General features: G+C 43.8%; 4 protein-coding genes and 2 long non-coding RNA genes across 6 annotated transcripts; 4 read left to right on the plus strand and 2 right to left on the minus strand.

The window, feature by feature from the left end:
• Positions 1-14596: 14596 nt before the first annotated feature.
• Positions 14597-16907, minus strand: LOC109771558 (uncharacterized). Its single transcript, XM_073501480.1, has 2 exons — positions 15307-16907; positions 14597-15010 (listed from the first exon to the last, which is right to left on the minus strand). Exons 1-2 carry the CDS (start codon positions 16430-16432, stop codon positions 14973-14975), a joined length of 1164 nt encoding a protein of 387 aa, XP_073357581.1. The 5' UTR covers positions 16433-16907; the 3' UTR covers positions 14597-14972.
• An 11681-nt stretch (positions 16908-28588) lies between these two features.
• Positions 28589-29168, plus strand: LOC120968638 (uncharacterized). Its single transcript, XR_012187795.1, has 4 exons — positions 28589-28668; positions 28750-28809; positions 28882-28965; positions 29057-29168. It is a non-coding gene; the product is annotated as an uncharacterized lncRNA (long non-coding RNA).
• A 1934-nt stretch (positions 29169-31102) lies between these two features.
• Positions 31103-35973, plus strand: LOC123494912 (uncharacterized). The gene is made up of 6 exons (XM_073506450.1): positions 31103-31337; positions 31436-31528; positions 31630-32036; positions 32120-32346; positions 32452-32549; positions 32636-35973. Exons 1-6 carry the CDS (start codon positions 31103-31105, stop codon positions 35971-35973), a joined length of 4398 nt encoding a protein of 1465 aa, XP_073362551.1.
• An 852-nt stretch (positions 35974-36825) lies between these two features.
• Positions 36826-37816, plus strand: LOC120965329 (uncharacterized). The gene is made up of 2 exons (XR_005758077.3): positions 36826-36899; positions 37579-37816. It is a non-coding gene; the product is annotated as an uncharacterized lncRNA (long non-coding RNA).
• Positions 37817-64822: 27006 nt separating this feature from the next.
• On the plus strand, positions 64823-67363 carry LOC141039140 (uncharacterized). The gene is made up of 3 exons (XM_073506451.1): positions 64823-64990; positions 65074-65153; positions 67201-67363. Exons 1-3 carry the CDS (start codon positions 64823-64825, stop codon positions 67361-67363), a joined length of 411 nt encoding a protein of 136 aa, XP_073362552.1.
• A 269-nt stretch (positions 67364-67632) lies between these two features.
• LOC123496904 (BTB/POZ and MATH domain-containing protein 3-like) lies at positions 67633-68891 on the minus strand. Its single transcript, XM_045232317.2, has 2 exons — positions 68367-68891; positions 67633-68315 (listed from the first exon to the last, which is right to left on the minus strand). The coding sequence occupies exons 1-2, from the start codon at positions 68889-68891 to the stop codon at positions 67779-67781; spliced, it is 1062 nt and encodes a 353-aa protein (XP_045088252.1). The 3' UTR covers positions 67633-67778.
• Between the last annotated feature and the right edge of the window lie 3198 nt (positions 68892-72089).

Below are 72089 nucleotides of genomic sequence, written 5' to 3' on the forward strand. Positions count from 1 at the left end.
TGGTGGTCTGGTTATGCGGCGGAGAGCTCGGAACGCGCCTCCTATACGCCGTCTCTTCAAATTGTGCCACCATCTGTGCCGCATGGAGGAGAGATGGGGGATGGCGCCGGCAAAGGAGATGGAGGCTAGCGGTGGGGCTCCGGCGAGGTGGCGGCGCGTGATGCAAGGATGCGTGGTCCTGTGAGCTGGGCCTGGTAGCGCTTGTGACCGGATCAGCGCGACTGACGCCTGTTCCCTCGGTGCGTGTGCAACCGAGTGTTGAGTTTGAACTTCACTTGCTCTTGTAAACTTGGGTTCTTTTTGCAAAGCTTGATTAGGCCATGAAGAATTACCATGTTTCTTCTTTGTGGGCAGTATGTTTTGCCTAGAAATGCTGGACATGTGGGTCATATAACATGCACTACATAATTGGGTTCATGCCCATTGGTGTGCTTTACTCGTTTCATGGATGCGAGGCTGCTCTAGTTTGCGACCTTGGATTATGGATATATCGGCATTGCCGATACTTTTCTACTTTTGAGTAGTGTAGCCCTCTAGCGGATACAAGAGCAAATAAATGTATTATTGGACTCATTTCTGTTGATGAAGCACGTGAAGAAGCGCGTGCAGCACCACGCCCTCGCCGTTGGCACCTCTTATGGGGCTCCACTGCCGCCCGCCTTGGTCCAGAACTGCAGCGCCATACAGTCACAATAATAGAGATATTTTTTCGGCGGCCACCTCCGTTCATGTTGGTGATGGCTGCAAAGTAGAATTTCGGGATTTTTTATGGCTTAAAGACCTTAGACCCGGAGATGTTGCCTCCAAGATCTTGGATCTCTCAAGGAAAAAGTCTTGCACGGTCCAGAGAGCCCTATAGAACAACTTTTGGTTTTGTTAGATCGCCAAGACATCATCATTGAGCACATTTGTGAGTGTGCACTCCTATGGGAAAATCTCTCTAGTGCCGTCCATCAGCCTCGTGTCGTGTGCATGACACCATCTCCTGGAAGTTCACTTCCAATGGTGAGTACTCAGCGTCCTTTGACTATGTTATGCAATCTGTGGGCCACACGACGAGTAACATGCCCATTCCGCCTGGAAGGTCTGGGCACGTCCGAAATACAAGTTCTTCGCTTGGTTGATCATCTAAAACTGTGTGTGGATAGTCAATCGTTTTGCCCTGATCGTGGATGGCTTAACTGTGGCATGTGCCCTCTCTATGAAACATCTGCCCAGAGACTGATGAATCCAGCAGTTATGATTAACCAACTGTTGTGATTAAACAAGAAGGTTTCGCACGATTCCCAAGACAACGGATGTAGGTAAATTTCCCAAGAAACTGTTTTTCAGACTAGAGCAGTTTCAGTAAACCGTTTTTCAGAAACAACAGTTTAAGGCATTGCCAATATGAGTTTCAGAAACAAGCGGAGCCTCGACGACGTGGTGCAGGCCTGGCAGCGGCGGCCGGGCCACCATCACTGGAGCTCGCGTTTGCTTGCATCAGGCATCTCTAGTGAAGTGATCCCATCCGGAGTAGCCCTCGTCGGCCAACGTTGCCCGTGGGAGCGCCACATGTGGCCCTCCACAGCATAACCCCCTCCATGGCCGGGTGCGCGAATGCCTCGCGCAGCTCCGTGATCCACACGGGGAGCTGAGCTGGAGCTCCGTCGCCGCCAGCTTGTCCAGCGCGTCGGCGTAGGCGTAGCTCACCTGCACCTGCACCGGCTCCGTGTAGTACCACTTGAGCCGGTTTCGCTGCAAAATGGGGATGACAATGTGAAGGTCCTTTGCAGAGGGGTAACAACGAGACTGCAAAAGCCAAATCGCCAAAATTATCGATGAAGACCACTCTGGCTTCCTTGCCAGGCCAAGCATATCCGAGAACTTCGTTTGTGCGGCGGAGCTGCTCCGGTGTTGTCATAAGAGAGCCGTGGCCACTCCTGTCCTCAAGCTGGATTTTTGCAAAGGCGTTCGACACCATCGCTTGGGACAGCCCGCGCAAGATCATGGAGGTGTGGGGGTTCCCGCCTCTCTGTCTTTGGTGCGACTGGATGGACCTCATCTTCTGGTTGTCGCGCTCGGCGGTCCTCCTCAACGGCGTTCCGGGGAGGTGGTTCGAGGTAAAATTATCGATTGGCCCTACAGGCTTTCATTGACGAGCATGTAAAATTATGGAATATGATTATTCCTACATAGAGATAAAACCCTGATTTATGCAAATAATCTTTTTACATTGTGTAAACATCTTTTAAGAATGCCACAAACATATTTTTGGAACGTGTGAACATATTTTTTTTAAATAACATTTTTTTAAAGCTATACAAAATAGCTCAACTACGCGAACATTTTTCATAAACATTTATTTAAATATCATGAACATATTTTTGGAACTCGTGAACCTCTTTAAATGCCATGTACTATTTTTTGAATGATGCGAGACATTTGTTTTAACTATGCTAACATACATTTACATTGTACTATAAACATTAATAAAAACTGAACATACTTTGGAGAAAAAGCTGGTGAGTCGATGCCAAGTGGGAGTAGCAAACCGACTTAGATCAGAAAACCAAAAAAGAAACGCCGATCAAACAACCATAGAGAGAGAGAAAAAATCGAATCAATGGATCGGGAAGCAGCTCAACATGATCGGTGGACAAACCCTAGCTATGGGTTGCGCAACCCTGGTGGAGTTCAGGGAGATCGACGTCCCCAGGGGCGGCGCGGCACGAAAGTGATCGTGGAGCCAGGTCTAGGAACTTGCGGCTGATACCATGTAACTAGATTAGAGGAAAGAGAGTTGGCGTTATGTGATGTATGTATCATTGAGCCTCGAGGACGAGTATATATTAGGATAAAATATTTAAAGAGAAAGACGCCTCCCAGAGATAAGTTGAAAATAATTCCTATGTTATCCGGTGCAATCTCCAACTACTAAATATATCTCTAACATTTCCGAGCGTTCAACTTTGCATCTAGAACAATCACAAAGAACATCTGGCACACATTACCAATTGGCATGAACTACTTATCAAAAAGAATTGGCATGGACAAATTTCTTTTTAGGGGTATTTGGCATGAACAATGTGGTTTGTGATTTGTTCTTATTTCAGTCTGTGATGATTTTTTTTAGAAGGGCTCATTTTGTTTGGGCTTGGCGCGTCCTGGGCCGTGGCTCGGTACCCTCTAGAACAGAGCATGGCTCAAGACTTCAAGAGACGATTGGTTTACCTAAGAAAAGAAGAGAGACCATTGCTCGGCGGCGGAACCCTAGCTAGCACTCCAGAAACAATGGCCAGTGACAATGAGCTGCCGGCGGCGGCGGATCCTGAGTCGAATCCCACCGCCACCACCATATCCTCCCTCGCCCGGGATGAACTTCTCGAGATCTTCCTCCGCCTGCCGGACTTGCCGGCGCTCGCCCGCGCCGCCTTCACCTGCCGCACGTGGCTCGGCGCCGTCCGCTCCTCCCCGCCCTTCCGCCGCCGGTTCCGCGCCCTCCACCCGTCGCCCCTCATCGGGTTCTTCCTCGACACCTACGGCCCACCCCCTCCTTCTTCCCCGTGCGCCCCTTGGATCCCGACGTCACCGCCACCGTCCGCCGGGGCGACTTCTTCCTCACCTCTCTCCCCGCACCCGCGTCCCTAAGGTGGAACGTCGCCGACTGCTGCGATGGGTATATCCTCCTCTGGGATACAACCGAGGTGGCGCTCGCTGCTCTCAACCCCATCACCTGGGCTGTCCACTCCCTCCCGATGCCTCCCGATGATATCAGGGCGGACGCGGAGAACGCTGAGGATATCTGGGCCGACGCGGACAACGCCGATGATAGTTGGTCAGACGCGGACAACCTAGGCGGCTTCACCTTCCTTGGTTTTCACATCTTGTCCTCTGAGGACAACCCTCGGTCGTTCCGAGTGGTCTGCGTCTGCAGTGATGAATATAGGGTTCGTGCCGCGGTCTTCTCGTCGGAGACATGGGACTGGGTCATCCATCCGTGGGTGGAAGGGACAACCATGAGGGCTAATGATGGCATGATGGCTGCCGGTTCCATTTACTGGCCTTGCCCTAGCTATGGAACTGGAAGCATGATAAAAATTGACACTGCCACGATGGATATCACCACTCTGGACATGCCCAATGGAGTGGACATGGGGGCAGGCAGCATAAAGGTCGGGGAGACCAAGGATGGTGAACTTTGTATTGCTCATGCATCTTATGATCTCCTTCTCAATGTTTGGATCCATAGTGTTGACGCTGATGGGATTCAGGGCTGGACACCGCACAGGACATTCTCTATGAGTTCCGAAATCGATCGCGTTTCGCAGGGGTGGGCGCGGCACTATGATGGAGACCTCGAGGTTGTGCAAGTTAAGAATGGATGCGTTTACTTATCAGCAAAACTGATGTGCCCTCTTGGCGCACTCTGCCGCTGGGTTTTCTCCCTTTCCTTGGAGACTATGAAGCTTGACTTGCTGGTTGAGGGAAGGTATGATGGTCCTGGCTATCCGTACATTATGGCATGGCCTCCTTCTTTAGTTGGTGATGATCAACTTGAACTCTAAGGTTGGTACTCAAGTATGCAGCTGGCTGTCATCGCATATGAGGAAATGAGCGACAATTCGTGGGTACGGATTATATTACCAAATATTTTGGAGGGCTGGCTGGAACTGAAAATTGGACGATTATTTATTCTGTCTTCAGTAATGGTTATTCGCATAGAGGTATTCAGATATACTAAAACTAGTGTTGCGAATTGCTGGAGCTAATGTGTTTTCATGTAAGTTTGGATTTTCATGTGCCGCATACTTTCTGTTGAATACTGCTATGCTGCTTAACCTATTTGTGTTCGCCTTGTTATGCTTGTGTTTTCTGGTGGTTTAGCTGTGACTTGTTTTAATTTGAATTCCAGTTTGCAATATTAAGCAGCTGATGCCTTGGTTGAACAGATGTCAGAGAATGTTGAAAGTAGTTGTAATAAAATTTGAGTAAAATGGAATTCTTAATACGCATCCATGCTTCCAACAGGAATTCCCTAGTACGCATACTATTTACTACTCCTGAGTAGCAAGAATTGTGAATTGTCACTATTGTATTGCAGAAGCTTCTGATTTTTATAAGCACGTGTTTGTCCAAGTTTGGTCGTTGTTCCTGCTGCATATGCCCAGCCGAATACCATGATTTAGCTTGTACTGAGTGCTTGACTAAACGTTGAATATTTTCCCACCCAACTTTGGGTGGTTTATTGGTGACTTGCATTCAGTCATCGATGTTAGTCAGTTGGTGCCTTGATAATGTGTGGATGAACTTGAAACAGGTGTTGTTGGTCAAGGAGGAGCTGTTTATTCTCCTTGACATATTATATTTTAGTGTGTCCACCTCTTTTGCTAAAAATGTTGGGCTAAAACTGTTTAAGTCGTAGTTGGTGCCCTGATGAGCATGGATGACCAATAGTTTTGGAAGTAGAAGTAGTGAAATCTTTTGAGGCCTGATGAACTTTAACATAGTATTCCCGTACGAGAGAGCCACGGCGGAGCACATATCAATAGCAGTATCATTTTTGCATTATATATCATTGGCATTTTTCACATTCCGAAAATGGTTGCAGCTCGGTTAGCTAGCCGCCCAGAGCTGGTCTTTCTGAAAGCAGCTTCAGACCGCATGCACACTACAAGAGTAGAATTAGAATTTACGTTCCGAAGCCGCCTTCACTGATTCAAAAGAGTAGAATTTACAAAGGAGCCTTGCCGGTGGGGGTGCTCTGTCTATCACTGTAGGAAAAAAATGCCGGCAAGTTGGGACACTGGAGCATTAGAATTCCGTCCTCAAGGCTTGTTTTCTGCATGAGCATCGTGGATTGCAGGAAGATATATGAGCAAAGGGCATGATTATACCGGTCGCAGGAAGATATATAAGCAAGGACCTGATTATACCGGTGGGGCCGGGAATCCTTGGTTGTGCCCCTGGTGAAGCGCCAATGTGGATGATCTATCTATCGACTGGTACCTGCCGGTATTCTCCTCTCCTCATCCGCTCTTTAGCTGTTGTACTTGAATCAAATGAAACAACTAGTCCAACTACGTTAAAGAGTGATAGGTTAACATTACATGCTGATCACCAAAGCAGTGCAATCAATATGCATGCTTCAAAACTACCTGAGGCTGAGGGATACAAAAGCAAACTAAACATTTTCCTGTAAATACACCGGTGGTCACATGTCATGGTTCTTTCATTCCCGAGATATCAACATGAGCATATAGATACGAAAAAAGCGTTTAGATCACACAGTTTGATTACACAGTTCATGGCAAATTGGCAAAGCATGTTAGGGCAACTCCAATGCGCTGACGCAAACTGTTCGTGCGTGTTCGTTTGAGTCGAAACGGACATAAATCGCGGCCAAATGTGCTGACGCAAATTGACAAGTGTCCGCTTTTTTGTCCGCGCGCGACCCGTTTGAGACCCAAATTTGAGCAGGGTTTGCATCGGCGTGGACATGGAGCGAACGCGCGTGATGCCCGCCTTTGTCCTCCCCCTGACCCGCCAGCCGGTGGCACATCCACCCCCATCCCCCCTCCACCCAAAACCTCCCACCCGCTCGCCATGGCCGACGCACCGAACCCCGCCGCCGCCGGCGCGGCTTCGCCTCCACCGTCGACAAGCCCAGCACCGTCCACAAAAAGGCGCCGCAATCCAAGAAGAACGAGCTGACGGACGCGTAGCAGGCCGTTCGGTCGGCAAAGAGGGCTGGCCAGAGGAAGGTGCAGACCGACAAGCTGGAAGCCGCTGCTGCCGCCCAATAGGAGGCCGCCGTCACGGAGAACAAGGCCCTCATCACTGCGGCCACGCAGCAGGCCCTCCTCATGCTAGGGTTCGACAACGGCCCCGGTCAGCATGGGCTCGTTGCTGCCGCCATGTCTGACACATTTGCGTGGCACCTATGGAACAAAAGAAATCAGACACATTTGCTCCAACTCCGCGACGTCGGCCAATGGTGTTACCTGTCTGACACCTGCAGATATTAAGCTGTTGGACTTAGCACTGTAGTAGCACGCCCCTGTACAGGCATATCACTGCTGGTGAGTGCATTTTTGTTTTCCCTCACTTTCCTCTGGACCTATATCCTCTTCTCTGTACATTCCTAATTCTTTAATGCATAGGCAGAGCTCTCGCCGTTCCGTTGCAATATGCGTTTTCAAGTTGCCGGACAAATTGATTGATCTCTTTGACAGACCTCGATGTAGATGCCTCTGGAGGAAAGTTATTGATAGAGACGCAAGATGTCACTCCCTTGCTGCGTGGTGCCGCCCAAAAACTAAAGGGGCCTTGGTGTTCTTGATATGAAGATTCAGAACCAAGCTTTGCTGCTGAAGTACATCCATAAGTTTCTGAAGAAAGATGATATACCGTGCGTTTTACTTATATGGAACAAGCATTACACTGACACACCTCCACACGCTATGCCTAGCTGCGGATGGTTTTGGTGGAAGGACGTTTTCTCTCTCATGGACATTTATAGGGGGATCACAAAATGTGTTATGCAAGCAGGTGACACGGTGTTACTATGGAAGGATGACTGGGATTCTAATGGGCCACTACAAGAATATCTCCCGCATCTGTTCTCATTCACCACTTCAGAAGACATCCCTATAGCTCAATATGCCCAGAATGACACGCCAGCAGACAACTACCTATAGAAAATCTATCGTAAGCGTTCTACCCTCTACGTGAGAGGGCCGTGGGTATTTATTGATTGAGATGGGGCTTATCCATGATCACATACATAGCTTGGAGTATAAGAGATTAGGAGATAGAGATGAATGAGTTTAACTATATACTAGTCTATCCCTAAGCTAACAAACTCCTCAACTAACATATATGCGCTGGCCTGGGCCTACATGAGATATCTTAAGCAACCCCCTTAATCACAACTTGATCAAATTGAGATACGCCTGAATGCTTCAAAGCTTCTTGTGGGCAACGCCTTAGTGAAACCATCTGCAACCTGATCTCCTGAATGAATAAAACGAACACCCATCTTTTTGCTGGCAACACGTTGTCTTATAAAATGAAAATCTATCTCAATAAGTTTTGTTCTGGCATGAAAAACTGAATTAGCAGAAAGATAAGTGGCACTAAGATTATCACACCACAAATAAGGAGCTTGTACTTGTGCCACTCCAAGTTCCTTCAGCATAGACTGAAGCCAAATGATTTCTATTGTGGCATTGGCTAATGCCTTATACTCAGCCTCTGTACTAGACCTGGAGACAGTTGCCTGCTTCTTAGCACACAATGACACTAAATTTGGACCAAAGAAAATTGCAAAACCACCTGTGGACCTTCTGTCATCTATACTTCCAGCCCAATCAGTATCAGTAAAAGCACTAACAAGAGTAGACTGAGACGTGATGAATGTTAGTCGAACACTTACTGTGTATCACATATCTCAGAATATGTTTAGCAGCAGTCTAGTGCAAGGTGGTAGGTGCATGCAGAAAGTGGTATACTTTGTTTACAACAAAGGATATATCTGGTCTAGTAAGAGTTAAATACTGGAGAGCACCAATCATACTTCTGTCCTGAGTGCTATCTTCCTGATTCAGAGGCTCATCTTAATGCAGAGATATCTATCTCTAGAGATCTTAATGTCCAATATGTAAGCAACTTCACTCAGGTCTTTCATTAAAAACTCTTGTTCAAATAACCCTTTATGCTTTCCAGAAATTATATATCATTTACAATCAATAAAATGTCATCCACATACAGTATTAGAAATGCTACAGAGCTCCCACTCACTTTCTTGTAAATACAAACTTCTCCATAAGTTTGTATAAAACGAAAAGCTTTGATCACCTCATCAAAAGCGTATATTTCAATTCTGAGATGTTGGCACCAGTTCATAGATGGATCGCTGGAGGTTGCATACCTTATTAGCATCCTTAGGATCGACAAAACCTTCCGGTTGCATCATATACAACTCTTCCTTAAGGAACCCGTAAAAGAATCCATCTGCCATATTTCATAATTGAAATATGCGACAATTGCTAACATAATTCTAACAGATTTAAGCATCGCTAGGGGTGAGAAAGTCTTATCGTAGTCAACTCCTTGAATTTGTCAAAAACCCTTTGCAACAAGTCGAGCTTCATAGACGATGACATTACCATCGGCGTCTGTCTTCTTCTTAAAGATCCACTTGTTCTCCGTGGCCTTCCGGTCATCGGGTAAGTCTACCAAAGTCCACACTTGGTTCTCATACATGGATCCTATCTCAGATTTCATAGCCTCAAGCCATTTGTCAGAATCCGGGCTCATCATTGCTCCTTCATAGTTCGTAGGTTCAACGTTGTCTAACAACATGACTTCCAAGACAGGATTACCGTACCACTCTAGTGCGGAATGTTTCCTGGTCGACCTACGAAGTTCTGTACTAGCTTGATCCGAAGTCTTATGATCATCATCATTAGCTTCCTCTCCATCTGGTATAGGCATCACGAGAACTTCTTTCTGTGATGCGATACTCTCCAATTCGAGAGGAGGTATGATTACCTCATGAAGCTCTACTTTCCTCCCACTCACTTATTTCGAGAGAAACTCCTTCTCTAGAAAGGACCCTTTCTTGGCAACAAAGATCTTGCCCCCGGATCTGTGATAGAAGCTATACTCAATGGTCTCTTTAGGGTATCCTATGAAGATGCACTTTTCCTCTTTGGGTTCGAACTTATTAGGCTGAAGCCTTTTGACAGAAACGTCGCATCCCCAAAATTTAAGAAATGACAACTTAGGTTTTTGCCAAACCATAATTCATACGGTGTCGTCTCAATGGATTTAGACGGTGCACTGTTTAAAGTGAATGCGGGTGTCTCTAATGCATAACCCAAAAATGATAGCGACAAATAGGTAAGAGACATCATAGAACGCACCATATCCAATAAAGTACGATTACGACGTTCGGACACACCATTACGCTGTGGTGTTTCAGGTGACGTAAGTTGTGAAACAATTCCACATTGTCTTAAATCTGAGTCAAACTCGTAACTCAAATATTCACCTCCACGATCCGATCGTAGAAATTTTATTTTCTTATTACGATGATTCTCCATAGCAAAACTCAGATGTGAAAATAGAACTACTTTTGCTTACTTGATCTTTTTGAGCATTAATATGAAACAATGGTTATCTATGATGCTTACCTATGCTTTCAGCTACTGTTTCTAATTCACCGCACATTGTGCTATCTTTCATTTAAATAAATGCATAACCATGCTTTTCATTTGATTTGTCCAACAACTGCGGCATGCTTTTAGATTCTCTTCATGGTCCTGTATGATCTATCTTTCGTAATCATATACACACTTTTGCCTGAGCCTGTGTTGTTTGTTCTAAAGGAAACACCTCTAGTATTTTGTAATGTTTATACATAGCTTGAAATGTATTGGAAGATATCAATGTTTGTGAATACATACTCAGACGCAATAATATTTTTATAGATACACATGGGAAGTTTGAAAACACGCTAGTAAGAATACATGTTAGCTGCCATATGTAGTTGTAAGCTACTTGCTTTGAAAACATCACTATGGTTTGCTTTTTTTGCTTGCATAATGATTATTACGCAAGTATGTATCTGCTGTCTGAACCTATGCCATTGTTTGTGAGTGCGGCGATAGGGCGCTCGTCCTCGCCTGCTCCTAGTAGTGGTGGCGAACTGGACATCGACGCGTGTACGCGACAATTGCCTCCAGCGGCAATGCGGGATGTATCACCGTAGAAGGCAACAGTGATATACGGAAACAGCCCCGTCTTCGGGCCGATAACTCCGACGGTGACTTTGGGATGTTCCATTGGTATATAACCGGCATGCACAGCTAAGTTTGTTTGGTGCACGACGGCGTGACGTGGGAGAAACATACACCGGCTATGCACTTGTGCTTAAAAGATTGCGTTAAAAAAAACTTTTGCTTAAAAGAAGCTAGCAACACACTTTCTCCGAAAAGAAAGAAAAGGCTGGGAACACACTGTGTAAAAAAGTGCGAGTGAACCGAATGCCCCGTTACTATTTTCCATTCATTGGTGTTTTTTTATTACATTTTTAGGTTTTCTTTAATCTTTTTGTGTTAAAAAATGTTCATCCACGTCAAAAAAATGGATATAAAAATATTCATGTTTATTAAAATGTTTCATGTATATTAAAATTTGGTCATATTTCGTTTAAAAATGCGCATCGTGTTTTCACAAAATTTCATCGTTCGAATAAAAAATATTAGGCATAAAAAATACTCATAGTGTATTTAAAAAGTATTCATCATGTAATTAGAAATGTCATTATGTGTTAACACTTTTTATACTTACATGAACATTTTTTCTAAAAGCTTAAACATTTAAAAAAAAGTGTTCATCACACATTAGACAAACTTTCGGCGTGTGTTTACAAATGTTCATCGTGTAGTTTATTTTTTTACCGTTCATTGAAAAGTTCTCATTATAATGAAAAATTGTTCACCCTGTACTCACAAGTCACAATGTCCATCGTGTACTTTTTTAAACACCGTGTGTTCAAAAAATATTGATCATGCATTTCAACAAAAAATGTTGATTGTGTACTAAAAATGTTCGTCACATATATTAAAAATTGATCACCGTGTCATAAAAAGTGCTCGTGTATGTATCATAAATGTATGTATTTTTTTTCACATGGTACCTGTTTATTGGGATCACGGTACCAACTTTCATGATACATTATATATTCAACATTTGAATCCAAGCAAGGGGCAGTAAAGTAAACCGGATCCGATAGGAACTGTAGGGATTAGTGAACACTAACTAGGGGATAGCAAGACTCCATGGTTCGTGTGCCCAGGATTTGGATAGGAGCGTACTGGAGAGTTCTCTCCGTTTCCTTTCCTTTTCTTTATAATCAAGAGTACATCATTTTACACTTTAGACCCTCTGACAACAAGCTATTTACACTTGAGTACAAGATATAACTCAACACTCCCCCTCAAGATGGGGCAAATACATCAAATAACCCCATCTTGCAACAAAGACTTGAGAATTGCCTATCTGGTAACCCTTTAGTTAAAATATCTGCTACTTGGTTAGAAGAACTCACATAGGGCATGCAGATGACTCCTTGGTCCAGCTTTTCTTTAATGAAGTGTCGATCAATCTCAATGTGTTTTGTTCGACTGTGTTGTACTGGATTGTGCGCAATATCAAGAGCTGCCTTGTTATCACAGTACAGCATTAAGGGTTTTGACCGAAACAAGCCCAGTTCCATTAATAAGATCCTTAACCACAAAATTTCACATATTCCATGTGCCATGGATCTGAATTCTGCTTCTGCTGTAGACCTGGCAACCACACTCTGTTTCTTGCTACGCCATGTAACAAGATTTCCTCCAACAAAGGTACAATAGCCAGATGTTGATCTTCTATCATCTAATGAGCCTGCCCAATCTGCATCTGTATAACATTCTATCTGTAAATTGCCATGGGAAGAATATAACAAACCTTTACCAGGACACCCTTTAAGATAGCAAATAATCCGATTTACTGCATCCATATGATGGGTTCGAGGATCATGCATAAATTGGCTAACAACACTTACAGCGAAAGCAATATCAGGGCGATTATGTGATAGATAGATCAAGCGCCCAACAAGTCTTTGGTATTGTTCCCGGTCTACGGGTGAGCCTCCCTCTTTAACAAGGTGACAACCATGTTCAATTGGTGTAGAAGCTGGACGACACCCCTTCATTCCAGTTTCTGATAGGAGATCCAAGATATATTTTCTCTGAGAAAGATAGATACCTTTTGAACTCCTAGAGACTTCGATTCCAAGAAAATATTTTAATTGACCCAAGTCTTTAACTTCAAACTCCTGTGCCAGTTGCAACTTCAATCTCTTAATTTCCTCCTCATCATCTCCTGAAATAACAATATCATCAACATAGACTATCAATATAGCCAGTTTGCTTGCATTACGTTTGTAAAACAGAGTATGATCGGCATTACTCTGTTTATAACCCATTAGTAGTACCGCGCGTCGAAAACGATCAAACCATGCCCGAGGTGATTGTTTTAAGCCATATAATGATCGATGCAGCCTAAGTACTTTGCCCTCAGTTTGTGCAGTGCCAAAACCTGGAGGTATATGCATGTAAATCTCCTCTTGGAGGTCTCCATGAAGAAAAGCATTTTTTACATCTAGTTGATGTAAATCCTAGTCAAGATTAGATGCACATGATATCAAAGTTCGTATTGTATTCATTTTGGCAACTGGAGCGAAAGTTTCTTCGTAGTCTATCCCATATGTCTGAGTATACCCTTTTGCTACTAAACGAGCCTTGTACCTCTCAACCTTACCCTCGGGATTATTCTTAATGGTGTATACCCATTTGCACCCCACAGGTTCTTTACCAGATGGTAAGTTCATGAGTTCCCATGTATTGTTCTTCTCCAAGGCTGCCATTTCCTCTAGCATGGCTGTCTTCCACCTAGAATCCTTTATAGCATCCTTCCAATCTCTTGGAATAGATGTGGAGTCTAAAGAAGCAATAAATCCTTGGAATGTTGGGCTACATTTTTCATAAGAAATAAATTTGGCAATATCATGCTTATAGACAACACAATCCTTAAGGCGCGCTAGAATATCAGTACGTCTTGCAGACTTACGCAATGCAATAGGAGGATCAACTATAGGAGAACTGGGAGCTGCTACAGATTCTACCATACCTTCTCCCTGAGTAGACTCCCTCGGTGAAGAAGAATTTTCTGGGGCATCAATATGGTCAATATCTTCTCCAGTCCCATCATTAGTTATTGGCTCAGAAGAAGTGTCAGGCTCAATAACTTGTTGACTGGGAAAAGTGTCACTTACCTCATTTCCATCGTTACTATTAGCATCTTCCTCCCCCTCTGGTTCATTCTCCCGCTGAGATATATCAATCATAGGAGTTAGAGCTGAGCTACTGGGAGTAACATCTTTACTCATATTCTCCCCCTGACTATCAACACCATGAACAATTTTACCATCTATAGGATAAAATGGCTCATTTTCATGAAATGTGACATCCATGCTGACAAAGAACCTTTTCTCGGTAGGGCTCCAGCACCGGTACCCCTTCTGGGTAGGAGAGTAACCCACAAATATGCATTTAACTGCACGTGGATCAAGCTTCCCTGCTGAATTCCTATAGTCATGAACGAAACAAGTACATCCAAAAACCTTGGGGGGAACAATGAAAGAATTAGCACCACTCAAACACTTAACCGGAGTCTTATGATTTAAAACCCTTGATGGCATACAATTTATTAAATATGCCGCTGTCTTGACAGCTTCACCCCAAAGGAATTTTGGCACATTCATCATAAACATGAGGGATCTAGCAACTTCTAGCAGATGTCTGTTTTTTCGTTCTGCAACCCCATTTTGTTCAGCTGTATTCACACATGTGGTTTGATGTATAATGCCATGTGAAGCTAAGGAATTATCAAAATCCTTGTTAACATACTCAGTTCCATTATCTGAACGAAATACTTTAACACTAGCATTATACTGGTTGCACACCAGAGTATAAAAGTTTTTAAATGCGGACAAAACATCAGATTTTCACTTGAGCAAATACAGCCAAGTATATCGACTAGATTCATCAATGGAAGTTACATACCACCGTTCTCCTGATAGAGAGGTTACAACTGCTGGCCCCCAAACATCTGAATGAACTACTTCAAAAGGTACATTACTCCTCTCACTGTTGCTAGGATAATTAGTTCTCGTATGTTTTGCTAGTTCACATACATCACATACAAGTTGCTCTTTGCAACAGGAGGCCAAAAGCGAGGGAAACATGCGGCCTAGTGACTGAAACGATAGGTGCCCAAGTCTATAATGTAGTAATAACAACTCATCTGTAGCGGAGACACATTTCACACTAAGTGCAAGTGAAGTCGATGCGTTGTCGAGGTAGTAGAGGCCGTCATATTCAGTTCCAGTCCCAAGAATTCTTCCTGACTTCAAATCCTGGAATACACAAAATTTAGGTTCAAACCATGCTCTGCAATTTAGTGACTTTGTAATAGAGCTGACCGACAACAAATTCACAGGAAAATTAGGAACATGTAAGATAGGGCTTAATGATAGGGTTGATGTGCAGTTAACAGATCCACAACCCATTATGGGAGCTGAAGACCCATCAGCAATGCGAACTCTATCTCTCCCAGAACGAGGCATGTATGATGAAAAATTCTTTGGTGATCCTGTCATATGATTTGTCGCACCTGAATCAATGATCCAGGGCGCACGTAAATGGTTCTCACCTTCTGTAGCCCGAGAGCCGACAGCTTCACTAGATCCTTCGGTAGCAACGGCCATCAACTTTGCCTTGAACTCTTCTAGCGCATGAGCAACGATTGCAGGTAACTCTGCTGTCGATGATGTAAGATGAGCTCGGTCCTGCTTCTTCTCAAAGTTGTTACCGCTGCTGTTGAACCTGCTTGTTTGTCTTTGCTTCCATCCCGGAGGATAACCAACCAACTCGAAACAATTCTTCTTCACATGGCCAGACATCTTACAATGATCACACACAACTTTGTTTCTCCTTCTGTAGTCAAACTTAGTAGTATTTGCTTGATCACTCCTAGAAGTAACAGAGGTTTGCGCGTGAGTAAGTGCAGCACGATTATCACCATGCATCTGTTGCATTGCTTCCTGGTTAGCCAAACGAGTTTCTTCTTCAAGGATACTAGCAATAGTTTGATCCAAGGTAGGCCAGTCAGGAGATGCTTGTATCATCTGAGAGCGAAGTTTAAACTCGGGATTCAGGCCTTCCAAAGAAACCTGCACCAACAATGGTTCAAACCATTCTCTGAGGAGAGACAAATCTCTAGGATCATGTGGCTTGAATGGCCGGAAGAACTCCAGATCTCTGTAAAGTTTCTTGAGTTCCCCTGCATATTCTGTAACTGATTTTTGATCTTGCCTAAAGTGCCACATCTCATGCAATATTTTGCTAACCTGCATTTTGTTTGATTTACCAGAAAACTGTTTTTCAATGCTTGTCCAGACTTCAGCAGCAGTTTGAAAACTTTCAACTTGTTCCCGAACAGTTTTTTCCATTGAGCCCAGTAGCCAAACCATGACTCGCTTTTGATTCTGCTCCCACTGCTCCTGCACTACATCCGTTGGTTTCTTCTCATCTTCACTTAGGTACTTATGCAGGCCATGAGCTTCCAAAATTAACGAGGCATTGCGAGCCCAACTAAAATAGTCGCCCGGGCCAGTCAATTTAACTGGATTCGGTTCAAGGATAGACTTCTGAATTTCAGTCGAGCTACTAGACTTTACTTGGGCCTGCTCCATCAGCTGAGCAAGCATTCGCTGCATACTTTCACAAAGTTTTTCAACACTTGAATCCACACTCTTATCCTTGCTGTTATCTCCCATGCCTGCTTGCTCCAACAACAGCAACTACTTGAGAATTAACTCGGCAACTCACAGAACTAGGCCAACAAATCAATAACTCTCAGAGGTCGCAGCTATCAGGACGAACCTCACCAATAACCACAAATCAGTGACTCCGTACGCAGTAGAATCACCACAAATAGACACAACTTCAGGTAGTGAACCGCAGAGGATTCAGACCAAACTTGAGGTTGCAACTCACAAGACGAATCCCTGGAGAAAAACAGGGGTATACCTCAGATCCGGAATCCGGAGCGCCGCCTCCCGACCTCCCCGTCGTTCTTCCCCAAAAGAAATCCTCAGATCCGCTGTACTCGAACACGCTGCCGTCAAATGTCGCACACCAAGCTCCGTCCGGACCGCCGTGGTCTGATACCATGTAGGGATTAGTGAACACTAACTAGGGGATAGCAAGACTCCATGGTTCGTGTGCTCAGGATTTGGATAGGAGCCTACTGGAGAGTTCTCTCCGTTTCCTTTCCTTTTCTTTATAATCAAGAGTACACCATTTTACACTTTAGACCCTCTGACAACAAGCTATTTACACTTGAGTACAAGATATAACTCAACAGGAACTCATGTCCTGGACCAAATGTAGACTATCACACCCTGCCGTCATGGCAATGTCTCACTTCGCCGGCCCGATCATACATGCCCAATAGAGTACGCGACCGAACATGACCGGATGAGCGGGCGGCGGCACTTCAATGCCGATGTAGTGACGGAGAAGTTTACTCTGGCCGATGCGCCGCACTGAAGCCGGTTTCACGTCCCTTGCACTAAAATGGCATTAGTGACGGTACCCGTACTAAGGTACCATGATGTGTCATTTGTCCTGGCAAAAAAATTGTAGGTAAGTGAACACAGGCACCTAGCAAAAATGCCTAGATGAAACAGCACCTAGCAAAATTGCAATGATTTCCATCTTGGCATGACTTATGAAAAACTAAATTACCGTAAAATTTGCCATTGGTCTAATATACTCCAATGCTCCATACAATACCAAAAATAAAAAACTGCTTGGTAATATAAGTGCCATGTTACCTACAATAAAACTAGCATGGTGTACTTAATAAAATTGACATCGTGTAAAAAAATTTAAAGTAAAGATTAACAATGTTTGAACAAATAAATTTGTCATATTACAAAAGGAAAGTTGCCATGGTCCAAATACAATTTTTACATAGTCCAAATTATAAAATCGGCCATGGTAAAACAAAAAAAAGTTTTCACTGTACAAGATTTTTTTTCTAGGGTCTAATAATAGATTCGTAATGACACAAAAGAAAGAAATTTGACATGGTCCAAAAAAGAAATTTGTCATAGTCCAAAAAAATCATGGCAAAAATACCTTTGTAGATCATGGCAAATGTGGATAAAGAAGCTTAGGAATTTGCAAATGGCCACATTGGCAAATTTTAAGAAAATCTGTTCTAAAAAAACACATGACAGCCTTTTCAATTGCCACGCTATTTTTCAGTTGCCCACAGTTGAAGTAGATGCGCTTGTAATTTCTTTTACTAGGACCTGAGTTGACGAATGCTCTAACTACACCACGCGGATGGCCGGTGACAGGTGTTGATGCGATCCTGGTGTGCACCTTCAGCGGGAGCCAACACCGTGCAGCAGCTGGTTTTCCTAGCCGCTAGTACTGCCGAACGGGCGTCAGCTATCGACGTGTGTGCAGCCGTTACGCAGTTACGTATACCGTGTACAATTGACGATACAAGACGCGGCCCTCATCCCATGCGAAAGAACGGCTGGCGATTCCGAGACTAGGCGCGCTCGTCCGTGCTTACGAATTTCCGCATTGTTTGTGTGCTACAACGTAGATCATTTACCAAAGTTATTAGCTCATAGCACTTGAACCATCGTATCTATTCAGGTTGGCATCATCACAGGGAGATGTTTCTACATGATAGCAGTTGTACTCGCCAACTAGGATGTCTACATGATGTTTCTTCTGTTCATAGTAACATCTTCGAAGCATTGCAAGCCCGTAACTCTTCTGCCGAGGACATGTGGCCATCTTCGAATAATGCAGTTTCACAGGATGGTGCGAGTCTAGTATTCAGAAGACTACTCATGAATATGTTAATTCCATCAAACAAACTGCTGAGCAGAAATGTACAAAGGAGTAAGCATGCAATTTGTCTTCGTGGACATAGCGACAGTCATGCGCTGAGCTTAAAACATTTGTGTAGCTCAGTTTGAGGACACAAAATATTACAGTCTTATGTAAATTTTGTTTACTGTTGTAGCTGGATGCTACTGAACCCATGTATGGATGTAGAAATATTGACCTTTAGTCTGAATGTTTCTGAAAATTTAAGGTTTTGGATGAGGCATATATGTAACTTTGATTGAAGTGCATGTATAGGTTGTGTGATCTATCCTAATGTCCTGACATAGTGAATGGATATCAAATGCTAGGGAAATCAACGTGATGGCATACTAACTGCAGGGTAGACATGCTTGTGCTGGCAGTTTCACCGCCGGTAACAATAGTTCATTTGCCATGACCAGTCTGCTAGGAGAAAATGAACTGCCGGCAAATGCATACATGACAGCGGATAAACTGCCAGGAATAGTTTATCTGCCAGGAGAACTAATCCCCGGCAGCCGTTCTTGTGGCAGTTCTATCTGTCGGGAGAACCAATCTCCCGGCAGTTTATCTGCCCTCTGAATGCTTTCTCCTGGTAGATTACATGCCATTAGATTTGTGTTGTGGTGTAGTGAATAACACACAAATATTTATTTTGCAGCTTAAATGAAGAGGTGGAGGCTAATGACATTCAAGTAGAACATGCAATAAACACAACTTAAAAGTAGTTAGTAGATAACATTATCATGCACATGAGGGCTTAAGGTTTACATTCTCCGTACAAAATGATGGAACGAAACGATCACAGCATTAACAAACCACATGTGGCATTATTATGAACCTTATAACCTATCCACGGAACCTTATAACCTATCCACGGAAGGTAAAACTAACAGGGTAGCCCAACACAGAAAGCTAATGAAGGCATACTGCCTCATATGGGTAGTTTGGAGGAACGTTAATACTCCCGAACCAGGGACGAACATGGTGCTCCTTCAAAACCAGAGGATGGTTTATATTGACTCCGGGGGAAAACCAGAAGATGGCTTGTAGGTATATACATAAATATGCGCCCGTCCGAAAATAATTGACTCAACTTTGTACTAACTTAAGTTAGTACAAGGAAGATGCTTTGTAGGTCTACTTTGTACTAACTTAAGTCTACTTTGTACTAACATTAGTACAAGGAAGATGCTTTGTAGGTCTATACGTATATGCATAGATTGAAGTGGTATAAATTACACTGGCGATGAACCAGGGACGTCCCATGTCTTGTATGTCTCGCCTCACGCGTTATCTGCACATGCCGGCCACGCCATGCCACCAATCATTCATTCATGCCAAGTGCTAGGTGCCATGTTCTTCTACTAGTACGCCGATAGATCTACTATTAGTGTCAAGGACAATATTTATAACCTCCTGCAAAATGAGACGCGGTGCAGTAAAACAAAAGCCCAAGAAGTCAAGGAAACCAAGATACTATTGCATTGCACGACCCAATTACTCATACAGGAGTGAAACTCGTAGTGTGCCAAGGCCATGTTGAATTCCATGGTCCACGGACAGTCAAATTCGCATGTTGGATATTCTCATTGCTTAATTTTTCTTCCTATAATCATGAGCTTCCCATCTCGGTAAACTCCCCGCGAGTGCGATGCGGAAACCGCATTGGCACCTGACCTAAAAAAATTATGGAAAAGAAAACGGATGTCCGGTCGATCTAGATCCACTGTCAACATGGCCACAACAATTGCATGTGTGGCATTGCATACGCCCGTGCTGAGATCTCATCTTCAGCAAAGAGAATATTCCACGGCTGCTGCATCCACATCCAACGTACAAAAACATCCTACAGCCGCTCTACAGTATTAAATGGTGATGGACTTCATGCTTCCTTTTGGGAGGGATAAGGACATTTTTGCGGCTGCCACCAAGGTTTTAGTTGGTGATGGACTTCATGCTTCCTTTTGGGAATTTGCTTGGTTAGATGGAATAAGGCCCAAAGACATCGCCCCAAAAATCTTTAAAATATCAAAAAGACGGGGATGCTCGGTGCAAAAGGCTCTGCACAACAACTTTTGGGTCTCGCAGGTGCGTACGGATGAGATCCGCGAAGCTAGCCATCTTGCTGAATTCGTCGATCATCAGGGGAAAATTTTGGCTGTCCATCTCATCCCAGATGTGGCTGACACTATCTCTTGGAATTTCACTAGTGACGGTATTTACTCTGCGGCATCGGCCTATAAGGCTCAATTCCTGGGCTTGGTGGACACAAACATGTCACAATTGGTATGGAAGAACGGGGCTCCCCCAAATGCAAAGTTTTCACTTGATTGGTTATCAACAATAGGATTTGGACGGCTGATAGACTTCAACGACGGGGATGGCCTAATTGTTACCGATGCCCCCTATGCAAGCAAGTGCAAGAGTCAGCGGCGCACATACTTTTCCAATGCCACTACATCGTGCGAGTTTGGGGAATGATCAAATCTTGGCTTGGTTTGGTTGATGTGCTCCCCTTGACCTGGCGGACCGTGGAGTCTCTGAAGTCATGGTGGAACATAATTGCATCCAACATCTCGCAATCCCGTCGTCCGATGCTCTCTCTTATGATACTAGTCTCATGGGAAATTTGAAAAGAAAGGAATGCTTGTGTTTTTTCGGGCACCATTGTGCCGGTTGGGGTGCTTGTCGCTAGAATTAAAGATGAGACTAAGTTGTGGTGCCTCGCGGGGGCTAAGTTCTTGAGTAATATGATGTCGCGAGAGTAATCCGTTGTAATTCGGCCTGTTGGCCTAAAAACCTCTAAACCTTCTTCTTAATCAATGAAAGTGGCAAATCTTTTTCCCAGTAAAAAAAAACAGTATTAAATGGACTATGAGGCTTAGGCAAAGAGACCTGCACGCACAACTCCATGAACCACCAATGATTCAACTTCTTCATCACTGATTTCATGGGTAAGTGAGTGCAGGCTTTTCATGTTGCCACCCATGTCGGACCGAACAGGGAACATATACACACTGTGTACCTTTCAAATTAAGAAGTAGATCTAGCAGTAACCATGTTCCTTTTTATTAGAAAAGGAGGAATACTTCCGGCCTCTGCATCTGGACGATGCATACGGTCAATTTATTAATTATTAACACAAGACCTTACAAAGTCGTACAACAGTAAGACCAAAGCCACAATCTTCGCAACCTCTGTCGCTACTTCTATCTAACTGATGAAGGGGCGCTGATGGTCTGGGCCTAATACCAAACAGACCTCGCAACCAAACCTAACATCTAAGACCTGAGGTCCCAACCAGGACGCCTGCCGGGTATGGGCACCCACCAGTCCGGCGTGCTCCTCAACCAGGACGCCTGCCGGGTATGAGGCCGCCACAGCCACCTGCCACATATCCATCTTCAGAGCTGTACTGTTGCATCGGCCTTGCCCGGTCTCGCTGCCGCCGACGCCACCACGACGCCAGACAGCGTCGACCTCCTGCGCGTGTCCGTCACCACACATCTGACACCAAGCCTCCGCTGCTCCATGCCGCCAAGAGCCGCCGCCAAGAATATGTAGAAAGAAACACCGCTCCACCGAAAGGGAGGCAGCACACCCCCACCCCTCACCTGCAGACCCTTCCATCCGGTCCCAATGTCCTTAGCGTCACCTCCAGGAAGGTTACGGTGCACGGGGCGCCGCCGACGCCCGATCCACATCGGATCTTGGGCTTTCACCCGGACATGGATCAGAGTGGAGAGATGGTGCCCTCAGCAGCGCCCCCAAGGAGGAAAGCGGCGCCAAAAAGCGGCGTCGCCGCTGCCGGCCAGCCAAGGCGGCCAAGGTTTCCCCCGGACACCGATCTGCTCCACCAGAACACACCGGAGGTGGATCCGGCAAGATCCAAACCGAACCGGGGACTGGGAAGGGATGCATGGAAGGGAAGGGGGCAATACCTCCAGATCTGGCACGCCTGTGGCTCGCCGTCCTCACGGCCGAACCCTCAGGCACGCCGCACGCCACGCCAGCAGGGGCCACCGCCCTGGATCCGATGGCCTCCGCGAAGAAGAAGCGCCGAAGACCCCGCCGCCACCTTCCCCGGCGCCCGCGCGGGCTTTCCCGGCGGTCGTCTCCGGTGGCGGCGAGGGGGTGGGGGAGGTGGGGGGAGGCGGCGGGGGGAAACCCTAGACTCCCCCGAGTCGCCCTAGGGGCGACGCGAGGGACGGGAGGGACGGACGAGTAGATGACACCGACCACCTCAGTAACCATGTTCTGCCTACCCTGATGGCCTGATCTATCAGATATTATGTGCACAAGTTTCGGCATGTCAATATTAATTACCAGATAGATGAATGTGCTATATTCGAAGCAAGGCCAGCGTTTTCTAGTCTAAATGGTACGCTTACTGAATGTGTCGCTGCTGCAGAAATCACATTCGAGTGGAATGGTTTTGCATCTTGGATAGTGCTGTAAAAAGGAAGGCACACAGATAACCTCGTGAAATGAAACTAAATAAAAATTATTTCCTATGCTCATGAAATAATTCAATTTGGACAATGTGAAAAATAATAGTAGCACCAGATGTACTAAATGAGAATCCTCACATCTGACCATACTAGCTAGTATGAAGAAGTGTAACTTTCACATAATTGTTCAGCTAAGCTTTGCAGAAACAAGTTCCTCCCATAAGGCTTTGGTACCGATGACGTTAGTAGACCTAGAATAATTAGAACAGACAGACTCATCAAGGTACTTTCTGAGGACCATAAACTTTTCACAAATGGGTGCTCTCTAACTGAAGTTCATGATCGACAATATTAGCATCTACTCTCTCCGTAAATTAATATAAAAGCATCTAGATCACTAAAATAATGATCTAAACGCTCTTATATTAGTTTACAGAGGGAGTAGCTAGTAATTGTTACCCACTAATAGCATGCATGATTTGTACAAAGCACGCTTATCAGAAGCTCATTCCTAGGCTGAACGGTTGATACCCTATGAAAAGGCACATCACAACTTTGCCCTCTATAGCTTGGCTTCACTGAGTGACGTGCTCTACTACTTTGCTTTGCTTCGGTGTTTGCGCTTCCTCGTCACATTGCCTGTAGCAGGACATGTTTGCTCCTCCTCGGCCCGCGCACTGTAGTGGTGTTCAAAAGAGATGTTGCCGGTATACCCACCATGGAGGTGTGCCCTGTAGCAGCATGCACCCTCAAACCTATAGTTTGCTCCTCCTCTTAACATTGCTCTACTTTCTTCCTCTCTTGTTGCTTCACTTTCCCCGTCTGCTCTGTCTGTTTTACTACTGGACTGGAGTGGCATAATCAATCAATCACCCAGATAGATAGATACTCCCTCCGTTTCAAATTACTCGTCGTGGTTTTAGTTCGGAGGGGGTAGATAGATAGATAGATAGGGAGCTGATGTTGGAGTTTTAACCTGGTTGTATAGTTGATTGGAGCATGTTTATTTATGAGTTATGCATGTAGTCCAAGCCTTGGTAGTGTGTGCACGTCCGAGATTCGTGTTTCAATGTGCACACAATGCAAATCTAGATTTGTTTAATTAGTAGTGCCAGTTACTTGCATGCCTACTTTGTGGGAGGAGTGAATTACATGCATATGCATGGATATATTTTGTTAGAAAGGCTAGGTGTGGACCTGGTAATCACCAAGATTGTGTAGATCACGTCTCCAAGGGTGAATCTGGGAGTGGCCAGAGAAAGGTGGTGGCTTAGTTGCTGCTTCTACAAAAAGAAAGGTGGAGCTAGTGGTGGTGCAAGCTGTTGCGTGGCTTGACTGTGTGCGTGCGTGCACTACAAAAGGCATTGTAACAAGATTCTCTAGTTTGAGAAGAAATACAAGAAAAGAGGCACAAGTGTGTGCGTGCCCCAAAGTGTGTCTATCTTCTTCCTCCTTGAGCTTGTGTGCCTGCGTCAGACTTCTTCTTCCGTAGCTACTCCACCATATATGCTTACTTAGGCCCTGTTCGGATCCTCTCCGCTCCCCAACTGCAGCTCCCGGAGCGGAGGGAGCGCCAGCACAACTGCAGGGAGCCCCTGCTCGAACTGAGCTCCTCGCGCGGAGCGGAGTTACGAGACTGGAGAGCTTCTGAACAGGCAGTTAGCAACCAAGTAAGAAACACCGACGGACGTGCCCCCTATTTAAAGAAGCCTTCCCCTCTTTTTCCCAATCGCGTTCACGTAGTACTCCATCAGTCGGTCCCTCCTCTTCTTCCACGTCGGCTCACTCCAGCTCAATCCACCGATTCTGCACTTGCTCAATTAAAATTAGGAGAGACGAAACACAATCAACACTTGTTTTTCTCTTCCCTTTCATAGAGAATGTCTGTTGTTGTGATGCAGGGAAGCGATTTCTTCTTGGAGCAGCCAGCTTCCACAATGGGCGTCACTCCTTCAACACAAGACCCATCCTCCTCTTCATATTGCTACTTGCACCGGCGGCGCCGCGGGTTTCCTCTTCTTCTTCTCGGTCTGATGTACAAAATCTTCTTCTGCTCCTCCTTCCCCGCCGTCTCAGGAGCTCACATGCCTGGTTAGTTTTTCTTCACCTCTTTCTTTCTTCCTTGTTATTTTCTTGCTTCTTTAGGCACATCAGTTCCATTCATTCATCCTGCTGCCTTCTTCCAATTCTTTGTATGTTTGTTTATGCTCTTGTTCTTCTTCATGTTCCTGTTTACATTCTTTGCATATATGCTTACTTAGCATACATGGAGTATTTCTGTGTCACAAGTGTACTAATTAGCTTCTGCTATTTTCTACAAAATGTCTCACCATATCTCTAGTGTTGTGTAGCACTATGATGCAGCTAGCTAGTGAGATTTAATCACACACACTGCATCCATCTGCATGCATGCTCAACCAAACATTTGTGAGTTTTTGAGCACTGTCTAGGACTACCTAGTATTTCAGGACTAGCTAGTATGCACATATGTGTTGCGCGTTTATTTATTCTACTCTAAAATATATAATTGCATCACAATTGTTCGTTTGTCTTTCAATAGGCAGAACCATGGCTGAAATGGATAGCGAGAAGGTCCGTGTAAGACTATGCGTTCGTCTACCACATTATGAATGCCCCGATCCTCCACAGTGTAACTGCTGTCTCGTGACTGAATTATGCTACACGACCATGGCTGAGTGCATCATAGAGTGTGAGAAACTCTAAAGAAATAATGCCTGATATTTCATTTTTGTGTAATGAAATCGAGTAAAAGTAATATTCTAGCAATTGTTGCTTAGTACATATTTGGCTTGGCAAAAGAATGAAATTCCTTCCCCGCAAAAAAAAAAGAATGAAATTCCAATAGAATCTCTTTGTAACTGGACAAGAAAAACGCCAAAAGTATGAATATGTTTTTTTTCTTCTGAAAAGTAGGTTTACCCAGCCTTTGCATCAATGCATGCAATCATCTTTATTAAGTTATTCAACCGAGTCTAACAAAATGAATACAAAGATCAAACTAAAGTTACCTTCGAGACGAACAAACTCGCTACACATACAAATATAAAGATGTGCCCCGACCGCATCAACGGACACCATCTTATCCAATGACCTCAAGAAGTCGCCTGACTGGCAAGTTAATAGCACCAACCGATCTAGGCGTTCCACAACATGCACCGCATGCGCACGCTCTAGGATCCGCCGCCGCCATCTTCCGCCGTCCCACCTTCAGGAGGGATCATTGCATAGACCTTGCCAGACCCATCTGCTATTGACGTCACCACAACGCCAGGCAACACCACCAGCCTGCGCGCGTCCATCAAACCACGTCCAACGCCGAGACTCCAGTGCTCCAAGCCGCCGAGACCCGCCATCTTCAACGCGGTAGATGGAACCGCTCCACCTGTTGGCCCCTCCAGTGAACCTCTGCTTCAAAACAATGCCCTCAGGAGGGAAAACGACACCGTAGTCTCCGTTATCATCCGATCTGGGAGACCCAGATCTAGGGTTTCCCCCGGGACTGATGCCCCATAGAGGAAGAAGGGCACGCCATCTACACCTACCAACGAACCTAAACAGTGTCCACCATCACAAAGCTCTCACGGCGAGACCTTCACGAAAGACACGGCGCTTGAGAGTTGTCGCCGCCCACCGCAGTTAAGGTTTTCACCCGAGAAGCAGTGAAGTCGGAAAAGGTAGGACGGACCAGAACGATGTATCCAAGAAGAATATCGGCACCTGCGAGCGTCGTCGTCGTGATGGCCGGCTGGAACCGACCACAGAATTATCCTGATCTAGATCCCCAACTCCCGCTCCACCCACAAAGCGGTGACCGGCTAGCTAGACAGCATGGCGTCCGGCGAGATTGGAGCGCACCTAGATGGGACAGCAGGAAGCGAAGAAAACGGCGCCGTCTGCCGCCGGGGCATCGCTGCCACGTACGGCCCGAGCCCGTCCCTGTGGACTCCTCAATCAAAAAGTTAAGGCACAGCACAATCTACACAAACAGATATGGGATTCAAGATCGACTATTACCGTGGTCCCTCGCTGGGAGCAGAGAGGGAAACGACGACGAGGCTGGTGGGTGGATCTGTGGTCGCTCAGCTCCTTTCATCCAGCAGTCAAGCAATGAACCTAGTAAAGTCCTATCTCTGTTTAATATAAAACGTTTTTTAATAAGACTACCAAAACATCCTCGCTAGGCATGCATGCATGCTCGACGCCCACTAAGACCTAACTAGTGTCGTACGTGCCGGACCTGACTCCCTCCGTTCCTAAATATAAGCTTTTTTAGATTTCCACTGCAAACTATATACGGATGTATCTCTACTCCTAAGGGAGCAGTTGGTAGTCTCGCTTCCAGGTTTTTTTTAGTCCCACCTCCCACGGTTTATTTTGGTACCTCCTCCCACCTTTGACTAAGACATCACAAACCGAAAAAACCTCCTCCTGAGGCCCGAACCCGCACCTATCCACATGCGACCCTCAAAAGACGTACGAAGGTTAACCTGCGACAAAAAAAACCTACGACGGTTAACCAGCGACGAGTCCTGTTCTCGAGCGAGGCCTCCCTTCGTGGCCGCCCTACATCCCTGCGCCGCCGCGCTTCAGTCGCTGCCCTCCATCCTCGCCGCCCTCCATCCTGGTCGAGGTCGCCGCCCCGCTTCACTCGCCGTCCTCCATCCGCGTCGATCCTGGACAAGGTCGCGGCCCTCCATCACTTCGCCGCCGCGCTGAACACCTCGACGATCCGGCGCGGGTCCTGGATCAGGTCGCCGCCGCCCTCCATCACTTCGCCGCCGCGCTGAACTCCTCGCCCTTGATCCAGGATCCAGCGCCGATCCTGGACGAGGATAAGCGGACACGTCCAGGATCCGGCCAGAACACGTCCTGGATCCGAAAAATAGGTATACAAACCATCTCATACGTCAATCGCATCTCATACATCTCAAATGCCATACAATCGCATCTCATACATCTCACAGCCCATACATCCATCGCATGTCATACAGCCATGGCAAGTGCTTTCACAGGGATGGATCCGCCTGCGAGATTGATTTCTGTTCTACACAGTTTAGACTCAAGTACACATGTTTACAGATGGCAATTGGCAAAAAAAAATACCAAGGGGTATCCTGCATCCTGCACTTGTATAAATATGGCAAAAAAGAAAACACAAACCATACAGGACCCTAGAGTATGTTTCCACTTGTGCTGAACTGAAGATAGAACAAAAACACTTGCATTCTAAGAAAGTACAGAGATGTAGAAGATGTAGATGAAAGTGCCATTGCAGTATTTATGTAGAATAAAATACAATTGCAGTATATGCTAGCAACAGGTTGCAGTATATAATATGTTGAACAATAACCCTTCCAGAATGTCATCAAATAACTACCATTTCTGTCTTCATGATTTTTGCCATTCAATAGTTGCATATGGGGAATTCAAAAAGCACGGTTGGCGAACATCAACCTGAAGATGACGTAACTACAGGTATGATGCAACCTACCATGTTTTCGTTTAGTTGCGAGACCTGAATATATGACAGGATGCATAATGTCTTCCAGGTCTTACAAGCGGGAGAAGTGATGCAGAACACAATGCGAGCATCATACCCGTAGCTGAAATTGTTGATAACGTCTACTCGACGGAATCAGGTATAATACTGTCCGGAGATTGGTTATAAATGTTGCTTCACGTCCATTTCTGAAAGTGGCAGAATGCATTATGTGTTGCAGTCCTTACGGGCGGGATAAATGTTGGAGACTACAATGCAAACTTCATACCCTTACATGCAGGTATAAGACTGTGTCAAGATTGCTGCTAATGTTTCGTGCATAACGTATATTTTGTTGATTGCTAAGATGTAGGGCGGGAACCTTCAAACGACGGGATTCCGTCGTATTCTGAGAATAATAAGGATGGTACGACTAAGCTACGAGATGATACTCAAGGTATTCACAGGCATGCTTATACAGCTTCCAAATCGACATCTCCCAGATGAGCTTAATGGGCTTTGTGGTTTTTACGCTTAACGTAATGCAGATGACAAAACTTCCGAGCAGCATGCAACAGTAGCTGTATTTAATGAAGAAAAAAAAACGTTGGCGAAACAAGGGAGCAGTTCAACGCACAGAGGCGTGAATCTTATCGGAAGAAAAAAGAGGAGGATATGGTCAGGTTACAAGAGTATAATCAGCCATGCCTTTCAAAGACCGGTAAGTATTTAAGCGTGATTTTGCTGACTACTCTTGGTTTTTTCTGAATACCTATAGTATGCAAATTAATCGTTATAGTAACCTGACTTCATAGATGTTCCCCGTGTTGGTTTCATAGATGTTGTATCAACATCGATACTTTTTTTGTTCTCTAACTCTCATACCTATTGTAAAAATGGTAGACCATAGAGATCTTATCAACGCGTGGAGGCGGGCATCTTATCGCACTAAGAAGTCAGATGATTTTATAAACCATCTAGACGATGGGCCGATTGTTCACCGTCGTACTCTATGTGATATCACAAATGTTCAACAACCTTCATATGTGATCCCTGGTACTTATTTGGTAGATTTACAATGTCGTTAATTACATGTGTGTATTTGACAATCATACTATTTGTGATTATGTTTAACTTCTCTTTGCTTTCTGAACGCCCGTGGTGGATAACTATAGGAACTAATGTTGGGGCAGATCATATCTTGGGGCAGCTAATCAAACCCACGCGAGATGATAAGCACAGGAAAGTTGATCTTCGTCCCCTTTGTAATTCAAGTACGATTATTTTATGTTACATCCTAGCATTCATGGTTCAGCCATTTTAATAAATACTAACCAAGCATGTTATATCAGATGACCCAGCTAGCTCGGTTGATACATCAATCTCGCATAATGAATCAACATTTCCTCCTAAAGCTACGGGAGCGTCTGATGTAATTGCAGATAAAAATATAAAAGGTAAAATGATTGTGCTTTTTCCATACTCGTTTGCTGTCATGTTGTTTTTACCTTTCGCTTTTGAGAGAAACCCAAGGAAGACATCAGTAGATAACTTGAATGATAGCACAGAAAATACGCAAGTAACAGAAGAAGAACGCAAACGAGACCGTAAAAAAGCTTTGAGGAGAGCTGCATATCGGCAGAGAAAAGATCGGAATCTCCAAGATGAACATAATCAGGCCCTTATTTTATCTGGTAACCTCTAAAGGTTTTGACCATTATATTCAGTACCCGATTTCATGTCTTAATGATTAAGTTTTCCACATGTTTTCATCAATTTGTTTAACCAGCCAACCCAACTAGCTCCAACTATACATCATTCTCGGTTGATGCGACGACATTTCATGCTACAACTACTGTCACATCTGGTCTCATTAATGACATGGAGGTACAAGGTAATCGATTTGTGCGTACTCCATCATCAATTGCTGTCATTGTTATGTTTTATTGTCTAATGTCCTGATCGACATCAGATGTGGTCTTGAATAACACCCAAGAAACAAAGCAAAAAACCGACGAAGAACTCAAGAGAGATCGTAGAAATGCCCTACGGAGAGCTGCTTATAGGAGGAAAAAGGATAAGCTTATCCATGATGAAAACATACGTCCACTTTCGTTATCAGGTAAAACATGATCTATATTTTCACCATGACTTACATATCTTGTTTTGCTGCTCATAGCTAAATATTCTTATAGCCACCATCATGCTCGATGCGTACAGTTTAATGCTGCATATTAATGCACCATCATGGTTTTTTTTCCTATAGACGTCTTAAATAATATTGGTTCTAACTATGTTTTAAAATCATTACGAAACCAGACAACCCTAATAGCTCCAGCTATATAGAATTCGAGGGTGACGCAGCAACATTTCCCCATTCAACATTAGACGCGTCTGTTGTCACTCATGACAATGATCTAGCTAGGAGGCAACGTGATAATGAGCGGAAAAGAAATTTAACAAACGCGCAAAGGGAGCAAATAAACGCACAGAGGCGTGCAGATTATCAGCGGAATAAGGACAAGGTATCTGTTGATGTCAGAGAAACAGTGAATGAAAAAGTACGAGGAAAGCGAATGCAACGTCGCAAAAGCATGTCAGTGATTGAGAAGGGGGAGTCAAGTGCTCAGAGGAAGGCCAATTATGCCAGAAGAAAAAACACCCCATGCAACGAATCCATCGCGCTCCCACGTCCAGACCTAGCAAACTCAACCTCTGAATGTCCCACTTTAATCTGCCGCGCATCATCCGTCTCTCGGGTCGCCGAAGATGATTCATCTGATGGTGACCCTCCGACGAACAAGACGAATTACATTGTTGGTATCGAAGGTATGAAATTGCTAATGTCACTTTCTTCTGCTCATTATCAACAACCATCTTCTAACATGATGTTATCTACTGTGACATTCGCAACGACGAATGTCCAGAGGACATCGAATTTTTACAAAGCGGCGTCGTGGGCGATGAGCCGACAGCAGCCGAATTGATGGATGAGGAGTACTACATGTTTCGCAACGAAGGTATGGTCAGATATGAAGTAGGACGGCGTGCATCTATATTGTAGTTAATTATTTTTTTGTAATTTTTGTTTTGAACGTTATGTTTCAACAAATGCTTGTAGGGTCCGATCATGACAACATGGATGATGACGAGGAAGGGAGCATGTCGTCTGCTATACCTAGCGAGGTTGATCCATTAGAATTTGTTTACACAAACATCCCCGACACCACTCACATCCTGAAGCTCGACGCAAACTGCAAACACTGCAAGGCCAAAAAGTTTGTCTCTGAGACCGACGGGTTCTGCTGTCGCAATGGCCAGATCGAACTTAAACAACCGGAGCCAATCCCAGAGCTGATGAGGCTATGGTCAAGCATGGATGCAGATTCTAGACATTTTCGGGAGAACATACGGTTCTTCAACGGGCATTTCGCCTTCACAACCCTTGGCGTCAGCCTTGATGAGAACTACACAAACATGAAGTCTGGGGTGTACACATTCCGTGCGCACGGCTCCATCTACCACAATGTGCATTCGTTCGGGCCTAGCTCCCGTCCAGAACATCTGCAGTTGTACTTCTATGATGACGACCCAACCATAACTCATCTAAGGTGGCCACCAAGCAATTAGACCAGGATGTCGTGAAGAAGTTAGTAGACATGCTCAAAGAAAACCCGTACTCCCAGCAATTTAGGAGTTTGGGTGCACACAAGGACAACCTCGATGATTATAGGATAGACCTAAACACCGATAAGAGGCTTGACCAAAGAAGATATAATAGACCGTTGTCATCTGAGGTCGCTGCAATTTGGGTTGAGGGCAACGACCTAGCAAAAAGGTTTGACCGGAGGATAACACTTTGTGGTAACAACAACGAAAGGCATAGTATACGTGTGACCTCCGGACCATATGACCCGTTGTCTTATCCCCTATTCTATCCAAGGGGGGAGCTAGGTTGGCATCCAAAGCTACTTAAACGTAATGTAACGGAGGAGGTTGTACTACATTCTCAACTGGTCCATGATGATGATGAGGATGCAGGTATGCCGTCTGTGTCCCATTTTGCTACAAATAATATCTTATTTCTCGAATATATCCTCATTTTGATGGTACTCAATCATGTGCAGAGGGCAACAGCAGGTTGTGCGTCTCTGTCAGAGACTACTACTGTTACATGCTGCAGACACGGCCTGGAATCTTCAATCCCATACTCTGTGGAGCACGCCTCTTGCAGCAATGGGCGGTCGACATGTACGTCAAGATTGAAAGTTGTCGGTTGAGGTGGTACAGGAAAAACCAGACGCAGATTCGTGCCGACTTGTATAAAGGAGTTGTTGGTGCAATCACATCGGGGGAGACGCGAGCAAGCGCTGTTGGGGTAAGAATAGTGCTCCCTGGAACATACCCTGGTGGCGACCGCGACATCAAGAAGAGGCATATGGATGCCATGGCAATTGTCCATACATACGGGAAGCCTGACATCTTCTTGACCATGACTTGCAATCCTAAATGGGAAGAGATAACGAATGAGTTGTTGCCTGGTCAGACGGCGCAAGACCGACCTGATATTGTGGCTCGCGTGTTCTACGGCAAGCTAGAGGCTATGAAGGACATGTTGTTCAAGAAGCATATCCTGGGTGTTGTTGTCGCATATGTATACGTAGTCGAGTTCCAAAAAAGGGGCCTCCCCCACGCACATTTTTTGTTGATCATGGACTCTAAATATAAGCTTCTCGTCCCGGAGCAGTATGACCGACTCATTTCCGCAGAGCTCCCAGACAAGCATAAGTATCCGGAATTGTATGCTATGGTGGTAAAACATATGATGCACGGACCATGCGGTGCTCTCAACCCGAAGAATGTTTGCATGCAAGAAAACAGATGCAAGTGCAGATACCCACGGCCGTTCAATGAAAACACATCACAGGGGAAGGACTCGTACCCAATTTATCGGCGTAGAGACGATGGAAGGCGTGCTAAGGTCCGAGGGAAGATGTTGGACAACAGATGGGTTGTGCCTTATAACCCATACCTGCTGCGGATGTTTAATTGCCACATCAACGTTGAGGTATGCTCCAGCATAAAGGCCGTCAAATATCTTTACAAGGGCCATGATAAGGCTTCTTTCAGCATCGACCATCCCGACGCCGATGGTAACACTGATGAGATCAAGAGATACGTTGATGCAAGGTGGATCACCCCTCCGGAGGCTATGTGGAGGATATTTGGCTTTCCACTTTGCGCCAATTACCCACCTGTCTTGCAGTTGCCTCTTCATCTCCCGAATATGCACAGGGTCGCATTCAATGCGCATGCTGACTTGAAGAATGTTGTCGCCTCCGAAAATAATTCAAAATCCATGTTAACGGAGTATTTCAAGGCTAACCAGGAACACCCTCGGGCTAGGCATATATTGTACAAGGATTTTCCCGGAAGCTTCACGTGGCAGAAGAAAAAGAAGTTTTGGAAGCCGCGGGTCGAGCGTTTTCAAATAGGTCGCATCGTGTCTGCCAATCCTGCCGAGGGTGACCGATACTACCTGCGTGTGTTGCTAAACCATGTTACGGGCAAAACATCCTTCGACGACTTGCTCACCGTGGACGGCGTTCTATGTGGGAGCTTTAGAGAAGCTGCTGAAAGGTTGGGACTCATCGAGGCAGACAACACGCTCGACAACTGTCTTACTGAGGCTGAGCAGTGGGCGATGCCATGTTCTCTTAGGAGGCTCTTCGCAACCATCTTGGTGCACTGCGAGCCAGGCGACGTGCGTGGTTTATGGGATAGGCACCTCGATCCTATGTCAGATGACTATCGTCGATCACGCACGTCCCCTATCGAGGTGGAGCAGATGGTGTTGGTTGACATTAGGGGTATGTTGCAGTCCATGGGTAAAGACATTGTTGATTTCGCTCTTCCAAGCATAGATGATGCGTTTGACCCAACCGAGGGTGAGGCAAGAGAGGTCATCGAGGAATCAACTGTTGAGTTTGACGTGGATGATACTAAATTTGCATCTTCCCTGAACTTGGAGCAGAGGGCCGCATACGACGAGATACTAGCGGCTGTTGAACGCGGTGATGGGGGTGTATTCTTTGTTGATGGCCCTGGAGGTACAGGGAAGACCTTTCTATACAGGGCGATGCTTGCCAAGGTGAGGAGCGATGGCAATATTGGTATCGCTACCGCGACGTCGGGCGTCGCCGCTTCTATCATGCCTGGCGGCAGGACTGCCCACTCGAGGTTCAAGATCCCATTGAGTTGCGATGATGGAGCCTCGTGCAGCTTCACGAAGCAGAGTGGGACCGCCAAGCTGCTTAGGATGGCCTCATTGATAATATGGGACGAGGCCAGCATGACGAAACGACAAGCGGTCGAGGCATTGGACAATAGCATGCGCGACATCATGGGAATACGCGACCGACCCTTTGGAGGAAAGACTGTTGTTTTTGGCGGGGACTTTAGGCAGGTGCTTCCGGTCGTCAGAAGGGGGTCGCGGGGCCAGATAATTGATGCAACCCTACGAAGTTCTCATCTATGGAAGGGTATGCGGCAGCTTCGGCTCATCACCAACATGAGGGCTCATAATGACACGTGGTTTGCAAATTACTTGCTAAGGGTCGACAATGGCACTGAGGAAGTCAACGATCAAGGCAACATACTACTCCCTGAAGACATTTGTCTGCCGTCTACAGGCGAGGTTGACGACCTGGAGAAGCTTATTCACCATGTGTTTCCGAGTCTAGATGACAACATGTCTGATTCAAATTACATGACATCTCGAGCAATCCTTTCCACGACAAATGACAATGTCGACAAGATAAACATCCGCATGATAGAGCATTTTCAGGGAGATGAAGTAATATACCATAGCTTTGACAGTGCGGAGGACGACCCATATGGCTACTACGCTCAGGAGTTTCTGAATGGATTGACTCCTAACGGTCTTCCTCCGCATGCACTCAAGCTAAAGCTGAACTGCCCTGTCATACTTCTAAGGAACATTGATCCAGCAAATGGATTGTGTAACGGCACTAGGCTTGTTGTTAGAGGTTTTGAGAGGAACACCATTGATGCAGAAATCGTGATTGGACAACACGCTGGCAGGAGGGTCTTCCTTCCTCGAATACCTCTCTGCCCATCTGAAAACGACATGTTTCCGTTCAAGTTTAAGAGGAAGCAATTTCCTATAAGGCTTAGCTTTGCTATGACCATTAACAAGGCTCAAGGGCAGACAATCCCGATTGTTGGTGTCTACCTACCCAATCCCGTGTTTTCTCATGGTCAACTCTATGTTGCTTTGTCTCGAGCCACCGCAAAGAGAAACATAAAGATACTCATTCAGAAGGAGAAGCCGAAGGAGAAGTCCAACAAGCAAAAGGACAATCCAAAGAAGCGAAAAAGACCGACCGTGTCATTACTAACCTCGATGAAGAACATCGTCTACAAGGAAGTCCTTACAGGCTGAAGTCCGGTCTTAATAGACCGGCAGGTTATGTAATGACACAACATTTACTCTTGTGATGGTCAAGATTTATTGTAATTCGTTTTTTTACATATATCTTTTTTATTTGGTATTTTGATAGTTGGAGGTATACTCCATTTAGTTGAGCTACTAACTGCATTTCAATAATCAGCCGTCATGTTGGCACCATCATCGCTGTTATATCTTTTCTACTATCGCAATGTTTCTGGCAGTGTACATGTCACCCACCGTAGTATTTCATGTGTAATATGTGATTCAGATATAATGATTGGCCTGAAAAATACCTGGAACATGCAATGAAACTTTTGTGTTACGGCAAGTGATCATATCCATTGTTATTATTTTGATATTTTGATAATATGGTTGAATGTAAATTTATTGGTGTCCTTATTATCCCTGTATTATTCTGATAGGTCAGAAGTATAGGATTATGATTGGTCTGAATTATAAGACCAACACACGCAGAAGGGAAGTTTGTGTAGCTTTTCAAGATATATTTTGCATATGTACATCTAATAGATAATAAAATGGTAGCCTGCGTACTTGCAAATATGTTCAAATGCCCGTGCGACTCTGGAGAATGTGACAATGCACGTGTCTGATCGCTGAAGTGTGCAATCTTTGGAAAAAAGATTGATTACTTGTATTTTCACGCGTCTGAACTAATTATTTATCAGTTCAGTTCAAGTTTCATTTTTATTTTTTGCATTGGTTCATGTACCTTCATGAGTTTACTGCGGATCTGAAAGAGTTCTAACCTAAAAAATTGTACAAGGCTGCATTAATCTAGGACCTGGCGAGGATTGGTTCAGAGAGCAAGCATCGTTCTGCAATATCTTAAGGACGCTGGTTGGGCTGAGGGTGGTCGACTTATAGGTTGCACCCAGCCAAGACGATTGGCTGTGCAGGTATCAACTGTTTAAATGTTCATCAAAATGTGTATCCTTCTCTAGATGCCATGTAATACTAGGTTTCTCTTTTTACCTTCTGATCAGAGCATGCACCAGATTATTCTTTTGGGTACATCCCTAGCAACTAGCATGGCGAGTAAGGATCTTAGCTAATTATCTAGAGCAAGCTTCTGTATTACTTATGGATATTCTGGTGCAACATGAATCAAACCCGGGCAACATGAATCTAAGAAATAAATTATTAGAGATAGATAACTCCTAAAAGATAAGCTTGGAGGACTTTCGCAGAGCTCCCAGCCATGAAGATTTATCCAGCTTTCCCTTTGTGACCTAGCCGTTTGTGACAGGGTTGCCATGTGGTAGTGGCCATAGTGCCCAAAAGTGTGTCTGTAACAGGAGACTTCATCCTGCAAAATTATTCATGTGCTCCGGCAGTGATTTCTGTGCTCCGGCAGTGATTTCTGACATCCTATACGGAGCAGTCAGCTGATAGAACCATATCTGTACTAATTAGAAGATGGTAGCTGAACATTTTGTTTACTGCATTGGTATTACTAATTTCCATATGTTTGAATTTTTTTACAAGGTAGGGGTTGCGTTCTATTTTACATTTGTTGTCAATGTATTTTTTATGTAATACTATGTCACTACTATATAACACTGATTTTTAGCGTAGATATCCATGAAGCCAGCCTCATGACACTTGACGAAACACGTGCGTACGTCAATGGTGTTGTTCAAGCTAGGAACAATGGAGGCTAGAAGTATCTGTGTACACAAGTGCACAATTTGTCTTAGATATAAAAATGTATGAACGCTTTGCATGCAACATTTTGTTGCCAATTGTCACATTATGAAGTGTTCGCTTATGTCTTGGAGGTTTAATAATATGTGATATTCAATAAAAAAATCTATTTAACAGTGTCGTCATATTTCGGAGCCATATACTGTGAAGTTCTGAACTATATATTTGACTAATATATATTTGATGACCAAACTGTCAATAATGGACTTCAAATGGTAACCTGTCTACTCTCATTTGAGCTACACGTATGAATCTCTCTCAGTGTAGGTTCAAATTTTTTAATATACAGTGCAGCGCAAAAAGGAAAATACGTTTACCTTGACAGATGCTATCGCATGCTATCATGCATTATGACATTCCAAAGATAATATAATTAATTTTGTACATGGAATCAAGGATTGCCGTATGCCCGTGCGTTGTGTTTCTTTCTACACACGGAAACAATAGTTCTTCAAGTGGCGCGGGCTTTTTGATCGTGGTGAGGAGGACAAAAACAGAAGAAGAAAAAACGTTGTGTTTCTTTATATTTCTCGGACGCCCGTGTTTGACGTATATTTGGGAAATAAATTAATTGTTTCTTTCTATATATATGGAGGCAAAGTTTGGAAAGGAGACATAAATTAGGAAATATATAATCCGGCGTTGATACATTTGCCGGGTGGAGCATGCAACCAAAATAATTTTATTCCATGTTTTCCTATAGTTTTTGTTATGGAATATTGTAACTACGGAAGGATATGGGCCACCTTCCGAGTACATGCCCACGATTCCTCCCGGCCAGGATATGTCAATTAGAACTATAATTATCCTTAAAGTCATTTCCTTCCAAAACGTTATAGTGTCCAATCTCCCGGTCCGGCCTACCATACGTTCAATGGGTTTCCCAGTGTGGCCATTAATATTCCCTTAATCGGATTTGTTTATAAGGAAAGTTAAATTATGCTTCTTCCGATCGGGAAAGGGAGACATATATAATAGATATATAATCCGGCGTATATTTATTTGCCCAGTGGAGTATGCAAGAAAAACATATGCTTGTCCTTTTATTAGCAAGGATTTGTAATGAAACATGCACGGATGGAATGATAAGGGGCACCTTCCAATCCATACAACATGCTAATGCGTCACCAACCTGGTGCCGGACGATTCCCCTCCGACACTCATATATATGGTCCGGCTGTGAGTCCACCGTTGTCCACTGCCCCCTCGCTCGCTCGTCCTGGTGCTAAGACGACTTTCTGCCCGTGCCAATGGCTGCAATGCCGATTTTTGATGGAGTGAACGACGCAGTCGAGTACATATACAACTACGTCATGCTTTCCTCAGTCGAGGAGCAGTTAGAGTTTGTTCTGGCAGCCCCAAACTCTATCTATAATTTATTTGCAATTGTTAGCTGCAGATCAGTACCATTATATTATGCATTATCGGCTTCTTATTTTAAACCCGAGTAAAAATCTGTTCTTTCACCTAATCCACGTCGATGAGTTGGTCACGTTCATAAGTTGTTGCATGCATGCACTGGTTAGGATCATGCGATCCTTTCTAAGTCCATAAGGTTCTTAAGATCTAATGTAGTGGTTGCAAAAATCTGGTCATGCGCTAATATTATCCTTTTACATTACGCCATGTTAGTACCATCCACAGCACGTTATTTTAAACTACAAATTTTCTATGAACTGTAGTATATTGCAACGGGTCCTGGTGCATGATACATGTACCATCTATAGATTTTATCATAACTGTAATAGGAACAAGTTGCAACCGAACATATCATAATAGATTTGGTTATCTTACGAAATAGTACTTATGTCCTCAAATGACACTACAACTCCAATTTTTAGGTACATACATTTCAGACCTTTCTAAAGTTTTGAAAAAAATATACTATTGTTTGCCCACACATTGAAGTACAATATTTTTATGATACCCTGATTTTATCATGCCGGTTTGTTTGCAGCACAATATGGATAAGGAGCCCTCGTCCATTCGTGATCGAGTTAAGTCTACGGACTATCCAAGACACCATGCGAGGTGATACATGGGTCAATCCGAGCTGCTTCGATCTTGCAGTGTGTAAGCTTAGTAGCGACGCGATACAAAGGAACGCAGGAACAGACTTTGTTGGCTCCACGCATATGTTTGATTTGCAATTCCATGGCCTAGCACGGGTGCTGAGTCAGACTGGCTTATGCCAAGCTGAACGCACCAACTTGTTGATTAACAATGTCATTGTACGGCCTTTGCCGAAATACAACGTGCTCATGACCCCGTCCATGGTAAGGATTTTCCTTCTTAAAAGTTGGTGTGTATACTATCTGTTCACCATTAACTTTGTATACCTATTGCAGTACCTATTGCCGTTGTATTTGGTGGATTCCTCCTACGGCCTCCTTGCAGTTAATATTGAAAATAGGAGGACTCTCCTGATTAATCATTCTAACGAGTCATTCCTAGGCTCAGAGGACTTTCATGACAAGGAACTTAAGAAGGAAGCTCTGATAGTTCTGAAAGAATTTGGCAGTGTATTGCAACAGGAGAGGCCTGGTTTGAATCCCCAACTCGTGGATTGGCCACAAGATCATACCTATATTACAGCCCCGTGGTAATAGTTTTAATTGGTCATGCACAATACAGCCTCACTGGTATAGGTTCTAACATATGGAGTTTTTTTTGTCACAGCCTAGACTTTGGATTCAAACTCTTACAGGAGATGGCTCACCAAGATGATACTCTCGGGCATAACATTTCCAGGACTTCGGTAGGTGCATATATAACAAGTTTCTCTCTTCCATATCATTGTTGAATATAAATTTATGTTCTTCCACTCACATAGGTTTGTTGTGCAATTCATTCTTCAACAATTTATTCCCTACATATATATATATATATATATATATATATATATATATATATATATATATATATATATATAACAATTCATTTTTTTATGTTTTCTAGGATTCAATACAGCTCAGAAAGAACTTGCTGGTCCAGATGCTGACGATCAAAGGCAATGAAGCAGCTGGAAACATCCCAGCTGAAATTACAGCGGCCTTGAGGTTTTTGGACGAATGACTATGGACTGATGCATATTGAAATGTCGCAGATATAATAAGCCAATAGAGCTTTGTTAGGGATCAAATATCAGATTTATCCTTTTGGCAATATGAATAATGTATTGGATTATATATATGTAGGGAATAAATGCTTCGATGGCACCCTCTAGCTTCGTATTCGCTTCAACGTTGTCTGCTTGTTTTGGTTCTATCTATATAATTTGGCTTGTATGTATATTTTGTACTATAATACCTGTGCGGTCAGGAGCAGGTTTGTTGCTCCCGGTGAACCGGAGGCATTTTGAAGGTAATAATCTTTTTGAATGCCCGTGCTGATCAGATGATCAGATGACATTTTCAATATTTTTAAAGTTTAAAGAGTGATTGATGGTGGCATCCACTAGCTATGTTGGTTGTATATCTATCTTTCCTTCTATCTAAATTTTATGGTTGTAGACCAGACAGTTTGGACCAGGTTTGCTCCAGGTGAACCTAAGTACTTTTGTGTTGGACCATGGCAGGTTCACAACGTACTCAAAGTCCGGCAGGTGATGTTTTCAGACATTCCGTGCCTCGCATCATATACTACCTCGTATAGTATAACTCCATCCTATACGAGGTTTTCTTCATCGGAAATAATCAGCTAGAGAATAGTCAACAAACATATGACGGTCATACAGGCACCATATACTACCTCGTATAGTATAACTCCATCCATACACGCACTGTTATACTATACGAGGTTTTCTTCGTCCGAAATAATCACATTCCAGCTAGAGAATAGTCAATAAACATATGACGGTCATACGGCACGTACCTTGCATATATTCTTAAATTTTGAAGTTGTCCTTGATCTTGCTCTCTCGCTGTTGCCTTTAATTCCAGCTAGCGAATAAACGCTGATTATCTTTTATGTGCTCCTGAATAGAGTAACAAAAATGAGAGAGGAATAGTTTTTCTTATTGATCAGTACCTACAGTAAAAAAGTAAAACCACGGTAACAGTAGATATGTTAGTGTGCAGGCTGTGAATTTTAATGAGTTGCATACAAATCAATGATAACTTCATAATTTAATGAGTTACATACACCGCGGGTGCCTTGGTGTAAAATACGTCCTCAAACCCGTTGCAAGTTGTGAGCAAGTTAGCTAAATTCCTCAGCGTGCCACTGACTGAAGAGGAGGATAGAGCTCTGGTGTTGCTAAAGAGGTGGTGAGACTCTCCAGTTTTGAGACACTTACCAGCCTATAATCTGGCATTTGAAAACTACGGTCTTTTGTAAAGAAAACAAATTAAGTAACCATTTGATCTCAACACATTTTGCCCGTACACTTTTGCAGGATCTTCAGCAAGTAGGGGTGATGAAAATTAGATAAAGAATGTTTTGTTTAGGTTTGGCCCCCTCAGACTTGTCCATCAACATTCTAAAACCATCAACCTTGGGGGTCTTATCTGAGGTTAAGTGGTTTCAAAGATGACAGTGGCCTTGTATTTGACTCAGGCCGGGCTAAGTGGTTTCAAAGGGTTCTTGGTGGGCTGGTTGCTGTTGTACTCACAATATCACAGACCCCCACACATATATAATCCCAGGCTTGCATATCCGGTGCAGTGATTGTTCGACATAAACTTGCGAGTACAGGAACCTACTACTACTAAGCTACTATACTAATCAAGTCACATTTTGTTCAATTTGCTACCATGTAGTTGTGTAGAGGATGTACCTGGCTGGGCAAAGTCGCTCGAGTCTGCTCTGTCTCACCATCAAAAATCACCACCGTGGCCGTGTCTTGGCCATCGGGGATACGTCTTCGCCCTGGCCCTTCCTGTGAGGCCGGGTCACGGCTCCTCGATACATCAGCGAGGAGGATATCAGGTCATGGAAGCAAAAAGGAAGAATTTTCTTCAAGTTGCTACCATGTAGAGGATATACCTAGCTGGGCAAATTCGCAGGAGTCTGCTCTGTCATAGATGGGCTGCAGCAGTTCCACGCCCCCTTGTGACCTACGGCCGCTCGTACTCAGTCGATGTCGACCTTGCAAAAGATCGATGATGCATTAGGTGCATTTGTGTTTTGATTGTGCAAACAACAAAATCCGAAGGCTGTTAATTGCCATCTTTCAGAAACAAAACATTTAAGATTGTTTGTTTGTTAATTTAACTTGATTTATAGTACATGTTGAACTAATTAAATACACATAAAATATATAGAAAGTTCATGTTTACCTCTTCAAATTGAACAATATTAAAAAAAGAATAAATATTTAAATAGACAAAAGATATTTCGTTTTTATATGGGAAAATTTTAGAAGAACAAACAAGTAACTTAGTGGCATGCAATCAATGATAAGTTGTTTATTTAATTAATACAACAATTTAATTATTTAGTAAGTTCTGATTTCTGACATATTTTCTAATTTATTAAGAGGTGTGCGTTTCATGAAAAAAGGAAAGATATCTGCACCATACATAAGTACATATCTGAAAAAGGAAAGATATCTGTCAGATACATAAGAATATATCTGAAAAAAGGAAAGATATCTGCTACCCAGCCTTCCCCTGCATGGCCTACCTATATATGTTAACCTCATGTGCCATCCCTCATCCCCCTCCTTACTCTCCCTTCCCCCATCACAGATATCAAAGGATCAAAATACCCAGACTTGGAGGGCAAATTCCCGAGGAGTACCTTCTGTAAGCAAGGGGCATCAAGAAGGCGAGTTCCTCTAGGTATGCAAATTTCTAGATCTTCCTCTTCTGTAAAAGGGTAACAGTTATTATATTAGGATCATGTTTGGTCAGGCATACCATCAAATTCCGAAAAAAAACACCAGTGGAGATAGTGCCATCTTATAAAAAGATCATAGAATACAATTGACTGTAGATCTAATCAAGCAGTCCTATTAGGTGGGCTGCAACTGAATACAAACAGTTCTTTCAGATATTATAGGCTAATAGTCTATTCTGGACATCGCACGTGTGTCATACACCTAACTTTTGAAGTCATGATCATAGTTGACTGCCTAACTTTTTAATGAAATCTCATATATATATTTGAGCCAGAAAAACAAACAAATAACTTATTAAGTGTTTCAACATGCCAGAAAACAAACAAATATAATAGGACTGCTTGAAGATATATATCATCAGAGTCATAATATTAAGTCATTACATGTAATAGAAATTGCTTGAGGACAAAGTGCTTCGATGGAATAGTCTAAAATTATTCACAATGGATATGTAATACTCTAATACTAACTATATCAAGATAGAGCAAGTAATACAATGAATATAACAAATTGAGGACAGTGTCAAAGCACAACATCTGGACAAGCAAGCAATAAAAGCAAAGTTGGGCAGGAAGATCTGTTGCTGTATGATGCAGTACGTAGAAGGTTGCATAGTTAAATTAAAATAAACTACCACTGGTTTTGAATAGAAAAACTGTACATAAGTCAAGGGGAGTAATTGTATATGACATAAATAAAAGAATATATAAGGAATACAGATTCAGGCATAAGTTCCAGGTAAGCATGGTACAAAGTACAGAAAACAACATAATATGCTGCTCATAAAATTATATACAATTTACCTGCTTTCCAATTCTTTGTGAACTGTTCTCTTTCTCTTGAAGTACTTTTTGAACTCTTTGTACAACAGCTCTAGCATTTTCAATCTCCATGCGTGCATTAGTTCGTTCTTCGTCAACAATTCTCCTAGCATCTTCAGAAGCCTGTGAACGATATAGAAAGAGTGATTTGTGAAAATGAAAAAATGGGAATATACCAAGATTAAGCATGCTTTACTCACAAATCATTGCCAGCATGTTATAAAAAATACTAAAACGACGCGCCAATCCAAGAGGAATTGGAACATGCTTTACTCACAAATCATTGCCAGCATGTTATTTTCTTAACCATGGTAAGAAAATCAGGCAGAACTCCTAAAAATTTGCTGTTCAACAAACCATCGGCAGGCCCCTGAAAATTTGCTGTGCATTTGCAAGGAAAGAACACCATTTCAAATTTGTAGTACTGTTTGATAGTCTGTTTCAGAAGTCCCAACAAAGGCAAAACTTCAGCTTGGCTTGCTTAATCATGGCAGATAATTTACATTTAAAAACGACGGAACTAAGTTTTCCTCCAAAGCCAGTAGCAAGCAGGGAAAATACACATGACATTTGATAGTACATTGTAAACAGAGAACACAGAATGGATCATGGTACTAAAATGTGCTTACAAAGGTCCATAGAATAAAGATACTTCCAAAGTACGAGGATCAACTCACCAGTTTCAGTGAAGTCGCTATTCTCGTGACCTCGGTTTTCTGCTGAAGCAACTCATTTTCTCTTTTGGACAGCTGAACTGCTAAAATATCCACCTATAGAAAGTGTCAAACTATTAAAGTGCTCACAAACAAAGGGATGATTTAGGCATATATATTTAGCTGGAGACTTCTTTTAAGAAACCATATTGGTTAGTTTAGAACACTTGCAGCGTCATTAAAGATACTCTAAAAACGCACTGAGGAACATTTGCAAAAGTGGGAACTGAGAGAATTATGTCTCAATTAAGCTTTGCAAATCATCAACAAAATCCCAATTTGATGCTACTTTCATAGAGGAACTAAAGAGAAAGCATGCTTGGTTACTAGCAACAACATTCCATAGAAGATCCACAACAAAGCATACTCTTTGATTCAGATTCGTTGCTCCCATCCTCTTTCCGCACCTCCTTCTTCTCCTTCGGGAAGTCTGAACCATTAAGGGCCGAATCATCAATACAACCACCAACTAAGCAGATGATTTCTCATATTACATTCTTGAAAGGAAAACACACTCTCTAAAGAATAAACGCGACACCCATTTTTGTTCCATTTTATAATATGAATTGCCTGTTTTTATATTCAAATGTCATATCTGGATGTAGTATGGTTAAAAATTTGCATATGCTACCTGATTAGTTAGTGTAGGCATGAGAGTCATGCACTTCTTGTTCCAGTTTAGCTCTTGAGAAGCACATACCACTGAATCCCTCTTCAATAATAACTCCTCCAACTTCCTTTCTTTTATGAAGATAATGTATCATCTTTCAAAAAGATACTGCATCATGTGAACTCTTGGATCCACTCACAACCAGAAGGGGCCGCAATTTAGAGCAGAATAATACTCAGTTAAATCAGATTTTCTAACAAAGCCCTTTAACAGAACAAAATATGGACAGTCTTGAAAAGGAATATTCATGGTGATATCTCAGTGAGGCGATGCACCTGGCGACTAACCGAATTGACGGGGAGGAGCATACGGCAGGGTCAGGGAGAGAGAGATTACCTGGACCTGGACGATCGCGCGGGAGAGGGTGGAGAGGCTCATCTTGGCGATGGCGAGGGAACCAGGAGGATGGAGGGACCCAGCGTCGCCGGTGAGCATGCCGACCTCGAGCGCCTCCTCGAGCACTTCGGGGCCGGATTGGAAGGAACAGGGTAGAGTAGGGCGTGCAAGTCCCGAGCCTCTGCGTCCGCATCCAACGGCGCCTAGCACTGGCGCGAGCATGCCGAGCTCGAGGACCTCCTCGGCCACTTCTGTGATCTGATTCGAAGGGGAGGGGCGGCCTGCTAGGGAGCGGCGACGCTGGTGAAGAAGGGGAGGGTAGCCTGACCAGGGAGCGCCGGCGGTGGTGACGAAGGGGAGGGGGCGACCTGACCAGGGAGCGCTGGTTGTGGTGGAGAGAATGGGGAACGGAGGAGATTGTGAGGCAGTGGTGGGGAATTATCCAGAGAAGAATGTGAGGCGGCAGTGGAGAGGATGACTGACGTTTTTTTTTTGAGAAATCTGACGTTTTTTCCTTAATACTACTACCTAGACTACTGTACTAGGTAGTGACGGGGGAGAGATTGTGATTGATCACGGCGTTGTCCGATCCAAAAAAGAAATGGTCTTCTTTTTATCGGCCGATTCACCTCACATTGTTCTAATAAAATCCATTATTTTTATAGTCATAATCATTTGATGCTTTAAAAGGTTTCCTGTATAAATAATATCTATAAAAGTTGAAAAAAATACTGGTAAAAAACACATTTGATATATCTGAATTTTAGTTGAGGAAATGAGTATGAGTAAATAAATTCAAACACGAGCCAAAGGCTTTGATGTTTTCTTGATTATTAAGAAGATTGTCAGGCCCCGCGCTACTACTAACTAATTGGGAATTAAAATAAATAAATTTCATCCATGGTTGCTGCTACTGGGCGTCATTACTATTTTTTCAGATATTATATATGATTATATTATGCAGTAGAAAACATCATTTATATTTCATCATATATATTTCATCGTAGATACAAAGTGATGGGTTCCGACATATGCACTGATGTAACGATGACAGACCGCACTGAAACACCACGAGAAGAGGTGCATATAGCTAACCTTCCTCTGTATGTATATTATACATGAAAACACGAAAGGTCTATTTTTATATTTTTGTTTTTTCAGAATATAGGAGACATGGATATGGACTTTGGAGATGCACGGAAAGAATCCATTGAGGGTTCATATGCGATGTTGCTGCAAGGGGACAAAAATTCACAACATAAAAATGTCGAAGAGGTTATATCTCATAACAAACCAAAAAAGGATGCTAATTTACATGTTATATTCACAAGGTATTTTTTAATATTACTATCAATCTTATTTTTGTGATATTGCCTCTTGTATTCAACTATTTTTGCTCAGTTTGATTGCTAAATTGGCTCATTTATTTATGAATTCGACAGACTATGTTTGTACCCCTAGGGATATTACAGTCATCGAATCAATCAAGTCTGCCCCCAAGAATACCCAGTTCGTGGACATTGGAGATGCCTTGTTATCAACCGACGATTTGGAATGCCTTATGAAAGATGATATGTTCTTACATGACGGTGTAAGACCAATTGCACAAACTTTGTAATTAATAATATGAACAATATTTAATATTATAAAATGTACACATAATCTAAATGTTGATTACAGGTGATAAATGCTTACATATATTGCATGTTTGCTCACGACCATCTACAAGACAGAGCGGGTGAAAAGGTACACGTTGTTAGCACGTTTGTATCTGGCCAGATAAAAGAAGACGGGGAAAGAGACATAGACCCATCAAAATATCACCGCATCGTGCATCATGTTAATACTTATCTACAGCAAGATATGGTTAGTTTTTGTCTCGTTATCCATGCATATAATTATGTATTGTTGTTATTAATTCATATGTATAATGATTTATTAATATTTATATCTAATTGCGACCGTGACTTGTATGATATTTACACCAGTTATTCATTCCGATTAACATGCCGAGCTACCATTGGTATCTAGCAGTCGTCAATGCCAAAAAACGTGAGATTCAAGTATTGGACTGACTTGGTTCTCGGGTCAAACGCAATGACCTTGCTACTACGATAACTATCTATTATTTTTATTCATCTTAACATATGTTTTTGTTTGCCTTGATCCCTACTATTTCTTATATATAAAATAGTTACTAGGACTCGAGAAGTGTCTGAAACTTGTAGAGCATAGACCGGATTTTATCAGAGGTCATAAGTGGCCCGATCTGAATGTTACAAAATGGACGGTTGTAGAGCAGTTTCATGAGGCAATACAAACTGATGGGTAAGCACTTGTTACAATTGTTTGTTTATTTGATTCATCTGTGTGGTATTCTAAAGCATTATTTTATAATATTATAGCGTATCATGTGGACTGTTTATGCTAAATTATATGGAATACTGGACATCACATGCACTGTCAGACCAATTCACCCAGGTATTTCGTTTTTATACATTATCTCGTTATTTTATCTCAAAATAATATATAAATTGTTTTTATATATATCTTGTAGGAGGATATGAAACATTTTCGACAAAAATTAGCTGTCATTTTGCTCGATTCAGAGCTGAATAAGCTAAAAGGAGGTCCCATATACCATCAACCTGACGATCAAGAAAATTTAGCTAATTCTGATCTCGAGATACTGGACAATCCATCTGACGTAGTCAAAGACAAACGTCCTGCACCAATCACTATCATACCCACGGACCAACGTGAATTACTTGCCGGCCTCTGCAACTACATCATGTCGATCGATGATGCCGGTTGTTTGGAGTAAGTATCAGGTATCAATATTTAATGTGAGGTTGTATATTATTGTTCTTCTTACCATCCAATTTATAGGAAGGTATGGGTCTGGAGCTCGACACCCGATCCAATGGGCTTAAGTCTTAAGAAACTTCAGTGCATACTTAACATAGAGCAGCCCATGGACAATGATTGCTTCAACACAGCCGTGCGTATGCTGGCATGTGACGAGGGAGTATTGTTCACAGACCCTCCTGTGCACTACATGGATCTACGATTTTGTGTAAGTTATCGTAACTTTTCATTCTATGTGTCATTAGCATCAACATGTTGAAGCAATATTTCTTTTTTTTTTACTTAGTCCATGATGCTAGAGTCAACACGAGGTCAGAAGTTTTGCGAGAAGAAAACTATCCAGACATTGGCAACATTATTTGATAGCTGGCCTGGGATGGACAATGACATCTCATCGTGCAACAAGGTAAGTAAAGTATTTTGTCCATTGTTATCATGGTTTATTATTGTTTCTAATAGCTCCACTTGTAGATTTATCTTCCCTATGCATCCATCGGCCCATACATCTTGTACGTCATCAAGAAAGAGGCACGTCGTCTATATATTCTGGATCCTATTCAAACATCACAATCGTTAGAGGAAAAAAATTGAGACATGCACTGAAATTAAAAAGTTTTGCAAGGGATTTCAAAGAAGCACTCGAAATAAAGCTGCCTGGTTGGAATTACGATATATCTAAATGGCAACGTTTATTTCCGTTCGGTGTTCCAACGAGTATAGACGGGTAATGGATTCATAACAAAAACATTTACTTTTGTTATCACTATATTCTATATATTATTAATCTAAAGTTTTGCAGGAATGTGTCTGGCCATTTTGTTTTTCATTTTATGCTCTGGTGGAACGGTAAAGAATTGGTCAAGCCGATTTGCATGGTGAGTATTGTCAGTTACATGTTTTAAGACCTTCGGCGTGAAATTTTCATAATAACTACATGTATTGTTTGTGCAGGATGGGTATGAATTGAGGAAGCAGTTTTTATTACACTTGCTAAAACATCGTGGGAATGAAGCTAAAGGAAACTTTCCTGATATTGTGAAAGAATTACTTAAGCGCATCATCTAGATATTAATAGTTTTGTAATAGATGTTTAGTTGGAACATCGCTCGGTTTGTTACATGGACACGTCGTTAATTTTTCTTCATGTTATCAATTTACATTGCAAAAATGAACTTCAGTTATTAAATAATTGTATTTGTGTTTTATTGTTTGTACGTGTGGAATTTAACATGTAACTCTTGTAAACTATTTCAAGAGCCCGTGGCAACGCACGGACACTCTACTAGTATATATATATATTTGATTCACTCATTTTGCTCCGTATGTAGTTTATAGTGGAATCTTTGAAAAGACTTATATTTAGAAACGGAGGGAGTACTTTCTTACGTATAAGTACGTACGTGTATGACGTACGTGTGTCATACATAGCAAACTACACGTGCATGTGTACGATACACACTTTGTCAAGTGGTTGCTTAATTTCAGCCCTACGTGCGCTTGCATGCATGGTACTAGCACGTGCCTATAACACACACACACAATAAAGTGACCTCATGTCATTATCTATGTGCTAACTCTCTTGAAACAGGCTTACACCCTATTTTATATATAAAGCAACCCCCAAAGAAAAATACAAGGCCGAACGATACAAGATGGTGAGGTAGCCCTCTTATAAAACTGTTCCCAAGATAAAGGATCTGGCAGCACGCACGCGACTACGCTACCGACAATGAACATAGCAAGATCTAAGCACACCTCCACGTTACAACCTAGAACACCTAAGCTGCACGATCACGTCCCCAGGAGGGAGAACGGCGCAGAGCGTCGTGACTGTCGAGACTAAAACGAACAAAGGTTGTCACTTGGAGCCTTGACACGCAAAGAAGAACCATGCCGACGTTTTCAGGAAGAGCGTGGCACCCACGGGGGTCGCCATCGTCGGCGCCGAAACACAGAGCTTTCGCACGACGGCTCACCCGTGCCACCACAGTAGTGGCGGGCAAGGCCCTCAGGGGCGCCCGCCACTGACCTTCCACCACTACCAACATGCCATAATATATAGTTAAATTATTTACATATTATTTCAAATTATCCATATAGTTAAATTATAAATTAAAAATATTCAAGTAATAATTTGTGTATTTAATTAAAAAATCAAAGTAATTATATTTATATATATATTTAAATAGATGCTAATCTAAGTTTAATTTTTAATGATCTTAATTAAATATTTATGCAGTATATAAAAGTGTTTATTTTATTTTGAATATTAGTTTATTAATAAAAATATTAAAATTTACAGATATTTTATATTTTTTATAGATATTATCCTAGCCGCCACCGTGTTTGCACATTATTTTGTGGGTCATGACAGCTAGAACCCATGCCAGGGGCTTTCTCGTGAGAAAGAATGCGGGTCACTGACAGGTGCACCGACCCGCACTAGGGGCTTTCCCGCGAGAAAAAAGAATCCAAGACCCATGCCAGGGGCTTTTCCATGAGTTCTGCACCAAAGTGACTTTTCACGCCAAGTTTTAGTACTAGTGGTGTAATTGACTCTCTCAAAATCTCTAATAAGCATATCCACATACTACTAGTGGTGCAAAAAGGCCATATTTAACTTCAGACTAATAATGTCACCCTTCAAGTTGACTTATGATCAAGTTTTGGCTTAAAGAAAAACCCTCCTATTTTATATTTTATTTGTTCATCATTGAAAAGAAATGTGCAAGTGCTGGAATAAGAATATCCGTACTACCTCCATCCGGAACTTTTTTTTAGGGCTCTCCGTCCGGAATTACTTGCCGCTCAAACGGATATATCTAGCACTCCTCACTAGTGCTAGATACATCCATTTGAGCCACAAGTAACGCTGTAAATCCGGACGAAGGGAGTACTATTTATGAAAGGAAATCTCAAATCTGGGCTCGCAGATAATTTTTTATGCCTGACTATGGGCGCTCCTCCCCATGACACCGCTAAAATACCGCACCCGGTCGCCTTGGAGGCCGGCACATGCCGCCGGCTTCCCCTGCGTTCCTGTGCTATTATGTTGACATAGGTTACAACGTGTGTCTACCCCCGCTATATATAAGAGGCCTAGGATACAAGTGTCCTACTAGGACACGACTCCATATCCTATCTAAACACAATACAACTACAAGTCCAATTGTAACCTACCTTGTACACTATATTCGACACAACTCTAACAGATTAGCTACATTTCTTACTTTTCAGCTCAATTTCAGGTACTTGCTTTGTGATATCTTTTCCCATAAATCTTTGTTCATTACTTGTCTTTCTGGCTCAGTTCGACGAGAATGGGCTTGAAGAGGACACATCTAGTTTGAAATTACATGGAAAAAAACCACTCGAGGGACCTTTCCGCAATTGAACTATGCACTAAGGTATGTTATCCCGCATTTTTGCCATTTATTTTCCTTCCAAGGTGTACTTGGAGTGCTTGCACAGCTTCAAAATTTTCACTCCCAAGGTTCCAGTTCTCTGTTCATCTGTCAGTCACTTCCACTGGTTATACCTGGAAATCCAAGACATGTGTTTACTTGAACCATTGGGTGTTTTGTTTATAGAATCTGTCAAATTCTACTTTTTATCTGTGAAAATTCTAGGTAAAACACAATGATCCAGGTTCAGTATTTGTATCACTCTTGTGTGTGCTGGTGAGCACCTTGGAATTTTAAAAAATGTTTGGCAATTTTGGCAGGAATACAACTGGTAACCAGCCCTTTTTTTAAGGGAAACTAACCGGCCTATTCACTAGTAGAAAACTAGGCTTTGGTCACAGGGCAATATTCACATTAGTCCCGGTTCAGTCACGAACTGAGACTAATGCGAGCATTGGTCCCGGTTCGTGCGGCCAGGGGCCTGCCGGGCCTCGTGGGGGCATTGGTCCCGGTTCGTTCGGCCCCTTTGGTCCCGGTTGGTGGGACAAACCGGGACCAATGGGCCACGCTACTGGCCCACCACCCTTTAGTCCCGGTTCATACCACAAACCGGGACTAAAGGGCTGGTCCTAGTTGCGGCCAGTATTTAGTCCCACCTAGCCAACCGAAGGGCGCTCACACCAGTTTATAAGCCCGTCCCTCTCTGCCTTGTTGAGCTCCTCTCAAAGTGAAAATAGATGCCCTTATACAGGGAATTTGACCTAAATTCACAGTAAATTTCTTTGAATTTCATAGAAATTTATTATGAATTTAGGTTGAATTTTCTCTATAGGCGCATCTATGTTCATTTTTTTATAGTAAATAAAATAAATAAACCTTAATAAAATAAATAAAAATAAATAAATCTTAATAAAATAAAATAAAATAAACTATAGTAACTAAAATAAATTAACCTTAATAAATTAAATAAAAATAGCAGTAGTAAAATAAATAAAAATAGCGGCAGTAAAATAAATAAAAAGAAAATAATTAAAGTAAAATACATAAGTAATTAGAAATAAAATAAATAAGTTTTTTGTTGTAAGTAGAAACAAAACAAAACAAATAAAGCAAAAGAGAAAACAAAAAACAGAGAAAAAAATTATGCCACCTACTGGGCCACCACGGCCTGAATACGACTTGAAACCCATCCATGGGCCAGGATTCAGGCCCGCAGAAGGCCCAGTAGGCCCCACAGGCAAAGAGAACGGTTAGGCCCAAAAGCCTGCAGTTGAGAGGAGGTCGAGAGGGTGGGCGCAGTAGCGCTTATAAACCATTCTCGAGCCCTCTCAACTAGCGAGGTGGGACTAAACTTTTGACGCGGGGCAGCACAAGGCCTTTGGTCCCGATTGGTGCCACCAACCGGGACTAAAGGGGGTCATTGGTCCCGGTTCGTGGCACCAACCGGGACCAAAGGCCTTTAGTCCCGGTTGGTGCCACGAACCGGGACCAATGAGTTCCCTATATATACCCCATCGCCAGAGCAGAGCACTCCACAGTGCTCTGTTTTTTCTGGCCGGCGAGGGGAGGGCATTTGGGTGCTCTAGCTCACCTCCTATGCACATGAGGTGTTCGATGAAATGTCTGAGCCACACTAGTTAATCTTTCTCCTCTCGAAACTCGACCTCCGAGCTCCATTTTCCCCGAGATTTGTCTAGGTTTAGCGGTCCGTCACGTCCTGTCCCCGTCTTCACCGCCGTCGATTGCCCGCGCCGATCTCGTCGCCTGCACCACCGTGGTGAGCCTCTTGTTCTTATCTTCTTTCTGAAAGGAAAAAATTCTTACTTTAGATAGTTACTTGTCTAATTTTGTTACTTTTATTATTCCTTCTTATTACATAGTGCGATGGTTTTGGTATCCGCCCCCGTCGGCCCTCGTCCTATCTATGATTCGGATGTGGTATATATTATCTTTTTATAACTATTTGGTTCATTTATTGTTTATGACAAATATACCAACCAACGTGACATAGATTTTATTTATCTAGGAGGTGGTTGAACCAGAAATTCTAACCGACCCTATTGTCGAGAGGTTAAATTTAGTTGAAGAAGAAAACAATTACTTGAAGGAAAAAATAAAAAAATTGAGGAGGAGAAGATGATATTGGAGTTGCATGTTGCGGATGTCGTCGATGATCACAAGATCAAGATGGATGCAATACGCTTGAAGATTAGAAAGATTAGAAAATATGTCATTCATACCGAGGCTTGGTATCATTATGCCGTTGGATCAATTGTTACCTTGGTTGCGATTATGATCGCATTTGTTTTCGCATTGAAATGTTTTACATAGTTTCAATGTATGATTTAATTAATTAGATGCTCTGGAGAGCTATATATATGTTGTTAGATGAGAACTATGTATGTACTTTGGTTTTAATGTGATGATGAACTTCTATTAATTTGGTCACTTAATTATCTATTCATGATGTTCTGTAATGGTTTTTGACACACTTAATTATATATAATGCACGCAGATGAACCGGCAATGGATGTACGGTGACAGACACACCTCCGAGTACATTAAGGCGTGCATGATTTTCTCGAAGTGGCTGAGGCAAACAGGCAGAATGGTTTTATGTGTTGTCCATGCCCTATATGTGGGAATACGAAGTCTTACTCTGACCGGAAAATCCTTCACACCCACCTGCTTTACAAGGGTTTCATGCCACACTATAATGTTTGGACGAGGCACGGAGAAATAGGGGTTATGATGGAAGACGGCGAAGAAGAAGAGGACGATGACAACTATGTGCCCCATGAATACAGTGATGCTGCAACGGGGGAAGCTGCTGAAGATCAAGAGGAACCAGACGATGTGCCCAATGATGCTGCAAGGGGGAAGCTGCTGAAGATCAAGAGGAACCAGTGCCCGATGATGATGATCTCCGCCGGGTCATTGTCGATGCAAGGACGCAATGTGAAAGTCAAAAGGAGAAGCTGAAGTTCGATCGCATGTTAGAGGATCACAAAAAAGGGTTGTACCCCAATTGCGAAGATGGCAACACAAAGCTCGGTACCGTACTGGAATTGCTGCAGTGGAAGGCAGAGAATGCTGTGCCTGACAAAGGATTTGAGAAGCTATTGAAAATATTGAAGAAGAAGCTTCCAAAGGATAACGAATTGCCCGACAGTACATACGCAGCAAAGAAGGTCGTATGCCCTCTAGGATTGGAGGTGCAGAAGATACATGCATGACCTAATGACTGCATCCTCTACCGCGGTGCGTACAAGGATCTGAACGCATGCCCGGTATGCGGTGCATTGCGGTATAAGATCAGACGAGATGACCCTGGTGATGTTGACGGCGAGCCCCCCAGGAAGAGGGTTCCTGCGAAGGTGATGTGGTATGCTCCTATAATACCACGGTTGAAACGTTTGTTCAGAAACGAAGAGCATGCCAAGTTGATAAGATCAGTTTCGAGCTGGTGTTCCCACCATCCTTCTTCAATATCATGACGCACGTCCTAGTTCATCTAGTCGACGAGATTGTCATTCTGGGGCCCGTATTTCTACACAATATGTTCCCCTTTGAGAGGTTCATGGGAGTCCTAAAGAAATATGTCTGTAACCACGCTAGGCCAGAAGGAAGCATCTCCATGGGCCATCAAACAGAGGATGTCATTGGGTTTTGTGTTGACTTCATTCCTGGCCTTAAGAAGATAGGTCTCCCTAAATCGCGGTATGAGGGGAGACTGACTGGAAAAGGCACGCTTGGAGGGGACTCAATAATATGCAGGGACGGATATTCTTGGTCTCAAGCACACTACACAGTTCTACAGAACTCTACCTTGGTGACCCCGTATGTCGATGAACACAAGAACAGTCTGCGCTCCAAACACCCGGAGCAGTGTGACGACTGGATTACATGTGAACACATCAGGACTTTCAGCAGTTGGTTGGAAACACGTCTCAGAGGTGACACCACTGTTTGTGATGAGTTGTACTCGTTGTCCAGGGGACCATCTTCGACTGTATTGACTTACAAAGGATACGAGATAAATGTGAATACATTTTACACGATCGCCCAAGATCAAAAGAGCACCAACCGAAACAGCGGTGTCCGCTTTGATGCAGCAACTGAGAGGGGAAAGGACACATATTATGGCTACATAATGGACATATGGGAACTTGACTACGGACATGATTTTAAGGTCCCTTTGTTTAAGTGCAAATGGGTTAATCTGTCAGGAGGCGGGGTACAGGTAGACCCACAGTACGGAATGACAACAGTGGATCTGAACAATCCTGGGTACACTGACGAACCGTTCGTCCTAGCCAATGATGTGGCACAGGTTATCTATGTGAAGGACATGTCTACCAGACCGAGAAAAAGAAAAGATAAGGAAGCGAATACATCATACGATGAGCCAAAGCGCCACATAGTTCTTTCAGGAAAAAGGGACATCGTGGGAGTGGAGGGCAAGACAGACATGTCTGAAGATTATGAAAAGTTTCATGAAATTCCTCCCTTCAAAGTCAAGGCTGACCCAAGCATCCTGATAAACGATGAAGATTATCCATGGTTACGGCGCAATAAGAAAATGTCCGTTTTGTACATGAAGTGCATCTAGTTTTTGCCGTAACCCTCTCAACTTTCTTGCACATGCTATGTGGATGAAATGATGATACCATGCCAACTTTCAACCTTTTCAGAGTTCATTTGAAATGCTTTTCAATTTTAGGGTCTTATAGCTCAAAATAATTAGTAAATGCATGAAAAATAACAGGCCAAAAATTAAAAATTATGCCACCTACTGGGCTACCACGGCCTGAATACGATTAGAAACCCATCCATGGGCCAGGATTCAGGCCCGCAGAAGGCCCAGTAGGCCCACAGGCATGTACAGAGAGGTTAGGCCCGTAAGCCTGCTTTAGAGAGGAGCTCGACAGCTCAGGCGCACCGCACCTTATAAACAGGTGCGGCTCTCTCTCAGCTAGCGAGGTGGGACTAAACTCCCACCACCACCCGTTGTGCAAGGCCATTGGTCCCGGTTGGTGGCACGAACCGGGACCAATTCCACCCTTTGGTCCCGGTTGGGGACACAAACCGGTACTAATGAGGCTGTGGCCCCACGAGCACCTTTAGTACCGGTTCGTGGCACGAACCGGTACTAGAGTTTCTTACTAAGCAGTTTTTTACTCCCACCTCACTAGCTGAGAGGCACTAGGAGCGGTTTATAAGCCCTGAGTGCAGAGACGATGAAGAAGAGGCGCAATGCTCACCTTCACGTTGCTTAGCTTCAAGCCTTGAGGAATAAGGTAGACTGCATGGAGCTATGTGCAGTGCAGTCTACACTATTCCGAAAGGCTTGAAGCTAATCAACGAGCATTGCGCCTCTTTTTTATTTTTAATAACTTATTACAACTCCGGACTTCTTGTGTTACGACAAAATAAAATAAACTTTAATAAAATTTATGAAACTAAAATTAACAAAGTATTTTCTGTTCAAAACATTATAAGAAACCTCTAGTATTATTGAAACTAAAATCATATAAAATTGATGCAACTAAAATTATCGAAGTATTTTCTGTTCAAAATCATTAAAAGCAAAAAGAATTTTCATAAAGAACTTTTTTTGATAGAAACTTTAATAGCAAAAAGAATTATCATAAAGTAAAATAAATAAGTAATTAGAAACAAAATAAAATAAAATAAATAAGTTTTTTGTTGTAAGTAGAAAAAAAATAAAACAAAAAAACTAAATACAGCAAAAGAATTTTCATAAAGAACTTTTTTTGATAGAAACTTTAATAGCAAAAATAATTATCATAAAGTAAAATAAATAAGTAATTAGAAACAAAATAAAATAAAATAAATAAGTTTTTTGTTGTAAGTAGAAACAAAACAAAATAAATAAAGCAAAAAAGAAAACAAAAAAACTAAATACAGCAAAAAAAAATTGTTGGGGCGCTGCCCGCTGGGCCTTCCAACCCTCGGGTTTGCAAATACAGGCCTAGAAGGGCTAGAGGGCTCAACGGGCAGCGCGCCAAAGTTAGGCCCAGAAGCCTGCTATAGAGAGGAGTTCGAGACAGCAGCCGCGCCGGGGCTTTTAAACTGGTGCGGGCGCCCCTCGGCTAGCGAGGTGGGACTAAACTTTTGCCCGCGACGCGGGCAGCAAGAGGCCTTTGGTCCCGGTTGGTGCCACCAACCGGGACTAAAGGGGTGCATTGGTACCGGTTCGTGGCACCAACCGGGACCAATGCCCCCCTTTAGTCCCGATTGGTGCCACCAACCGGGACCAAAGGGCGCCGCTTCCCGCCCTTTGGGCTGCTGAAAAGAGGGCTTTGGTCCCGGTTGGTGCCACGAACCGGGACCAAAGGCTTTGCTATATAAGCAAACACTTAGGAAATTTTTCAGAGTTCATCTGCAGTTTGCCCCGACGACGCCGACGCCGCCAGGCTGCCTCGACGCCGCCCGCCGCCCCCGCCGTCGCCGTCGCCGTTGCCCGCGCCCTTGCCCCGACGCGCGCCGCCCCGGCCCGTCCCCGTCGTCGCCGTCGCCCTGCCCCACCCTTCGCCGCCGTCGCCCCCTACCCCGAGCGCGCGCCCACTGACCCGTCGCCATCCTCGCCGCCGACCCCGCGGTCCTCCTCACCTTGGTCCGGCCGGCGCCCTCCCTAGCATTTTTTCTTGTTTTTTTTCATATATATATGCTTGTTTTTTTATATATGATGATATATATGCTTGTTATCATAATTGTTTTTGTTCATATATATATATATATATATGTAATGATTTTTTTATAGAATATGATGTTTATTTCATAGATGATCACATATATGATGTATGCATGGATGTGAATGAAATATGATGTTTTTTTGTTCATAGAACATGATGAAATATGAACAATGCATTAGGCAAAACATTTACTTTTTTCGAAATATGAACATGATGAAATATGAAATATGAAATATGAACAATGATGAAATAGGAAGAAAGGAGAAGAAGAGGAGAGGAAGAAGAGGAGAAATAAATAAGAAGAGGAAAAAAGAAGAAAAAGAAGAGGAGAAGAAGAAAGGAATAGAGGAGAGAAGAAGAAAAAATAGAATTTTTTTCTATTTTTTCTTCTTCTCTTCTATTCCTTTCTTCTTCTCCTCTTTTTTTCTTCTTTTTTTCTTCGATCTTCTCCTCTATTCCTTTTCTTCTTCCCCTCTTTTTATTTCTTCTTCGTTTTCTTATGTTTTATCTGGTCTGTCGTCGATATACCCCTCTCCCGATAACTTCAACACGAGGGGGGGTCGATATACCCCCTCCCCGATAATATTATTTTCCCATGTACGTATGTCGTCGTTGTCAATATAACCCCCTCCCGATAACTTCAACACATGGGGGGGGTCGATATACCCCCTCCCCGATAACATTTTTTTCCCATGTATGTATGTCGTCGTTGTCGATATATATAACTCCCTCCTAGATAACTTCAACATGATGGACGGTCGATATTTATACCCCCTCTCGACCGTGATAACTTATACCACGGGAGCACCCCCCGGCCCTCTCGCTCGACCAAAACTCTCGAGGACACCCAAACCCTAGAAAAAACGATGTCGGTCTCCTACCCCCTCCCGCCGCGCCCCTACCCTTGAAGCGTTGCCGAGGCCACCCCAAACCCGGAATAAGCTAGGTCTACGTTTTCACTAACCACCTGCTGTCATGTTTGTGTAATAATTGTCATGTTGTAATATTTGCATAAACAATGGAGCACGGACGAGACGAGCAAGCAGAAGAGGTGTTGGGGGACATAATCTTAGCCGGAGGTGATATCTTATCGTATCTTAACGACAATGATGGTATGGAAGAACAGGGTGAAGAAGCAGGCTACGGTGATCGAAGAGTGGAGGAGGAAAGACATGATTATGATGGCTCCGGTGACCCAATGCTGGTGCAAGAAGGAGCCCGTGGTGACGGCTCCGGTGACCGAACAGAGTCCGGCCAGGTAAATATATTAGTTAAGCCTGTGCTGACTAGCTAATTGATGCATTCATTGTTTTGGTATGTACACATATTAATTAACACTCGTCTTTCTTCCTTTTTCTAGCCCTCCGGATCGAGCACAACTGCGGTAAAGAGACGAGGCCCGAAGAGAAAGTTGCGCTCGGATGAAAGGTTTGAGATCACAGCAATCGCGCGCGACGGCCAACCGATTGAACCCATCCGGACAAAGGATGCATTTGCTGCTCAGTGCGGGGTTCTAGTTAGGGACAAGATCCCGATCAGCATCCAACAATGGTATAAGCCTAAGAAGGAAGACCCTGAGGTGTCTTATGTCAATGATATGCAGAAAGATGATCTTTGGACTGAGCTGAAGGCAAATTTCACCCTACCGCCAGAGGAGGATCCGGAGAAGCCAGTTAAAGAGCAATTAATCAAGTCTCATGCTCTTAAGAAGATGGCAGACCTATTCAGGAGGTGGAAGAATGAGCTGAAAACGTTTGTCGACAAAGAAGAGACACCAGAATTCATCGGCCGGTATGAGAAGATCAGAGATCACTGGCCCGCATTTGTGGCCCACAAGACATCGGAAAAGAGTAAGAAGATGTCAGCGACAAACAAGAAGAATGCTGCGAAGAAGAAGCTTCACCATCGCACGGGGTCAGGTGGCTACCTCAAAGCCCGGCCTAAGTGGGCCAAGGCTGAGAATGATCTGCTTGAAAAAGGGATCGAACCACAGACAATGAACTGGACAGACCGTTGCCGGACTTGGTTCTTCGGGGCTGGCGGAACCTTGGACCCTGTATCAGGGAGGTGCGTTTGGACGAACGAGCTTTTGAGAATACCAGTCAAGAAGATTCAGCAATATATCGATGCAGTGCAGGAAGGGATGTTCGTTCCAGACAGAGAGAACGACGAGCTCACAATGGCCCTCGGGAATCCTGAGCACCCTGGACGGACACGAGGCACGCTAGGCTCCGTTCCGTGGAAGGCTAGTTTTCCGGACGCAGGCGGTTACAAAAGCCAGGAGAGGAGGAAAAAAATGGAGCAGACCCAAATTTAGAAGCTGCACGAAAGGGTTCAAGCGCTAGAGGAACGAGACGGCAATCGACATGCCGAAACTACCCCCGAAGCTACCCCGCCATCTCAGTAGAGAAGCAGTGTGGCTTCCACCGAGCTGCTTCAGCCGGAGCATGTCTTGACGGCTCCTGCTAGCTACCCCGTGGATGCTATCACGGAGTCTCAATATTGCCACCTTATGGCGCAATGGCAGAACTTCAAAGTCAAGGCGGCTGTTGGCTCTGTTTTACCTCCTGAACCCGGCGCAACCTACCACTTCCGGCCGATTCCAGAAGGATATGCTAGGGTGATGGTGGATGAAATAACGGAGGGATTTGAGGACCTCCATCTTGACCACCCTACCGGTGAAGGGGAGATTCGGCTGGGTTTAGCTCTGAAGACTCCGTGCCTATGGCGGAAGGAGCTCATTAACCTTCCGAACTGGACGCCTCCGGCGAGTAAGGGCACTCCGCCGCCGCCTCCTCCTCCGGCGAGTGATCAGGGCACTCAGCCTCCTTCTCCGGTGCGTGGCGGCACTCCGCCTCCTCCTCCGCCTCCTCCTCCGGCGAGTGATCAGGGCACTCATCAGCCTCCTTCTTCGGCGCGTGGCGGCACTCCGCCTCCTTCTCCGCCCGCGCCGGCGTGCCAGAGCAGCCAGCCTCCTCCTTCTCCGCCTCGTCAGCAAGGGCGGAAGAGACCCGCCGCCGCTTCGGCTGCTCCGGCGCGTCGTAGTCCTTCTCCTCCGCCTCGTAAGCAAGGAAAGAAGACAGTCGCAGCCGCTCCGTCTGCTCTGTCGGCGTCTAGCAGTACAGCTGCCAGAGGCGGGAGGCAATACAGATTCGGTCCTTCTCTGAAGACTCCACAGAAGTTACCATACGAGAGGACCGAGGAGGAGAACGCGAAGATCGTGCGAGCCGAAGTGAAGAACTTCTTTGAAGGGGTGAAAGCAAAGAAACATCCACCTCCGGAGGAGAAGGTAGATCCGGTGAAAGCGAAGCGCACTCTGGATGCCCTGACAAAACCACCAAAGTCTCCGCCGAAAGGCAACTATTAGCGCATTATTGCAAAGACATTTGTCGAAGCGGAGCGGTCGGGAAGTACTATCAGTGATCAAAGGTTAAAAGAAAGACGAGTTGGGAAAAAAATTGCCCAGCTCAGCGAACAAGCGAACCAATCGTGCCCCCCGCTCAAGGTGTCTAAAGACATCGTCGCTAATGATCCGAGGATGGTGGCCGGTTATAGCAATCTTGGAGATTACCTGCCCGACGATGTACATTATGAAATCATGGAGGTGGACGAACACAAATACCATTACGGGAAGCCTCTCGTCAAAGATGAAAGATCTCTAACAACGATGATGCGAAGATTACATGATTGGTACATGAAAACCTGCAGAGAGTCTGATGGGATGAATACTTTGACGCTGAGAGTTAAACCGGAGCATGACCTCGTTGGAATTGAACTGATGAATGTTCCATTTGACGAGTTCTTCCAGTTTTACAATCAAAAGGCCCTCGATAAATCAACGATCACTTGCTACTGTCTGTAAGTAGTACTAATTCTGTCATTAAGTCTCTCTATATAGGTCAGCTCTTTCATTGCATGTATTTATAATTATCCTCACTATATTATGCAGATTGAAGATCGCCGAATTGAAGAAAAGACAAATCGGTGATATTGGGTTCATTAACACAAATCTCATAGATGCATATACGGTTGAAAAACATCCCAAAGAAGCCGAGGCCAACTTGCTACGATCGTTGGTATTAAATCAAAACAAAGATATAATACTCTTTCCTTACAACTTCAAGTGAGTGTTACTGTCTTGTGCATATTCGGTTTCCCTTATTAGTCCAGGTTATGGTAATGTAATTGATGACTTATGCATGCATGCGCAGCTTCCACTATATTCTCCTAGAGATTAAGCTTGAGCAGGGAGTAGTAACCGTCTTAGACTCGAGACGAAAAGATCCCCAGGACTATGCGGACATGACTCAAATGCTCGAGAAGTAAGTTAAATTGATCATTATCCACCATATCGGCAACTTCGTTCATTTCCTGATATCAAATAATTGTTTTCTTTGTCTGGCAGGGTTTGGAGAAAATTCACCACAAAAGCTCCGGGACTGCCGAAGAAGCTGCAATTTAGACACCCGAAAGTAAGTACTATAGTAGCATGTTCCGCACATCTCCTAGTGATTCAAGCGCTAGTTTCATCAATACCATTTAGCATGCTTGCTTATCAGTTAGATTGACCTCTATTTCTTGTAAAGTGGTTGTGGCAGGACCAAGGGAATGATTTCTGTGGATACTACGTTTGCGAGTCTATCCGCCACACGACCTGTGAGCGGGGCTACTCTGACGACCAATATGAAGTGCGTAAGCAACAATATTCACAATTTTATTTTATTACCATCATTTGTGTCGAGTTTCATTTATTCATATATATATATATATATATAATGCGGGATGAACTCCTAGCAGAAGATCGTATGCGAGCAATTCAAGAGGAATTGGCGGCATTCTTCCTTGACCACGTGATCGCTGAAAACGGAGAATACTATGTGGACCCTGTGTTCTTACAATTTAATTAGGAGATTATATTGTAAGAGATAATTATTGTATATATGTAGCCGGTAGTGTCAGATAGATATACGAGAATTTGTTGTTCGACCAATCTCTCGGAGAAGGAGAGGTGGTCGATATCACTTCTCTCTGCATGCATATGTTCATGACGATCTTCTGTTTCCTTCATTTACTTACTAGCTAGCGTGTCTAGTCCTCTCCGTACGTATATAGTACGTAGCGTCGACCAAGCACGGAGATAAGAGAGGACACTTCTCTCTATTAATTAGCTAGCTAACACAATATATGAAACACCTAAATTAACCCCCCAAAACCCCCCAACCCCCCCCCCCTTTCAAAAAAAAACAAAAACCCGAGCCCCTAAAATGCTGACGCGTGGATGCCTATTGGTCCCGGTTGGGGACACCAACCGGGACAAAAGGCCCTGCCTATTGGTCCCGGTTGGTGACACCAACCGGGACAAAAGGCCCTGCCTATTGGTCCCGGTTGTTGGCACCAACCGGGACCAAAGGCCCCCTGCCTGGGCTGGCAGCAGCGGCCACGTGGAGGACCTTCTATCCCGGTTCGTGTAAGAACCGGGACTAAAGGGTTAGGGCTTTAGTAACGACCCTTTAGTCCCGGTTCGAAAACCGGGACAAATGGCCCTTACAAACCGGGATAAAAGCCCCTTTTCCTACTAGTGATTCTTGATAACAGACCGAGTCTGGTATTTTACTCATTTCTTCCTTTTCGATCCTTGGTGGGTGGTAATGTTGAAATTGTCTTTAGGCGCTTCAGTCCAGTCATTCAGTGTATGTTTTAGCACTCAGTAATTGCTAGTTTGATTTGGTTGAGTGTAGGCGAATGGGCCTTGATTACGAGGATGCGACCCTGTACTCAGGTAGGAGTCTCTGCTTTCTCCAAATTGGCAAGGGAGACAAAGCCTTTGCAGATGCTTATACTTGTAGAATGAAGCGCCTTGATTGGCCAAAGGCGTGCTATCGGCAGGGAGCATCTCTAGTGCTGATGAAGGTGAGCTCAGCCGAACTGTTTTTTCTTGAATCATTTTCATGGAAAAACTTTAACTTCTTATATGTTCTACTTTGTTTGTCCAGGATTATGGAAAGGCTTGTGATGCGATTTTTGATGGTTTGGAAACGGAACCAGGGAATCTTGAGATTGAGAACGCCTTACGGTGTGCTATATATTCCATTACGTACAACAAGTTTACAACACATTGTATGTTATTCATGTTGGCAATGCCACCTACACTAGCAGTCATCAGGGTCTAAAATCTTTCAAACAATATACCAATGCCTTCTTGGCCAAGAACCAGTTCCCAGTTTAATCACGTTTCTTTAGCTTTAAACCTTCCAGTACATTTTCAACTTGTAACATCATTTGGTTAGCAATTACTATCGAAAACATAAAAAACAGAGATAAATTGCATACTCTCAGCTCATCAGATCAAAGTACGCAACAGTGTTTCCGGTTCCTGGTGGTATTGGGCACCAGTTATACCGCTGTGATCTTCAACTTACGACTGTTGTATAATATGCAGGGGGGCTACCGATTCCTTGAGGATATCTCGTGGCGCCAAGAAGACTGTATCGAAGTGCCAATAGGAGCTTGGTTACTGCCTGCCTGCACGCATCTGCATTATTTTTCTGAGTTTTATCCATATTGTTTTATATTGTACTCCCTCCGTAAACTAATATAAGAGCGTTTAGATATTCTAAACGCTCTTATATTAATTTACAGATGAGTAGATAGAGAAACAATTAAATTGTAGGTAGGGCAAGTGTGGGCTTTCCGTAGTCGTTGCTGGCACGCATCGAGTGTGCTTGTCAATGACATGTGTCTACTGAACACTGAATTTAATGTAAAATGGTATGACACGCTTAAACAGCGAATCCTTTGGAATTGATGCTTTGATCACATCCTGGTGCATATGCGAGTGCCGTAACAAGAAGCAGCTCCGGAATGAAGCTTCATTTTATGATCCCACGCTTGAAGCAGTGCTTGGCATGCAGTCCGAAAATTCTGGCATGGCCTCTGCTAGACCACTACAGAAGGCAAAATGGATACAGGAACTTCCACTTGGGTTTTGTCATTATAAAGGGTCCAATTATAAGGTTGATTGTTTCCATTACTGCTAGTGCAGGTTAGCCATCTAATTTTGTCAACCTTCTTTTTACATTTTTTCTTAAGAAGGTCCAAATTATCCTGACAAGTTTGCCTTGGGTTTGAATAATTTGAAGTTGCCACTAGGAAGGGAGTGTCTAGGAAGGCGAGGGATTATTTGTGCAGAATTTTTACCCCTGATGCGCGAATATACTGAAATGAAGTGCCCAGGCAAAAAGAATATCGAAGCAGATTGACAATTTGAAAGTCCAAGAAAAGGGCTTCAACTAATGTGGAGTAACTTTTGCTTTAGGTCCTTTTCAAAAAGAAACTTTTGTTTTAGATCAGGAGATACTTAATTTACATCTCTTCAGAAAAAGATAATAGAGCAAAAAATAAATAAATGCCGTGACACAAACTAAAGCAGCAGATGCCTTTGCTCTGAGGTGTGCTGATCTTGATCAAAAGAAACGATCAACTTTGCCAAACAAACTCAATGGCACAGTTGAACAACACACAGTTATCTCTGAAACCGCTTTCTTTCTGCAAAGAAAAAGAAAATCCCTCGTCTAGATGCCGATGCAGCATCCAACAATATCCTGCTGTTTGGGTGCTCCACCACCACAAAAGCCACCCTTTCACACCATCATACCCTCAGACCTGTAAAAGCACAGCCGAGCCAAAATGTGCTCTTGGACCAGCTAAATCTTGCATTCCTGAACTTGCTTGCTAGATTCTTTCATTCCACCGCAATTTCCTTCGGTCACTGCATCGCACCAACGGTTAGCGTTTCACCAGCGCTGATTGGTCTCAGTTGTTGTCCTCTGCACATTGTGTAGTTCAGCTAGGTTCTCTGCACATTGTTAATGTTCTAGGACTAGTATTTAAGGTGAGGGGGAGCATTGCAAGAAAGGGATGGCTTGGATGGGTATGTCCAGTAGCATGAGGTGGTAGCGGAGAGAGAGAAGAGACTAGAAGCTTGCCCTGTTCATCATCATCTTCTCCTTCTGCCATTGCCGGCCGGCATACGTAGGTGCATCGATGTGATCCTTCTCAGGTGCAATGTCAAGAGCACCAAGGCCATCAGGGTCCTCTTCTATTGCCACATCGCCGTGTAGGTCCCTGGCCACCGCCGCGGCAGCGCTGTCCATCAGCAACTTGGAGAACGTGTTCAACAACGCCCACCAGCAGATCGGGCTCGCCCTCTACGGCCTCGTCTGGCTCCAGCCCCTCATCGGCCAACGACCACAAGGAGGTGGCCATGAATCCATGATGCCGTAGCATGTCGATGGGCAAATGCAAAGCCGATCTGTACAGTTCATGAGCTGGAATTAAAATAGCTAGAAGAGGAACATCAGAGACTCTCGTTGTCTTGCCTCTTCCGCACCATAATCTAGGGTTAAAGTTTCAGCAACTCTTTCAATGAAGCAGCAGATTTGACAGCTTCTCGATCATACATAGATACAACAGGCGGTATGGCATTTCGCCCAGCCGGAGATTGCATGATTAATAAGAGATTTATATCAGAAACATTCAGCTCGCGGTACCCATACAGTGAGACATTCCATGAACCATATTGATAGTTTGAAATTTCCAAAATACAATGACCAAGTGACCAAAGCGCATGATTCCTCGTACAGGTTCAGGTACCGACACATTTTAGTCTAAGTGAGAACACACCATTACAACCAACGAACTATGCTTTCAAGATAAGGTTAGCGATGAGCTCGCTCATAACAGAGGGGTCAGTTGCAGCTATATGCTCCCACTCGCTGGTCGCCATGACTCCTCGCAAATCTTTAGTAGACTGGACTTTAAGGAACTCTAAGCAGGCCTTTTTGAGTCGGCTGCAATAGTGCTGCGCTGCCAGACCAAGGATGGGTGTCACCGAGCTCAAATCTACGAGCCCACACAGCCTCTCTTCGCACATCAACTTGAGCCGTGGGAGATCATACCTGTCCGCCCCAGCATGCAAGTGTCGCAGCCACATAACCTGAGCCGCGGCTTCTCCTTCCGCCTCCATCTTGGGCATTGAGTCAGTGTAGATGAAACTGAGCAAGGCCTTGAACACATTAGGCTCCATGTCTTGGATCTGTATGGCACTGGCTGTAGGAATGCCCTCCCTCGTCGGACCAAAAAGCTCTGCCATGAAGACAGCAGAACGGGTCGCGAGCACACACCGGTGCGCGTCGAACATCTCATGGCCGACCTCGAATGTCACGTCGGTGCCCACCTTGGTCACCAAGAGATGGTTCAGGTGCTAGCTTATGTTAGATGGTGGCACTTTCACAAAGGTAGCAGCAGCTTCAGCAATGATGAAGTCACACCGGATAGTGAAAAGATCACCCTTGAGATGTTCTGACTTCTCAAGGTCCTCTTTTTTTACGAAACGACGGCGACCCGAACCAATACCACGTCTAGAGAAATCAAATGCGTCGGTTGCGCGGATGCGTGCAAGCTCTTGCATGTGAACCTGACGGACCAAACTAAACTGCCGATGCACCTTCACCGGCCGCGCAACATCCTCATCAAGGACAAGATAAACAGAGATAAAACCGGCGTCCTCCACACGGGCACCATTGGGATAGAACTTCAAGGCCCATCGATAGCCTCCAGCGGTGAAGGAGCGGCCCGTGATGTGCACTCCCGTGGGCATATCCTTAACACGGGAGTAATCTTGGACCACAAGCTGGTGATACCACCAGCCGTCGCTGCCGCTGCCGGCCGTGCTGGAGTAGGTGTCCGGCACCCCGGAAGGTGGCTGCACAAGCCTGCCGTCAGCAACAAGGGATACCCCGGCGAACGACATGATTCCTACGATCTAGATCTTGTGGGCGATGTGGACCAGCAGGGGTGGGGTTGGTGAGCGAGCGGCAGGGGAAGACGTGGCAAGGGGAGGGGAGCGGGCTACGGTGAGGCGGCGCCGGGGAGTGATCGACGGCGAGGCGGCATTGGGGACGGCGGCGGTGCGGGAGGTGTGAGTGAGACTTGGAAGACTAGGGGTTTGGCGTTGGGGATGAGTGACGGCGGTGCGAGGTTAGGTTGGATTAGAAACGAGGCGCCGCCCAGGAAAAATCCGCGCGGTGGGCTGAAAATTTTCCGCCTGGCCCGAATTGTTCCGGCGTGGGCTGCAGGGTCAGGAAATTCCACAAGGGCAAGTGCCAACCGTGTCTGAAAAATTCCCGCCTGGCCCGAATTGTTCCGGCGTAGGAGTCTCTTCTAAAAAAAAGTAGTAGAAGTCTATAAAGTACGAGGACTAGCTGTGTTGAGTGATGGGTTAATGGTTATTGTTTAGATTGTGATTTTTTGTTCTTAAAAACATTTTCCTTTTTTGCAGAGATTTCCGTTGCCTTGTTTAAATTTTAGTTCAAACTACAACATTTGCTTGCTAGTAAAAGCAAACAAAATCCAGTAAATCTAACACGTACCCACACACTAGTCCAGTACTAATGTGGAAAAATTTCAGCTCATTTGGGCCAAAATGTATGCATCTGTCAATTGAAGGCCGGCGATTAGAAACGGTTTTTATGGCTGTTGTTCCCACCCAAATACAAGCTTCTCACATATCATACCGCAAGCAAGCATGCATGACTTCTTCTGCTCCTGCAATCAGCAATCGGCAACCCAAAAATTCCACAAAGATAAAAATTTAGTGCTCCTCATCGGAAGCACAGATCTCTACAAGCATGAACTGCTAGAGATGAACAGATATGAGAGGCAATCCAGCTTTTCCCTCATGTATGAAATTGCCAATTATTCAAATAGCAAGAGCGTGAAGCCATGGACACCCAAGTCGAGGGAGATATAGTTAAAAGCATTAGTTCTGGATTTTATTTGCTCACATATTATGCATAGTTAATGCCATTTTCTCACATATCATACATGGACAAGTGCAGATCAAGAGCTGGATCTTATCAACCTGAGCCTATTCATGTTCCCACAGAGCAAACAGATTATCATGTGAAGGTAATGGGCCAAAAGGGAAAAGCTAGTGCTTGCTAAAACAACTAATCCAGCTAGCCCTGCAATGGGCACCAGAAGGAAAACAATTAAGTAACCTAGCTAGCCCTGCAATGAGCTCAAGAAGCAAAAGAAGGCTTAACTTTTGTGTTGCTCATTTGATGTACGTGTGGACTTGGACTCATGAATGAGAACCTGGTTGTGCTTGGATGTGAACTTGTGTGCTTGGATCCGAACCTGGATGTTTATGGCAAATGTTGATATTGTGTAATGAATTATGTATATGTGAATTGTGTGCAGGGATATGACATCAAATTACAGGGGGGTTCTATCCGATTTTTGAACTGAAACCTAAAATTTTGAATTTGAATCCGAGATATGGATTGTGTCCATATTTTGGAATTAAACTTGGTTCATTGGTGTAGACGATGATTATTGTATATGTAACCATGAAAAAAAATGCTTCTTTGGTCATGTGAATAATTTGCTCACAAGTTGCAATAGGGGTACAATTGTCTTTTCAGGTTTCATTTAACACCGTTAGTGGTCAAAATGGATGGAAGTATCACAAAGGGAACAACATTTAGACTTAGTGTTACATAAGGAAGAAAAAGTTTTGGGTGTCAAAAGGGAAAGAAAATTTAAGACGGTGTTAAATAAGGAATTGTCTCTACAATAATCCCTCTGTTTGAGAATCTCCGGTCACAAACATTAAATTTAATATATCAGATTTTGAGGGAGGATGGAACGGTGTGTTTTGATTAGGAGGATATAGGAACTATGGCGGCTGAATTTTATAAGAATTTGTGTGATGGTGAGCCTACTGTGGACATTGAGGAGGTTTTATCCCATGTCCCATGCAAAGGTGGATGATGTTATGAATGGCATGCTTATTGAGACCTATACTGAGAAAGAAGTAAAAGAAGCATTGTTTTAGATGTTTCCAACCAAAGCACCTTGCCTAGGCGGTTTTCCAACACATTTTTTCAGAGCAATTGGGGTGTTTCTGGTGATGAGGTAACTCGAGTGGTGTTACGAGTGTTGAATGGGGAAGAATCTCCAGATATTTTAAATAGGACGTTCATCGTATTAATTCCTAAGGTATCAAATCCAACGTCTTTCACTCACTTCCGACGAGCAAATAACAAAAAACTACCACATTCGGGCTGGGGTTACAAAAAAACTACCACTTTCTTTAATTTCTCAAAACGCTACCACTATTTTGGTTGGCTGTTCCAAAAAACCCCAAGTGGTTGAACGATTAAGTTTTAAGTGTGCTTATGACATGTCTGGCCCACCCGTCATGTCACTATTATATTGGATCGACAGTTGACCGTTATGACATGTGGAGCCCACATGTCGGTCCCTACAAAAATAAAAAGCAATCGGACCCCTGTAATTTCCTAAAAGAGCAATCACTTCCCTATAAGTTTTTAAAAAAAGCAATCATGCAACTGTAAGTTTTGTAAAAAAGCGATCATGCCCCTATTTGTTTTGTAAAAAAGCAATTGGGTCCCTGTTAGTTTTGGAAAAAATCAATCAGGTCCTTGTGCGCCAGAGCACGCACTCGAGCTCCTGAACATTGGGCTCTCCGTGGTGGACATGGTCGCCGTCGCCGGAGCCGACGAAGGGACCTGAGCTTCTTCTCCTCCACCTTGCTCTGTCTCTCTCTCGTTTGCCCTGACGCCATGGCTGGAAGCTGCCGCTGCTCGCCGCCCCCCTGCTCCCCGCCAGTGCGGCTGATGCTGCCCGCCGACGATGCTACTCGCCGTCACCGTTGTTGCACAACCGATGGAGTGGAAGGTTTCTGCTGCTGCGGGCAGCAGACCATTGCTCCTTGTGGTCGGTGTCGGTGCTAAAAACTGGCGGATCTCGGGTAGGGGGCTGGTAATCTTGGCATGATGGTAACAAGAAGTAAAGGGGACACAATATTTACCCAGGTTCGGGCCCCATCAAAGAGGTAAAACCCTACGTCCTGCTTGTATTGTATTGACTGTGGATGAAGTACAATGTACAAGATGATCTACCTCTAGATCGTATGTGAGCT

Source organism: Aegilops tauschii, chromosome 1 (genome assembly GCF_002575655.3).
Source record: "Aegilops tauschii subsp. strangulata cultivar AL8/78 chromosome 1, Aet v6.0, whole genome shotgun sequence".
NCBI lineage: Eukaryota > Viridiplantae > Streptophyta > Magnoliopsida > Poales > Poaceae > Aegilops > Aegilops tauschii.

Excerpts from the sequence above, each read along its gene's own strand:
- LOC109771558 (XM_073501480.1), bottom strand. The coding sequence starts at position 16,432 with ATGGGAGATAACAGCAAGGATAAGAGTGTGGATTCAAGTGTTGAAAAA. Across the intron at positions 15,011-15,306 it reads CGGCTCTCGGGCTACAGAAG|GATTTGAAGTCAGGAAGAAT; the intron begins GTGAGAACCATT and ends TGTGTATTCCAG.
- LOC123494912 (XM_073506450.1), top strand. The coding sequence starts at position 31,103 with ATGTCAGTGATTGAGAAGGGGGAGTCAAGTGCTCAGAGGAAGGCCAAT. Across the intron at positions 31,529-31,629 it reads CTACATGTTTCGCAACGAAG|GGTCCGATCATGACAACATG; the intron begins GTATGGTCAGAT and ends AAATGCTTGTAG. Across the intron at positions 32,347-32,451 it reads GGCAACGACCTAGCAAAAAG|GGGGGAGCTAGGTTGGCATC; the intron begins GTTTGACCGGAG and ends ATTCTATCCAAG.
- LOC141039140 (XM_073506451.1), top strand. The coding sequence starts at position 64,823 with ATGGGCCTTGATTACGAGGATGCGACCCTGTACTCAGGTAGGAGTCTC. Across the intron at positions 64,991-65,073 it reads CATCTCTAGTGCTGATGAAG|GATTATGGAAAGGCTTGTGA; the intron begins GTGAGCTCAGCC and ends TTGTTTGTCCAG. Across the intron at positions 65,154-67,200 it reads GAGATTGAGAACGCCTTACG|GTCCCTGGCCACCGCCGCGG; the intron begins GTGTGCTATATA and ends ATCGCCGTGTAG.
- LOC123496904 (XM_045232317.2), bottom strand. The coding sequence starts at position 68,891 with ATGTCGTTCGCCGGGGTATCCCTTGTTGCTGACGGCAGGCTTGTGCAG. Across the intron at positions 68,316-68,366 it reads CTGCTGCTACCTTTGTGAAA|GTGGGCACCGACGTGACATT; the intron begins GTGCCACCATCT and ends TTGGTGACCAAG.